We start from the raw sequence: 72089 nt of genomic DNA, 5'->3' as shown, positions 1-72089 counted from the left end.
AAAAGATGATTTCTCAAGACCCATGAGGTAAACAAACGGATGTGGGTAGGTGCTAGTGAAAACTTGGAAGCATGAATGACTTACCCAACGAAACTGGCTCTCCTCTACTTGCTGCAACCAAATGCGCCAATCATCGATGGACTGAGGTTGATTGGCTATTGGTTTCTATGTACGGAAATTCTTCAGGGTATACTGATTTTGGTTTTGTCGCTGAAGAATTTGAAGTTTTTCACCAAGCCAGACATACAACAACTTGACACAACCATAGAAATTGTCCTTAATCTCTTGGGAAGCAATAAGATCTAGTCCCAAGAAAGTCTCTGCTAACATGGTGGGTATAGGATTCCTCCCCTCATTGATCTGATCTACCACTCCTAATAGGGTCAAAGATGCAACATGGGAGTTTCTGCGAAGAACGTGACGTGCGAAGACCATAAATATTAAAGCGCTACATCAACAATCCTGAAAACGGGAATTGGTAGGATCGACGTTTTTGGAAAAAAGCTTAATCAGATCTTGAATTTTCATGCACTTATCCGTTAGACACGACAAAGCATCCACAATTTCATTTTTGAATAGTTTGCAAAACAGATCATGAGGAGATTTTATTCTTGAAGGTTTGATCCAGAGTCCCTCAGATGGGAGCTCTAGCAGGGTACACCAGTCCTCAAATATGGGACAGAGTTCAAAACGGCCAAATCGGAAGACATGAAGAACAGGATTCCAAAGTCCAGCAGCTGCTTGGAGAAACTTCCAATTTATATCCCGACTGTTCAAATGAGTGAACGAATTGATGAAATGATCAGCCATATTTCTCTGTGAATGTTCACGCGGAAGAGCTTTAATAGCATCGGCTATCCAGTTGTCCAACAAAATGTTCACCATAATCAGACCTGACACAAAGATCGGACGGGATAATGAGGGAATGAAGATAACTTGGAATAAACAAAGAATAGAGATAAACTTAACGATCAAACATAAGAAGGATACAATTGGCGACATCGAATGTTCCACTGATGATCAAAGATGATCAGAAACTCAGAAACGATACCGTGGTCACAAAATGTCAAAAGTAGATCATAGACCGGATCTAAATCTGGAAGATGGATGTCAAAACTGTACGATCAAGGAGATCAACAATGATAGAGTATGGTCATAGAGACAGCAGACAAACTGTCGACCATATCTAAAGACAAAACAAGCAAAATTTGATTAATACATACGCAACATGAATGACACAACAAAAGAATGAATAAATGAGGTTTGAATCTGAAGGATAAAAACAGGTAAAATTTATCATCACTGGGTCAAGGAATAAATCGTAGCTATGAGTGTGACAAGTATAAGCCACTAGCCAGGTTTAGATCTGAGAGATGAATAGACATGACGGATTGAATAGACATGACGGATTGATTCAAGCCAAGAGCCTCTACTAGAAAGTAGGTCCTGATCTTATAATTAAGAGATATATGGACAAAATCTCAATGAATAGAGCAAAAGATAGGCCACGACCATGAGAGGGGCAAGTAAAAGCCACTGGTCGGGTCTAGATCTGAAAAACGGACTGATACAACTGATTAGATTAGATAAGAAAGCCTCACTAATGAGTAGGCCCTAATCTGATAATCAAAATATAGATATATACATATATATCCTAACCAGGGGCACCAGCCCTAAATATAATCCTGCAGAGTCAAGACACTTGACTCAAGACAGACATGTGAGTGCACTAGGACTGCGTTGTAACCACATAAGGTGAGCTACAATAATCTATGGATAGGACAAGGCTCCTAAATCTAGGCTCCAGCATGTGTAAGCAACATATGTTCGTCTTTATATGAATGCAATATATATATAAGCATATGCAAATCCTAATTGGGTTTCACTAAGTCAGCAGATATATTCATATATATAATATATTTAAAATGAAAGTAGGGCTCCGGACTCAATATATCAAGTACTATGCTTATGATCCATACTTTAGATGTATAACACAAGTACGCCTAGTGTTATACATAGTATGCTTCATTGCTCATCGGCTGCTGTAAACACAAGTACGCCTAGTGTTTACGGCTGCAGCACCGGCGCATAGCTTGGAAATAGATACAACAATCCCATCAGGGTAATGACATCCCATCTGGCATGTACTGTATCTATCCCATGGAGCCAATAATAATAAAATCAATAAAAGAAAATAAAAACAAAATGATGTATGATGTGCAGTGTGTGAATCCCTTGTTTCAAACACCTACTTGGTGCCCCTGGATTCTAAGCGATTAAATTCTCATTTCACATAATTTAGTAAAAAATGGCATTTTAACAGAGTTAGGCAATTATCTCGAAAGAATTCCCCAGCAGAGTCGCCTGTCTGTAGACCCCGATCCGAGAGAGGCGGGGGATGAGCCCCCACGAGAGAAGTATCTCTCTACGGATCATCCACGTGAATGGAGAGCTCTACCAAGGAACTCTCGAAAGAAGTGCCCCTCACGGCATGAGTGGCGATACAAAGGGAGATACCTCTCAATTCGGGGACTAGCCCGGATTCGAGGCGTACCTTAAACAAAGAAGAGTCGCCATCCAAGGAAGTGAGCCTTGGATCCCATGCTATGCTCTGTTGCAACGGATAACCAGAGATATAAAAAGAAGGTTCGTGCCTGGTTACGAATTTGGAAGGTCCGAAGAGCACCTCGTCCGCCCAAGTGCAAGCACCTGGTCTCTTATGCCATTTATTTATTAATTTCGAAGAGTTTTGAGCGAAAGTCATTTGAAATGGGAACGAATATCTCCGAGAAGATGTCTATCTAATCATGCATGTCTCGGAGATAATTAATAAGCACACATAAAAGAAATGAAATAAGTGTCACCTGAGAATAACTAGGTTATGAATGTCATACCTAATTGGTGTCTAAGTTCTGGTGTGCAAACACATGCATGCTACAGCTAAAAGTATAAGATCTGTACATGAAAGTAAGAAAACACAACAAAACACACAACACAATTCAACTCTATACACGACTCGACAAGACAAATCCTAAAACTCTAATGCAAGACTTGACTCGGACCAAAATGGCCGTCCATCCCAGCTGCTCTACGTATCCCGGCTTCGGGAAGAATCAGAATCAACGTAGTTCGATGACCTATTCTAAACTACGATGCCTAACCATCTATAATCGCTATCCTAGACTCGATCCCCTAGACTCAACTGATTTTTAAAGCTTTTTGCACGATTGCTTAAGTTCAGGTGAAATATAATTTTTAGGAGTCTCTATATGCCCTAACTAATGCAAGTTGATTAACCTTAAGCTAATGCAGGTGGGCCCTACATCCTATGTGTAACTAGGCTGTGCATCCTAAAGAAAACCATGTTTGACTATATGCTTCCTAGTCTAGCCATCGGTTTGACTAAATGTCTAACCGATCAACTTGAGGCCTCCTAACTCTACGGACACTCACACGACAAGACACACCGTATCAATACAAATCAAGACAGCCTCCTAACTCTAAAACACCCCAAATATCTAGGACAGATTCCTAACTTTAGGGGAAGATCTTTTCGAAAAGGTTTTGAAGAAGCTTCGTATTTTTGGAAGGTTTGAAATGTTTATTTTTAAAGGTTCGGCTGGACTTGGGATGTGGATCCCAAGCTGCACTACGTACCCCGTGGAAAGGGATTAAGCCAACAGAGTTCGGAACAGATTTTCCTACCTACTCCTAATGACTCTTGAATTTTGAGATTTTTGGTTTTTAGATGTTTTTGAATTTTCAAGTGTTTTTTACTCAAGAGGACAAATTCCTATCATCATAAGAGTATGACAGACTCCTGATATCCCGCAAAGGTTGGACAGCATCCTATGCTTTGCGGGGGGAAATGACAGAATCACGACTCTGCAAGGGTTGGATAGCATCCTATACCTTGCAAGAGTGGATAAAAATCACATGATTTGACGAGAGGTTGGACAGAATCCTAACTCCTATGATGATAGGACTGACTCTTGAACAAGATGACTGACTCTCTAGCTAAAGACAGACACCTATGCTAATGAAAAAGACTTTCTGGCTAAGGACAGACTCCTATGCTAATGGAGTAGACTCAAAAATAAAAAGCTCTATAAAATGAGAGAAAGAGGCTAATGAGACTAGGCTAGTCTCCTAAAAGAGAGATGACAACTGATGCTTATGAGACATAGCCTGTCTCCTATGAAAGAGAAAACAAATAAGGGTGCTAGTGAGACTGGGCAAGTCTCCTAAACACAGAGAACATTATGACCAATGAGACAAAGCCTGTCTCCAAAAGATTCGACTTTTCCGCTGAGACATACCTTGTCTCCCTAAAAGGTAATCTTTCTATGAGACAAAGCATGTCTCTCTAAAGGGTGCGGCATTTCTACACGAGACATAGCTTGTCTCCTAAAAGGATTTGATCTTTCTATTAAGACATAACTTGTCTTTTTAGATGGTGGACTCTAGATGACTCTTTCATTGCCCTTGCAATGATAAGGCTCCTAATGTTTTAAAAGATATACTTCTAAAAGACTGGGCAAGTATTTTAAAGAGGGAAGCGCTATTTAGACTAGGCGAGTACCCTAAAGATGGATTTGGGATGACTCCGTATAGATTGAACATTTTTTGTAGAATTTTTTCTAAACAACCTATGAATATTGTCTTCAAAAGTCAAATCATAGTGAAGGTTACACATATGACCTTTTATTGATATATGTATGATCAGGACACCCATGTGTACATGACCAAAAAACTCTGTATAAAATCTTAAAACATTTATAAGGTTGAGTGTTAAACAAGTTAGGTGGCATTCTCATTCAAAACTGAGAAAATTAAAAGTAAGTAGATAACATTTTTCCTTTCTTCTTTAATCTCAAGGTTCTTCTTGCATTTACGACTATTCAGACTACTCTTGAAGATAATCCTTGCTGCTTCAAACATGAGCCCTTTTGGGTATTTTCTAAATACATTTAAGTGAAAACTCTCTTATAAACAATTCAGTTATGGATAACAATGATTCTACAAAATCTTCGTGAATAAATTAATTTAATTAGAATTGATGTAACTCATGCAATTGAAATTATTATACGTCATGTATTAAGTCAATTCAATAGTAATTAGAATAGATATTCATCTAAGTTTCTCAACTCATTCCAGTATGCAAATCATTTCATAATTCTCACCACAATTAATGAAAATCATAAAAAACAAATTTAACATTTATGTCCAAGAATCTATTTCTTTGGGATTATATCCTGAATTTCAAAGGCAAATAAAACACGAAATTATCAGTTTTCCTATTTTTTTTTTAAACAAAAAATAAAAAATGTACGCAGACCATAAAAAAATAATATTATGAACACTTCAGACCTAGTAATGAACAAATTGTTTTTTTTAAAAAAAATAAAAAAATATCATGTATCATAGCAGATTACCACTAATACTTCCATGATATAGATATAATCAGATCATGCACTTGTTAAACATGATTTCAATAGTCTCCCAACCTTTATGCAAACTAAAAGAAAGCATGCATCATTCACATCATTTAGTGGTTACTCTATGAGGTTTATATCAATTAGCGATTTAGGTAATATGAGTAATATGGGTTTTCATCAAATTATAACCACACCAGAACATGTTCAAATCTCTTTGATGACTACATGGACAATTTCCAATTTCTTCATGATTAGAGAATAACTAGCTTATCTTATTCAATAATATAGCAAAATGGATCTAGTTATGTTAGAAGGGATCCCAACTGCTAATACTGTGTGTGAGCTACTATGAGCATTATCATGTTCAACAACAAAAGAAAAGAGCTGCTAGTATCAAGGGTGTAAAGGGTACCTAATTATGAGTGGGTTTGACTGCCACAACCAAGTGAAGGTTACATAGGTTAAAGCCAAATGAAGGAACACATTGAAAGTAAAGTGAAATTACACATCATAACCAAGGGAAATATAATAGAGTCGGTGTATGGCGTCAGAGAGATAAAAAAAAAAAAACCCTAAACAATAACATTATTGCTACAGAAACCTGCCTACATCATATGAATTTAAAGTTTCTCAAGCAACCTAAAGAATCATGGAAAATTTGAATAGCCAGTAATATATTTAGTTGTCTCTCACCATAAATCCCACACTTCTAAGCTTTAAACCCATTCTGATATGATCCAAATTAGAAACAGGTAGCATCTTGAGCTTACCATAAAGGAAGAAATCCAATTATCATGTACCAAAAATATTAGACATGTGTTAACATCCAACTATAATAATGCAGATACTATTACTCATGGCTTCTTTAGTGAAGTGATATCATTACAAGCATTCCTTACTAATTACATTAACTCAAAAATGTTTAAATACCCGAGCAAAGAAACTAAGTTTACGCTACTATAGAAATATAATAGAGTCGGTGTTAACTTCTTAGATATTTTTTTCTTTAAAAAAAAAATTTAAAAGGGTATGCCAATATCAAGGAGGTTATAAGGGTTGCCATTATCAAAAGGGATGTGAAGGGCTTTCAAAATCAAGAATACAAGGGCTGCCATAGTCAAAGTGAAAAAGGGGCTTGTGTTCATGTAAACATTTTATTGCCAAACCACTTACACATAAAGCACATGATTTTGAGTCATCATAAATACCACCGGCCTAATAATAACAAGAAAACCTGTTGGCATCAAATAAGATAAATGTTTCTAAGGAAAAAAAAATTACTTTGTATTGATATATGTTTCCCAACTAAATTGAGTTATATTGATTTCCTCACTGAACAAAGGTCTCCTCTTGCTCCCTTTCCTTTTTCAGTATTGACACAAAACCATGAATTTAGGCAAAACTAGACTTAAAGAATAAACTCAACCCAACCTCCTTGTTATGTGCAAACATTAAGATCTCAAGACAAAAGGAATTTGGACCCAGGGGAAAAAAGATTTTGCCCAACCAAAGACATGATATGATAGACCCTGTAAGGTATAACTATTTCTGAATGTAAAAATAACATAGTATTATATATAAAAAAAACAACAAGCTGTGATCCATGACCTGGACTGTAAGGTTTTAGAAGAAACAAACCAAGTAAATTTTTTTTATATCAAATCTCAATACCAAAAGTAACCATGAATTCCAAGAAGGAAAATTCAAAATATGCTTCTATAAGAACACTCTGTTTGCAGATTTTAGACCAGAAGTCAAACACATGATCACGATTATAAATGAATTCTATCTTATAGAAATCAAGCCCCTAATACTGGTCTAAACCTAGATTACCGCTCCAATTGATCATAATACAGGTCATTAAATCCACGGCATTTATTTAGAGCAAAATATTAATAAAAAATAAAATAAAATAAATGTAACATAATTTGCATTCTACAAGTATATCACATGAACTCTAAGAAAAATTAATAAATCACAATTAATTCTCAGAATATAACTTAAATTGAAAACTAAAACAAATTTGAGATCAAATCAAGATCACAAACACTAGAGATAACAATTCCTACTAATTACAGCATTCATCTAAGCACTTCAACAGAATTGAGCTCAATTTAAAGCAAAATAACAATCACAAAACATCTAGTCTCTATTATACACGAGATAAATAAATAAAATTCTTAAGGTTAAGGAGGAAACTTACCTGGAGTATCGTATGAGATGGAATCCGGGTCAATTCGATGAGAACCTTATTCTTGATGAATCTTCTTTTTTATTCAGAATCAACTCCTGATTCTCCCAGATCTGATATGAGCTCTGCAATTAGGACTTATCTCCTAATGAAAACAATAAAAAATCTTTTTGGCATTTTGAGTAGTCGAAGATAGTGCAATCTCATCGGAATTTGCTAAATTTTGATAAATCTTGGATCATTTCAGTCACAAAAAGATAAGACCTAATCAAATTCTAAGAAACATGTCAGATCTGAAATTCTGATGAAGCTACAAAGGTTAGGGTTTGTAAAATCAATGGAATAACAAAGATGAAGATAGAGACAAACAGATCTCACGTGTTTGTAAAGCTACCGGAATTAATGAATGTAACCAGACTTTGCAGAGGATGTGAAAACCAAATAGGTTTTGATGACTAAATGAAGGAGAAAATAGCTATGCTGAGGATTAGAGGAGGTTAAAATGAGAAACAAAGAAAAGCTTGCCAGCCGGAGCTTTGCCGAAGTTGGCTAGAGATTAGATCTGTTAGAGACGGATCTTAACCAGAGAAGATGAAAAATGGCAAGATCTAGGGTTTGAAAGAGGTCTTGATAGTAAAAATAACAGCAACTAACACTAGCTAAGGAATAAAATAAGATGATCTAGGTGAGAATCCAGCCGGAGCTCCGACGATCTTGTCAGAGGGATGATCGGAGAAGAAAAGGAAAGAGGCTAGGGATTTGGGGATCTTACTCTCTGATCTCAGCGATTTTTCTTTTTTTTTTTTAGAAAATGAGAGAAAATCAGTATTTATAGGCATTTTCGAGAATTGATATTGGCAACCTGATTGATAAGGCGCGCGAAAAATTGATATGGCGCGCCCGTAACTTTTGTCCCATTCGGCCCAGGTTCGGCCCCATCCAGGATAATCCACCCCCCTTTTGTACTTGCACTACGACACTTACCTCGGCTCGTTTGCTAGGCAAACGCACTCGGATTTCGACGAAATTTTACAGGGACCTAGTTGGGACCCTAACCTAGCCTAGAATGAAATTTGGAGTCTCACCTCACTGATTTGATGGGTTTTTGCAATAAAATGGAGGGATTAGGGAATTGTCAAAATGGGGTGTCTACATAGGGTTAAGAGAGAAATAGTAGTTTCCAATGTGAGAGCTCCATTTTTGGCTTGTTTTCAATTTTCTCCTCTTGCTTTCTTTCTTTCTTGTTTCCAAATTGGATTTGATTCCAATCTTAATTTCTTTTCAATTAAGACATGCTATTCTTCATTCCACATTGCTTCTTTGGAAGAAAACATTTTTTAAGCAATCATTCATCTTTTCCTTCTTTCCTTCTTTTCTTTTTTTATTCTTTTTATTTTTCTTTTAACAAATATGATGTCACCATTGTGACATCATCAAGGTTGGGTGCTTAACTCATGTGGGTCAGCCATGTGGGGCGCCCACCATGGTGGTCGAACCATATGGGTGAACCCACATGAGCTCCATCTTTGCGGGCTTTAGCCCAATGGGCCATTTCACGCGGGTTTCGGGTATTTCCGTAAAAATTCAATAAAATCTTTCTAAATTTAACATTCTAGATATGGACTCAACCCATTTGACATTTATGGTGCATCCCGCACACATGATCGGACCATCTTTTTTGGAAAATAACTTTTCGGACCAAAATGCCTCATATTTGACTGTTAGACATCCAAATGCGACCAAAATACCCTCAAATTGGTTCACCCCTAAAGGGAAAAATTAAAAATGAAGTCTTTGTGGTCAAACTTCAAAAGTAGAAACTTTTAAAATTGGGTCCTTTCGGTGACCAATATTAAACAGGATCATTTGGTATCCCCCGAAAATACCCAAAATGCCCTCAACACTTAGAATTTCCAAATTAAGCGAAACCCCTAAGAAATTCTAAATTTACCAGGTTTTCCAAAATTCAGGAAATCATTCATAATCTCTCAGACATATTTCGGGGATCAAAAGAATTATACAGGAAAAGACCAAATTACCCCGAGGTGCTAGAATTTGGCGAGACTAGGGAAAACCCTGAGACATTCCAAAATAGCAGATTTCCGAAAATTTATGAACGGGCTCAAGATTTCTTAGACACAACTTAGGGACCAAATATGTTATATTGAAAATGTCTAAAATACCCCCGAAGTGCAAGACTAAGAGAAAATCTTGAGAGATCTAAATTTAGCACGTTTCCCAAATCTTACGAAATTATTTTTAATCCATCAGCTGTATCCTCGAGATAGTTTTGGATATATGAGAAATGATTGAAACATCCATAAGATGATGAAAATGTGGAAGCCCCATGAGTTTTTAAAAATAGCAGCTTTTTTAAAATTCATGTAATCGCTCAAGATCTCTCGGACACATCTCGGGGTTCAAACAGGACACATCAGGAATGACCAAAATACCCTGTAGTGCAAAATGGGCAAAAATGAGAGAAACCCTGAAAATTCTAAAAATAGCAGGTTTTTTCACTTGCTTGGAAACTTGATTTTACATCTTCCGGAGGCCAAAGGAACCCCCTAAAGACCTTCAGGATCGCGAATCAACTTTAAAACTCCCATAATGAGGTGAAATCTACCCTAAAATGCATGTATGCCTAATCTAATGTTGAATACGGACTCAAGACTCGATGATACTACCGAATCTTTCGCTTTTTAAAGCGTAGCAAAATGGGGGTGTCTACACACACATAACCAAAGACCCGAGGGGTAAGAGGAAAAGGGTCATGCTAGGGATGTAACAAGGTGAATGGGGATGAGCCACCTAGGATAGAGAAAGGAAGCCTATTGGCAAGGAAGCAGGCTGTAAGGAGGGCATCACCCCAATAGGTCTTAGGGACCCGCATTTGAATGAAAAGAGTGTGGGTCCCATCTAGTAAAGATCTCAACCTACGTTCTACCACACCATTTTGTTGGGAGGTGTGAGAACATGAAAATTGGTGGATGATGCCACGAGTAGAGAGGAATTCTTGGAAGCCATTAGATTGTGAAAAGTACTCTTGAGCGTTATCAGTGAGCAAACATTTGATTGAACGACCAAACATATTTGTAACCTCGGCATGAAAGGTGAGAAAGGCAGAGAAAATCACCGAGCGGTCTTTATGCAGATAAAGCCAAGTCATGCGAGAAAAGTCATCAATGAGACAATGAAATATCGGTATCCGAAAAGAGAGGTAGTCCGCACTTGACCCCATACATCAGATTGTACTAACTCAAAAGGGTGCGAGACTCTACTAACAAGATCCAGCAGTTGGAGCTAGAAAGAAAAGAGGCAGGGAAACTACCTAGCTGAGCAAAGACGGTACTCTGCGGGCGACGGGATAATCGAAGGCGCTAGAACTTATCATAGTCAGTGCGAGAGACAAAGAAGCCCTCAGAAGGGGCAGTTGTACTGTGCTTTGAAGAGGAAGCCAATATACCTGAAGGAGCAGAAGCCAAATGGTGTATAGAGTGAACTATGCGAGGCTCAGGAGGCGGATAGCGCTCGGGATGAAGAGCATAACAAGTGTCAAGATAAGGTCCCTCCCGCTGACAATGAGAGCCATATGGACGGGGATGACCACCAGTATCACGGCCGTCAGTATGATCCCGGCCACCAACACGTACACTACGGCGATGACCACGGCCAAAGGTATCGCCACCACGAGTAGCACGATCACTAGTGCTATATGCAGCACTAGTAGAGCCAGCAAATGAATCAAAATGAGTAGATGAGCTAATGAGGCACCCCTCAACGTTTGAATAGTCCTCCATGAGAGAGGGCACATAATGAGGTGGGAATGAACCATCCACCAATGAAGAAGAGCTAGGTAAAGAGGAAGCTGAAGATAATGTAGAGAGATGAACTGAAAAGGCCAGGCTAAGAGAGGGATCCGCAATAAATGGAGGATCCATGAAGAGAAAGACAGAAGAAGGGGCTCAAGCACTACGACTGCAGAGCCCGAAAGGAAGAAGGGCCACTAGATGAGCCAAGAGAGAATACCGCGGCTCCGATGACAACCACTACAACCGAGAGAGGCGGGAGGCATGATAAGGCCTCGAAGAGAGAAAGACATAAATATACAAAGGAATCGGAGCTGCGGAAAGAATTATGGGGACTAAAATGTTTAGGCTATGAAGGAAAGGGACAAAAAGAAAGAAAAAATGAAGAATAGGAGAAGAGGACTAGGGTTTTAGAATATGTAGGGCCTCAAATGGTGGAGGTTGGGGTGGAGGAGGTGGTGGTGATGGTGGAGGAGGTGGAGGGTAGTGGTGGTAGTGGTCATTTTTGTTCTGCTACGGCCAACAAGGGCTTTCATTAGTTTTTTCCTAGTTTAGAGTCAATTCTTATATTTATTTGTTTATTTATTGATTTTTAGCTTTCTGGGCATTTTCCCTCGGTTTCTTTTCCGTTCCTTTTTCCCAATATTTCCATCATATTTCAAAGGGTTGTCACTTATGGAAAATTGAGAATCGAAGGGGTAGAGTTTTGACTAAATAGGTGGTATCCACTGTATTCTGCAAATACCAATTTCGTCCAAGAAGTGTAATTTGGGTGAGGAAGGTGCTTATCAATTTTCATAATGAACTTTCAAGTTGAAACAAGTGGGCCCGCCAAGTTCTCAACCATCTTGAGTTTAATCTGGCCATATTGAATTTATTTAAGAGTGATGGGTTGATAATTATGAAGTTGTATTCAAAAATGGAGTTCGGTCAATAAGAAAGCAGGGCCGACATGGCTTGGGGAGCAATTCATCTAGGGAAATGATAACAGCACTACCATGTTTTGATATTACCACTAAAGGATCTTGTCCCTTGGTACTTAAGGAGCTATTAAAAAGGTTATTATGGTTTCCAAAATGCATTCACAAGCCATTGGAAGGGTAAAGGCAAAATGGGATTATGCAACTATTAAAACATGGTTGGCCTAGCATAATTTCTCTTCATTATCTTTATTGGATGATATGGACTGTCCAATTTGTGACATTGGCAAAAGGTAGTCATAAATCCCTTATTCTCTCTCTCTCTCTCTCTCTCTCTCTCTCTCTCTCTCTCTCAGCCCAATTGAAAGGTTTGGATCATTTCACGGAGTAATTTGCGAGGCACGACCAATTCAAGTCGTGACCCGTCATTTGGGCTGCTTGGATCAGTCCATAGAAAAGATTTGGGGCGCGATCAATTTGCGGAATGACCCATCTAGTGAACGGTTTGGATCACCCTATAGGGGCCATTTGGGGGATGCAACCAATTTTTATTGTGGCGCTTTAATTGAACGATTCAGATCATCTTATAAAAACGGCAGGGCCCATCAATTGGACAGTCCAAATAATGAGGAACCCATTTATATGGTGTCCCATCTAGTGAACAGTTTGGATCATCTCATGAAAATGATTTGGGGGCACGACCAATTCAAGTCGTGGCCCGTCAAATTGAACACATTGGAATATTGGATCATCCTATCACATCAAGTTGCAGGGCATGTCCAATATATGTTGTAGCCCATCACATGGACGGCTCGGATCAGCCTAGGGAAATGATTTTGGGGCCACGCCAATTCATGTTGTTACTCACCAATTGAGTGGTTCGGATCACCTCATGCAAATAATTTAAGGGGCACGACCTATTTATATTACAACCCGCCAATTGGATTGTTTGGATTGTCCTACGGAAATGATCAGCGGGGCACAACTAATTCACATCATGGTTCATCGGTTGGACGGTTAGGATCAGCCAATGGAAAGGATTTGTAGGCATGGCTAATTTATTTAACAGCCCATTAAATGGAGGGTCTCGATTATCCTAAAGAAATTATTTAAGGGGAACCTCCTATTGACATTGCAGCCCATCAATTGGACGGTTTAGATCGTCCTATGAAGTATGAAGTATCTCTCTCTCTCCCCTACACACACATAACCGACCTTTTTTTTTCTCTCCCTCTCAATCCAACCGACCACTCTTATACCTCATCCAAATTCGTTAGTGAAGTGGGGGGCCGTTATTCGAGTTTTTGAATTTCAGTCCGCAAAGGATTCGATCAATTTGGGTTACTTTAGTCCCATAAGAGTTTTACTTGAAAAAGACTTGAGGGAATGTCTTCCAATTAAATCCAAACTCTATAGTGAGACCTCCTTTGGATTTATCTATTATGCTTCCTTTAAGAGGAGGACTTTCTTTGAACCATGAGATCATGGATCAAAGGTTTTTTAAAGAGAGTCCAAATGTGGCTCTTGAGAGAATTTGGGGATAAGTAAAAAAAAAATTTGGATACTCATAGAAATCAACCGACCCTTCTTTCTCTGCTATATAAACAAGGGCCGAGTCACATCGAACAAAAACAAGAAAGGACTGGTTGAGAAGGAAAAAAATCTGAAGCTATCACTAGCATGACTTTCTCCACCTGCAGCAAGTATTGAAACTTTTATTCCTTCCCATTGCAAAAAAGGAAAGCCCAATTCCACTCCTCCATAGAGTATAATCTATTCACTCATATTTGGTTCGGTCTGAAGCTCTCTTCTCTATTGTGAAAACGTGGTTGGTCTCTCCGGTTTATTTTACCTCTCCATTAGAGTGATCGAGCTGCTCCTTTCCAGGTAGGTTTTTTTTTTTTTTTTATTTCCAGCTCTAATTAGAGGTTTTAGTCTAGCACTCTTTAAATTTCCTGTTAAATTTTCAGATTGTATAGTGCTTTTATTCAAATATTTCCCCTCTAGTAAGTAATTCCTCTAATTCATCAGTTTTCTCATTCCTCACACATGTAGATAAGTTATCTACACACTAGCTTAAAATACAGTGGAGGGCATATTGTTTGGGTGATCCAAACCATTCATTTGATTGGTCCTCACATAGATAGGGTGTCCACAAAAAATCAGCTCCATAGGATCATTGCAACCCTACGATTCACAAATCTGTCCATTTTTTGCGTCCACGGTTCGAAGGATTAGGATGATCCCGTGTGATTTGGATCACCCAAACAATGTAGGCCTCCATTGTATTTTAAGCTAGTGTGTAGATAACTTATCTACACGTGTGTAAAAACCGTTTTCTCGTTTTCTATATCTTAGCTTCAATTTTTTTTAGATACAGGTTCTAATGTCCTTATCTTCTTAATTCCTATTCTTTAATTATAGAATTTTCTTTTAGTTATTGTGAATTCTGATAAGTTTCTGGATTAAAACTTGTTTGGGAATAGGATTTTGAGACCACAAGTCATGAGGAATTTCGGTTCTTTTGGGAAAAATAACTTGAAAACAAAACTAAACATGAAAAGACAAATGTTTTAATGGTTATCAATAAAAAATAAGAAAACATGTTTTTCAATTAAAAAAATAAAAATATGAAAAATAGCTAAAATCTTTGAAAACTGTTTTTAGTGATAAAATCTATTGAGAAATACATGTTCCTGATCTTTTAAAATCTTTAAGAAAAAAAAAAACTGTTTTTATGTGCTGAGATATGAGGTAAAAATACAGGTGCCTGATCTTTAAGAATCTGTTTTGGTGATGAACATATGTTCTTGATATCTAAGAAGCATAAAAGAAAAGTTTTGCATTAAGAATTGTTAAGAGCACGTGAATTATAGAAACAGAGTGCACGGTTTTTGCTACTTCAAAACAGAATTAGCACAATGCAAAATTCATTAGAATCAGATAGAATTAAAAGCAACATGAAAACTCATCCACAGGTCATTCGAATTCATTAGAATGATTTTATTTGAATTCTTGAACAAACGTGTTAGTGCAAAACTCATCAATAAGAAAAAAATGAGTTTTTGGAAATTCAAATATGCAAACTATTCTTTGGGATTTCAAGCATGCCAAACTGTTCTGGAAATTCATCCACATACTCAGTCTAAGTTTTATTCTAATGCAAATCCTTAACACTTCTACCCTTCACAACTCTTTCAATGCAAAGCTTGTTTCTTTTTTATGATCCTCATATGCCAAGAACATGGATTCTTCAACAGATTTTAGCACTTTAAAATGAAAAAGACTACACTTTGTTCATGTTAAAAAACTGCGCTTGATAGTGCCTAAACACAATAAAAGCTGCACCTTACCTTGTCCGTAGTCCTCTAAAGACTCCTTCGGTCTAAACCCCGACAGCAACCTTACTCTAAACCTCACATCCCATGCGGCCTAACCATTTTTCCCAAAACCCAATGGCCCACCTGGCTTTGCACTCAAATGATTACTCCAAGGATATGTTTTAAGAATTAAGGTCATCCAAAGTCCCCCTGAGTTCACAGTGTCAACTCAGAGTTCCTCTAGAATGACACTGAGTACCCTAGAAAGCTTCTGAAATACACTTAAAAGTCTCCTGGAGTGAATCAGAAGACGCCAGAGTGCTCTGAGAGTGAACCAGTTTCACAACAAAAGTCCCTCAGAGTCCATCGAAGTTAGAAACTCATCAAGACCAATTCCAATGTTAGAAATTTTAACCCCTTGGGAATCTAAAGTGTTTGGAAATTCCAATTCTTTGGAAGACTAAAGTGTTAGGAATTCTGAATCCTTAGAAAACCTATTCTAGGAATACTTTAGATAGGCATCCAAAACCTTAGGAAAACCTAATCCCAATCCCATGACACCTTATCCTAGAATCCAAACCTAGGATACTCAATCCTAGAATATCTTGTCTCAGAATACCTTATCTAAGAATTGCCAATCCCGTGCCTCAAACCCAAGCCTTATCTTAGGTTCTTAGGATTCCGTGCATTAGTTCTAGGATCATATAGAACCTTCATTCTAGGCATGTAGAGGTTAGTCTTCACTTTCTCTCAAACATCTCAATCAACATCCAATTCTCAGGCTCAATCAACTACATTTAGCTACATAGGACCCATGCTAGGCATTAGGCATCTTAGCTAGGCATTTAGGACTGAAACTCCTGGCCCGCATGAGTATAAATTGTGAACGGCAAAAATAAATCAAATATATCATCTAGGATTCTCTCAACTTAAATTTTTTTAGGAAAACTTTCATATAGATTGAATCAAACCAAATTAAAAGAATAAAAAAAATGCCTCTAGGAATCACTTTAAGATTAGATTTTTAGGATGTATGTCATATAGATCACATCAAGAGAGTTTAAATGAACATTTTAAAAGAAATTTAAGTGAGTTAATCTTTAGAATTGAAGACCGGATTACCGGGCGATAATGGTGCATATGGTGGTAATCCATCATACCTTTCATTCACGTAATCAGGTAACGGACGTAGACTTCTGGGATCGCAGATCATTGTAGTGTCACTTATGGGTACTAGGTCCCTTACCTAGTGACGACTCTGGTCATGCTCTTTTGCGTGAAATTCGAATTTCTTTAGTGATCTCAAGTTCACGGAAAAGATGATTCATATCAATAATCAAAAGCACACGCCGCTCCCGTGGGTACAAGAGACCAAGTGAGGCGGGATGCGCTCTTCTCGCGGGATCGGGTCCCACAATTATTTAATTACAAGGTTAAAATTTCGACGAAATTTGACGAAATTTTCGAAATCTCAACTGAAATTTCAAAAATTTCGCCCGAAATCTCAGAGATTTTGAGAGAAAATTGGGGAAAAAAATAAATAAACAGGGTGAATTTCCGTTAAGTTTTTAAAGGCAAAGAAAAACATTAAAGGAGTGAATTTATCCTCAATTCTCAGTGAGAATTTCTCACATAAACCCTTTTGGGGGGTTGGGAGAGATTGAGCAATGATATATTCACCCCCTCTTTGTCAAAATGGACTGTACAGCCCACACCATAGGATGATCCAAACCGTCCATTCCCAAGCAACCAAATCAATGCAAAATTTTCCTAAAGCCCCTACTTTATTGCATTTGTTTATTAATTCCCTCAACAACCAACGAAATTAATGCAATTTTAAAACTCTCTCTATATTGCTCTCCTACCCACTGCCTAAATTTTCCGTTTCTACATTAGTACCTACCCAAAAAAATCTGGATATGGTTTGTGGGCCAAAAGTTGAAATAAGTGAGGAGATTTTATATGGCTTGTGGCAGTATGTATTTTTCAAAAAAAGTTTGAAACCCATTTTCATGGGCTGATACAGATCATTCATTTATTGGGCCACAATGTAAGTTTTGCCCTAAAAATCATTTTCATAGGATGATCCTAACCCTGTGATCAATAAAGGGACAACCTCTATATGTTAGGATCATTGAATGGAAATGAGTTTTGGGTCACAACCTATCTACATTTTGGCCAAACAAATGAACGGTTTGGATCATCCTGTGAAGTGGGCCATACAATCCTTTTTGTAAAATGGTGGACTATGCTGCCACACATCATATGTTGTCCGGTTTTTTTCAAAAAACTACTGGAGGGCCCACTTCATAGAATGATTCAAACCGTTCATTTGTTGGGCCACAATGTAAGTGTAAGTAAGTTTTACCCCTTGGAAAATAACCATAGGCAGTGGATTTCAGATATTGTTTTAAATTTCAAAAACGGGTTTAAAATTTCAGACATGGTTTTCACTTTTCAAAAAATTTTGGGTGAAATTCCCGAAATTTAGGGAATTTCAGTCAAAATTTCAGGAAATTCAACTAAAATTTATTACTCAGAATATTTATTTATTTATTTTTAAAAATAAAATTGTATATTAAATTTTGACTGAAATTTTCGAAATTTCGTAAATTTCTTACTCAGATTATTTTTTTATAAAAAATTGAATATGAAATTTTGACTCAAATTTTCGAAATTTAATATTAAAAAAAACCAAAATTTTTACGGGCTGTAAGGGATTTCGACCGAAATTTTGGGTTGGGAGAGGGGGCAAAACCAAAATTTCAAACCATGGTTAGAAGCCACCAAAGAGGGAGAAAGAAAGATGAAGAAGAGAGAGAGTGAGTTAGAGTGAGTTAAGGATCCTCCCCCTCGCTTATGTATTTATAGGAAAGAGAACATACAAAAGACTACTATGCCCATATGACTACAATACGTGTACACACAATTCTAACGATGTCCATTTCATATATGTCATTAATGAAAATCATAGTTCATTTTTTTTTGGAATGGCTGAAAATCATAGTTCATAGATGTCAAAAAAATACACAGCTGTCCTAGAAATAAGAAAGAACAGCTCTTCATATAAACATATAGCAGTTTAGCAAAATAAATGACGAGTTAGTAACCATTTAACTAGGTGACTGATGAGTGCTGCAGATATTATAAATTAATCTGTCTCAAACCTGAGAACAATGCTGAGATACTTTCAAACGCAATACCGATGCATCTCTAACAGAGAACAATGCTGAGATAGGCAGTATCATTCTCATGGAAATGTGTGCCATATTCTCTATAAATGCGGAAAGCCTCATGGAAATGTGTCTGCCATATTCTCTATAAATGTGGAAAGGGAAGACATGTATCTATGCACTAGAGCTCAATGCTATCCACCAAGGCCTTCTATTTGCCGTACAACACCAAGTTTAAAACCTGTGGAATGAATCGGATTCGGAAGTGGCTGTGAAGATCTTAAGGAAATCCACTGCCCATTGAATAAAATTGCCTCTTGCAAAGATTGAGAAAACCTTGCAACAACTCAAAAGTTGGAAAATGAAGTTTAGTATCCACAAATATGTTTTGTATCCACAAATTCCCAAGGTCTATTCAAGAACGAATTTGATTCATCAACATTAATATCCAATAAATACTTCATTTTTGGCAAAAATATACACTTGAGGAGAAAATGACGTATTTGTTTAGCAATGAGTACAACTTGAACAAAACATGTAACAGATACTTGCACACGCAACTGGAATCCCTAAAAATGCAAGTGAACTGTTATTCTAAAAATGCAAGTGTGTTCAGGGCATAGTTGCCGGGAACTCTTAGAGCGGGTGGGAAACCCATTTCACGTTTCTCGCAAGTGGGAATCTCGTTTCCCCTAAAACGTGTTTTCCGCATTTCGGAAACGTTTCCAAAATATGATAAATAAAGTTTGAGAAATGTTTCCTACACACATGGGAAACATATGAGAAACTTATGTAAATCATGTGTGAAACGCGTGATAAACGCATGCAACACTCGTAGAAAACACATGTGAAACATGAAAGAAACATGCGTGGTACTTATACGATTTTCTATCATTTTATCGTTTCTCGTTCCCCCTAAACTTATGTGAAACCTTGAGAAACGTATGAAAACTCACAGAAAATGTATGTGAAACATGTGGAAAACATGTGTGAAACTTACGGAAATAGTTTTGGAAAAAACACATGAAAAAATTGTGGAATAGATATCAAAAAAGAAAACGATAGCATGTATTGTAATGAAAAGTAAAAATAGAAAATATTAAAATAGAAATTTGAAATTAATAAATTTCAAATTTACAAAACCATATATTTCGTGTTTTTCTTGTGTTTCATGTGTTTTCATTTATGTTTCTCTGTCGTTTCTAAAATGTTTCTAATTCGTTTCCTAAGACGTTTCTCAATGCGTTTCTCATGTGATTTTCTATCGTTTTTATGTTTCTTGTTTCCCCTCTATTTTTCCTTTGCGTTTCCAGTTTATGTTTCACGTTTCGCTTCCCGAATTCCCACCCTGGTAAATATGGTAAGCAACCCACTTCCATTTCAGATTCGATTTATGTGAATTGTAATCCCAAAAATGCAAGTGGATCCAGGATATTAGCAAATATTCATTTAACGGTCAGTTTGGGTAAGCAACCCACTTCCAATTTCGATTCAATTTGTGTGAAAAGTAATCCCAAAAATCAAGTGGGTTGTACATGCAAATTGACCATCAGTGTTTGAGCCAGATACTATGCAAAAATCACAAGCATCGGGGAAGAGCAGCAGAGAAGAATGTCCATAGCAGCAGAAAAACATGCATTCTGATTGATAAAAAAAAGGGCAGCCCAGTGCACGAGGCTCCCGCCATTGCAGGGCCTGGGGAGGGCTAGATATACACAGCCTTACCCCTGCTATGCAGAGAGGCTGTTTCCATGACTCGAACCCGTGACCACCAGGTAACAATGCATTCGGGTCGATAAATAATCGAAATGATTTTGACATCAATTACAATGGTATGAAAGGAGGCAATGGATTTCGGTAGTAAAAGTAGCAGAAGATGATTTCTTTACCAGAAGGAGACACAGAAGACGAAGAGCATGTGTCTGAGTAAGGGTCCTTGTTTCAGGTGGTTGGGAAGAAATGTGGGCAGTGCTGTCATGCTTGAGCAACCGTTCACACAGCTCCTCCTACCCTCAAGTTATCTTCCCCTTTTAAGTAACCGCAACACCTTCTTTAGTATCCACCTTTCTTTCTTCGAGAATATCCAAACATAAGAACATAAACCCTAAAGTATTTTGTGAGAAAATAGAGATAAAGAAGAGGACGGAACAAAACACACAGAAAGAGAGAGAGACCCATTAATGATGTTTGATAATGGTAGATTCTCTGAGATTCATTACAAAAAAAAACACACACACACACACACACAGAGGAGAGACAAACCTGTTTTGAGGAGAGGCAATGGGAGGTGAGCTCGGCAGGTAGGGGAGGTGATGGGAGATGATGTTACAAGGCAGACGCGAAAAAGAGCAGAAGTTTCAATTAACTCAAAAATTCGGGAAAAAAATCCCCTTTTCCGTTGCTCAGCAGCGGAAATAGGATGTGAGATAATCCGGAGAAATCAAAATTACATGTAATATTTGGCAAAATACACGTAGGATATTCATGGTTTCCGAGGAAACCAATAAAACACACAAAATCGCGTTTCCTCATAAAATGAGCAACGGAACTAGGATGTGAGAAAATCCGGAGAAATTGAATTACAAGTAATATCTGGCAAATTATTAGCTCCTGGATGTCCTGGGTTGTCCTGAATCTATTAGCTCCCTTTTCCCTATGCCATAGTTTGGAATATTTGGAAGGAGCGCAACAGACGGATTTTTGAGGAAAAAAGTAGAATTTCTAGTCGAGTGGCTTCAGACATCAAAGTGGAACTGGTCTCATGGACAAAGTCTAAGAAACAAATTCCCTATGGGATGGGAGATCTTATAAGGAACTGGTGGTCGGTTATATGGGACAGAACCGTCAGAACCAAACCTAAACTCAAATGGGTGCCCACCAGTGGGGTGGCTGAAACTTAATTTTGATGGATGTTCCTTTTGCAATCCAGGAAAGGCCGGGATTGGGGGAGTCATTAGAAACTCTTCCGCTTCGACGGTTATGACATATTCAGGACCAGCTGGTATATGTGATGCTAATGAGGCGGAAATCAGAGCCCTACTCACTGGTTTGCGGTGGGCTTATGAGCATAACCATCGCCCCTTAATTGTGGAAGGCGATTCCACAAACGCACTAGCTCGCACTAGCTTGGGCCTCTGAACTATGAAAGGGACCTTGGAAATTGGATGAAGTTGTTGCGGAAATATTGGACCTGATAAGGGTACTCGATCCACGAATTGAACATTGTAGGCGAACGGCGAATGAAGCGGCTGATAGCCTAGCAAAGGCTGGAGCTGATAGGGAAGGTTTCGAAATAGTATCATATCTGTAAACATTCTTCTTGCTCAGAGAAGGATCGAGTAGCTTGGATTATTGTACGGTCACATCTTACTTTTTGCTTCTTTGTATTAGCTACTGAATGCCCGGGCTTCCAATCAATATTATGTACAAGCAGGTTGGAACTCCTGGTCTCAAATGCTAATTCAATATTAATGGAGTATGTCATTTTTCAAAAAAAATATTTGGCAAATTACATGTAGGATATTCCTGGTTTCTGAGGAAATCAATAAAACACACAAAATCGGGTTTCCTCCAAAAATTTGAGCCGGGTTTCCTTTCTTTTCTTTTACAAGGAAATCAACTGAGCAGACCCTATAGGAAATTCTCCGTTTCAAAGCCCAAACATGTTGCCTCCTCCACAGTAGCCCATACATCCCTATATCACCATCCAATGCCTGCTTTGCACAGAACTCCATTTTTTCAGGCCACTCCACGGTCAACCTTTCCTGGATTCCACAACCACGACACGCTCAATCCGCCTGGCTGAACCCTGACATCCATCACAGCCACTCACCGAGCATCACCACTTCTCTTAGTTCGACCACAAACCGTGGCTCCACTCAGATCTCGTCTCTGTCAACCTTTCCCAACATCTTTGGTGTCGCTCATTTGAGAAAGGGCTTCCATTCCCATCGATCGTCTTCATGACTGAAGGCGGCACCCCAGCACCACAGTGATTGATAATGATACTAAATTCCCTTCTAACCTTTGATGCCACCCATCAATTTTGATAATGGCATCCAGTTCCAGTTTCAACTGCACATCCCTTTACAACCAAACACCAAATAGGAAGTTCACTTTCCATCCACTGTACCTCACTTGTCAGTCCTTAAAGGAAAACGACCAGAGGGGGCCTAGAGGAAAGAAAAGGACTTGAGCCTAGCAATCCAGAAACTAAAAATAAGCTTGCCAAAAAAAGACAAGAATGGCATAAGCTTAAAACCAGAACTACCACTGAAGCATGGAAAACTATGTATTTTGCAACTTTCAGTACCATGAATGATATGGGCAGAAGTTACTAGATGCAATATGGTTCATAAATACCAGATTGGAAAACAATCAAGCCTAAAATATGTTCAAAGAAAGCAATTATTAAGCATTCAGTGTCAAACCAACCAGAAAACCAGCCTCACACAGCACTACACTTGTAAGAACAATATATCATACATTCCATAAACTACAACCAGACCACATTATGTTACAGTCTGCATGAAGGGAATGAACATGGTTACCACATTACTTCAGGTGTATCACCACAATGAGGAAGACAAAATGCCACTGTTAAAAATCTCCTTAGGTGAAACATAACATGCACATGTTGCCTCCTTTTTTCCTTGGCTAGGTTCTTGTCCAAGTCCCAATTTCTCCCTACCATGTTAATTAAAAGCCCTGTTAACTTGCCCAAGTTAATGAATAATCGACCACATCAAGCTTCACTTGCTCGAGTAGACTCCTTAACTTGGCTGAGTACTTTTGTGTGTCTGAGGTTCTAAACACTGGCATAAATGGAAGATAAAACATCAGAGTTCACGTAGAAGTATTCGGAAGAGAATAAATAAGAATCTTGGAAGGGTAGGAACCATTGAAGATTCTAGTCGTAGAAATGGGGTGTCTCATATGGTTCTGGTAGTTGCGCCTTCTTAATTGCATAATTCTTTGTGCTCCATGCATTTATACCTGACATTATTCACTTGCACATACAATATATCTGACCCCGCAGTGAATGGTGCTGGTTTTTTTTTTTTTTGAAAGGTAACAACTTTATTGATTAAAAACAAAAAGAGGGGACAAGATGTCCCCTACAATACAGAGGCCGATCAGCCCAGTACATATAACAATTAATTCAGAATGTAATTCCTACCCAGCCCCCACCCCATTACATTTCACGGGATAATGATGCACGTTGTATCCAAAGTAACACCCTGTTTAGCCAATTCGTCTGCCATCAGATTCGCGGTTCTCCTCCTATGAACGATCGAAGGCCTTACAATCTGTACAAGGTCCCTTACTTCAGCGATATAGTTCTGTAGTCTCCATGGTCCCTTAGATTTGCCGGTGGCCCACGCAATCGCATTAGTTGAATCCCCCTTGACTACAAGGGGCCCTGAGAGATTGGAGGCGTACCATTTAATGCCAAATAGGAGTGCTCTAATTTCCGCTTCATTTTTATCCGTCTTGCCAAGTGGCCCAGAGTACGACATGATCGTACTGCCTTTGTCGTCCTTGATAATGCCTCCAATGCCGGCCGGCCCCGGGTTACCCATAGCACTTCCATCGAAATTCAGTTTTAGCCATCCTTCCACCGGAGGTTCCCATTTTGATGTTATCTTTTTTGAGAACTTCCGTTCGAAAATGATTGCATTCCAGTGCTTTAGTATCGAACTAGTTCCATAAGAGACTCCTCTAATGCTTCTTGCCCATGCTATAAGGAGGACTTTGACGACAATGTTGATCCTGTCCACAGACCTAATTTTAAGTTCAAAGGTGCGTTCATTTCTCTCTTTCCAAATGGACCATATTGTTGCGAATGGAAGCAGTTTCCAGAACAGCTGACCCACTTCCCTAAAAGCTCCGCCCGTCCAACCAGATAGCACCCCTGCCGATAGATTTTTGGAGCACCCATTTCACTCCAAACGATTTTATCAGCCCATTCCACAAGCGAAAAGAAAATGGGCAGTGAAGTAATAAATGGTCGATCGATTCTTCAGCATTGTTGCACAGTGCACACCTGCTGGCCATTTGAATACTTCTCCTTTTTAACTAATCGCATGAGTTTATTTTCTTGTGGACAACAGTCCAAGCAAAGGCAGTGACCCTTGGGGGTGCTTTTGACTTCCAAATGCAGGCTCGACTAGAAGCTTTCTTCCCTCTCCATCGTTTAAAGCATAGAAAAAGATCGGACGGAAAACCCACCATGTTCTTCAGGGACCCATACACGCTCGTCAGGTACATCTCTGCAATATTGGTCTTCAAGCAGCGTAAGGAGCTCGGCCAGATCGCCAATTTCATCATCTTTCAGATCTCTGCGTAGCCTGATGTCCCAAGAGACGCGTCTTCCTTCGGTGTTCCTACTCATATTTTGAGACCAGAGAGTCCTTCATTGTAGCTAGTGAAAACAATTTTGGAAAAGCCTCTTTCAGAGTTTTATCTCCTACCCATAAGTCCAACCAAAAACAAACATCCTCTCCATTCCCAACTCGAAATCGAGTCAGAGCTTCAAATTCCGCCGAAGATGATGCAATTGATTTCCAAGCACCGGATCCCTTTCCTACACCAGGTTTCTTGATAGACCACCTGCCCACATTTCTACCATATTTGTCCCTGATAACGGCATGCCATAAAGAATTTCTATCCTCTCCATATCTCCAAAGCCACGATTCCATGAGAGATTTGTTGCGGAGCTTTATTTTTCCAATGCCAAGACCCCCATGTGTCTTCAACTTAGTGACCTTCTTCCAACTAATCAGGTGTTTCAGTCTTTTAGAACTTTCGTTTCCTTCCCACAGAAAGTCACGCTGCAGCTTCTCAATTTTTTGAGCAATTTTCGAAGGAATACGGAATAGTGACATGAAGTATATGGGCATATTAGCTAACGCCGCCTTTATCAAGGTGATTCTACCCCCAAAAGAAATATATTTCTTCTTCCATGTGGCAAGTTTTCTCTCCATCCTTTCCAACACCGGATCCCATTGAGCAATAGACGGAATTCCAAAGCCCAGCGGAAGTCCCAGGTATGATATGGGGAGGGTTCCAGAGCTACAGCCTATAATTTGAGCATATCGATCAATTCTTTCCTCGGGCAATATTGATTACGGCCACCACGCTTTTACTAAAGTTGATTTTAAGTCCCGATACAATTTCGAACCATCTAAATAATCATTTTATGTTCCGAACCGCTTCCTCATCTTCCTCGATCAAGACCAGCGTATCGTCTGCGAACTGAAGGTGAGTGATGGTTTTCGAATTGTTACTAGCCTTCAGTCCCTTTATGTATAGCTTTTCCTCCACTCTTTTTATCATTTGACTTAGAGTTTCCACAACCATGATAAAAAGATAAGGTGATAGCGGATCACCTTGTCTCAATCCTCTGCTGCTCTTGAAAAAACCTTCTGCTGATCCGTTCAACAGAATAGAGAAAGAGGTTGTAGATATTGACGCTCGGATCCATCCACACCATTTCTCCCCGAGTCCCATTTTTCGCATTATGAAACTCAGAAAATCCCAATCTACGTGATCATAGGCTTTCTCAATGTCGATCTTTAGCAACAGCCCGCCTTTCCCACCCCGCTTAACCGAAGCGATGACTTCATTGGTGATGAGTACGCCGTCAAGAATCTGTCTTCGCTCTACAAATGCTCCTTGGTACTTCGATATCAGGTCTCCCATAACCGATTTCAAACGTCTGGCAAGTACTTTGGAAATAATTTTGGAGATACTATGGGTAAGGCTAATAGGTCTGAAATCCTTGAGACCAAGGACACCACATTTCTTAGGGATCAATGTGATGAAAGTTGTGTTAGCTTCCCAATTAAAGGTACCTCGATTGTGGAATTCATGTAGCACAGCCATGACATCCTCCTTAATGATGCTCCAGTAATTCTGAAAGAAAGTAATGGGGAATCCATCGGGGCCGGGTGCTTTGTCCTTTGACATAGAAAAAATCACAGCTTCGACTTCTTCAACATTGAAAGCCCTTTCCAAATCAGCAGCCTGTATTCTCGATAAAGATCTGAAATTCAGCCCCTCCATTTTAGGACGCCAGTCGTACTCCTTGCAGTACAGTTTGGTGAAGAAGGAGATGATGAGATTCTTGATTTCTTCTCCATCTTCAACCAAATTATCCCCCATTTTTAAGCAATTAATGGCATTCATCCTTTTACGAACATTTGCAATTCTGTGGAAGAATTTAGAGTTATGATCACCTTCCCATAGCCAGGTTGCACGAGATTTCTGCCGCCACCTAATCTCCTCTCTCCGTATGATTTCCTCATATTCTTCCTTCAATCGAATTCGGTCCTCCTTCTCCGATGGGTTCAGTGGATTGGTGTCCTCATTGGTTTCCATAGATTGTAAGGATTGCAGTAAGTCCTCTTTTCTATTTTTACCCCTCTCATCTTCGACTTTCTGCCATTCCCGAATCTTCATCTTTAGCCCTTTCAGTTTTTTACAGAACTTATATTCCTCCCAACCATCCGCCTCTAACTCCTTCCACCACCCACTAATTCTGTCATCGAACCCCGGGATTTCACATAAGTCCACATCAAATCTGAAAGGTCTTGGGGCCCCCGAGTAATTTGAGATTTCCAATAGAAGAGGGTTGTGGTCCGAGGTGGGTTTTGGAAGAGCCCTCTAGAAGATTTTAGTAAAGACCTCTTCCCACTCCTTCGATACGAGGATGCGATCAATTCTACTCTTCACCAGAGACTCTTGATTATTTGACCAAGTGTATCTAGAGCCTTCCAAGGGTAAATCAATCAATTGTCCATCCTGAATGAAATTAGATAAATGTCGCATACTGGTGGTTATCCTCCCCGGTTTATTCTTTTCGGATGGGAACCTGATGGTGTTGAAATCCCCCCCCCTACGATCCACGGACCCTGCCAGTTATCCCTAATCATCATAAATTCCGGCCATAAAGCACTTCGATCCCTTGCCTTTGCTGGCCCATATACAATGGTGAGCATCCATCTCTCGTTCCAATGAACAGAATCGAAGAGAACAGAGATAGCAAATTGATGAATTGTAGCCCCCATCAAATTAAAAGAATTACTCCTCCAGATAATAATTATACCTCCCGCCGAACCGACCACCTCCTTCGCAACCCACTCCCTATTATTTCTGCCCCAAATTTTATTGATTAACTCCTCTGTAACTCCCATGGTTTTCGACCCCATGATTGCCACCAAGTCGAGGTTTCTGCTCTGAATGAAATCCTTGACCGCCAAAATTTTCTTCTCCGCCCCCAAACCCCTTATATTTCATATGCCTATCTTCATCAGCTTCAATGAGTTTTTCCCCATCGCTCGTGGTTTACAGTAAACCCCGAACCTCCCTTGAGATCTTCTTTGGTTTCCTCTTGTCAGTTTTGACGGATACCTCGCGCTTGTCAATATCTTCTATGATATTCCAAGTCGCCGCCTCATTTTCTTTGTACGCGATGCCCATTTCAGACCCCATTCTCTCCATTTTATCCCTTTCGAGGGACGATGCTTCCTCAGTCGAATCAACCCCCTGAGTGGACTTCACCATAGCCTCCTTAATTTTTTGGTTTAACTCCCGCTCCAGAGAATCCTCACTCGTTTCAGGGACGAGTTCAATCTCCAAACCTTGAGGCTCCTCACTGACGATTGCATCCTCAACAGTGTTAGCACACATGGGGTCCGGCTCTATCGACCCCTCCAAAAGGGGATCATTATTCATCAACCCCTCATCTGGGCGCAACCCTTCAATCACCACGGTTATGGAGTCACAGCCTCCTTCAACGTCATCGCCAGTAATCGCTCTGTTTGGATCTGACTCCCTCGTTGCCTCGAGATCAGGTCCCTGATTCATCGGATCCCCGTCAGTACTCGGTACATACTTCTCCATCACCCTATTTTCTTCGTCAATGTCCACAGCAGAAGAATGAATTTCCTCCTGATCCGGACGCTTTCGATTCCTCCACCGCATACTCACGAGTGATTTCTTCAAGAGAGGGAGAGTCATCTCTTTTTCTACCCTTCTGGATTAACGGAGAATCAACCGCTCTTGAAAAATTCGCCCAGAAATCACGGAGGAGGCTGTTGAAGATAGCTCTGGTTTTTGGATTGATGTTCTTCGCATCGTCATGTAGCCCGATCTGGGTTTGCTTCCGTGAATAATTGGCTTTAGGGAACGAGATATTTTTTCTTAATCTGTTAAACCTTCTTTTCTTCAGATTAACACGATCAACACGGTCCAGTTGTCGAAAGCGGTGTTGCATGGCCTCCAGCTGTGAGTCATGCACTGCCCCCATCAGTCTTTCCTCCGATTGTTCCCGCTCAAAATGCACCCACCTGTCATTTTTAGGGATCGAGCGTGATTCACGAATTTTGTCCATGCTATGGTCTTTCCTAGACGGGACCCACCTTTCCGCCAGCTGTGATCGTTCACCCTCATCCCATCCGATTTTTGTTTTTGGATTGATTGCCTCCGTTAAACTTAAAACCCGTTCTGCAGCACGTGGTTGAGGATCATGCGCCCTGTTTCTGTCAACAGCTGGCACTGCTGCTGATGCCAACGGATTTTCGACATGTGTCCCTTCAGTCGGTCCCTTGCTTCTTCCACAAGCAATAACATGTTCACGAACATCCATACAATTGCTGCCACGTGCCCGTGTAGCACGATGGTTCAGGACAGTTCTCGATGTTTCCCCCGTTTTTTTCTTTACGTCAAAATTTGAATGAACGGTGGATGATTGATCATCCGCCCGTTTCCCCAACTGAACGGCACAGATTTCCTTCCCTTTTCTTCTTCGCTCCTCTATCCAATCACGCTCCATTGGCCCAATCTCACCATCCCATTGAGGGTCCACCCAGATCAACGGCTTATCAATTTTCTTCATCCGTTTGTTACCGAAGGAAAAACAATCACCGTCATTATCCTTTGCCGACGCCACGACCGGCAACTGAGATTTCCCCCGACCAAGTTCCGGTCCCCATGCCGTTGATGTCTTTTTAACCCGTTTCTCCGGCGGGTTCAAAAGGATAATGGGTAGTTTTATTATTATAAGATTTAGCCCCCAAGAACAGGTTTTCATCATACTCTCCCACCACCCCGATAGAGTACCATCTATTTTCAACCTTTAAACGAACATAAGAGCGGAGAAATTTCCATTCAGGTGTGAAAACCTTCGCCGGCATATATTCCATACATTGGGAGTTCTTACCTTCACTTCTAACTTCAATCACTTCCCCAAAAATTCCAGCTAAAGCTTGAACAGTAGATACCGCCCATGCGTGAAGAGGGATCCCGTAAAAACGGATCCAAATCGCCTTTGCCCCTGTCTGTATGTCCAGATTCCAGAGACTAAGGGAGAGCACGAAAGTTCCAAAGGCCTGAGCTCCCAAGCAAAATACAGATTCCGCCAATGCATCCGATTCAAATCCAAAGAGTACTTCTTTGTTGTTGAGAACATATGGGATGGGTAATGATGGCATATTCCAAAACCATTTAGCCCATTCCCAGATGGAATCAACCGTCCATTCCTCCATCTTAACTTTGCCCATAAGTATACTCTTCAGGAGTTGTTTTCTCTTTTCAACTTCCATTCCAGTAATGATAATCTTTGGAATTTCACCGTCGTTAAAAACATCAAAAGAACCACCTTCAGGCCAAAGCCTCGATTCAGATTCATCATCCTTCTTCTCTGTCTTTCGTTGTGAAGAATGGTGCTGGTTTTGGATGCTAGTATTTCAGAAACCTGCAAACCCGCAAGCATAAGCAATACTAAACAGAACTACGCATATACTTTCATTTGTTGATAAGCACACATGGACGAGATTTAGGACACCAACCCAGCCATTAATAGATGATGCACACTTTAAGGGCACATTTGGACACCAACCGAGTGAGTTTTCTTAGGAACTGGTGATCAAGGAGTGTGGATCTCACATCTTCTGTTTACTAATAATGTGCTCATTTTTACAAGGACCCAGTGTCCTGGTTGATTCATTGGAAGATGATTTTAAGATAGTTTGAGATGATGTCGGGGTTGAAAGTGAATATTAGAGAGAATTTTTTATGACAGATTGAATATTAGAAAGAGTTAAATTGTCAGTTTCAACTTTGTGAAACTACCAATTACTCCAAAAGCTTAGGCCGCTGGAGAAGGCGTTATTTAATCTATGATACTTTAACACTTCCCCTAACATGTGGCCCCTCTTTCTAGGGTTGGCCTACATGTGGCACATGTGGCCCCTCTTTTGGGTTTGGCCATTGCATGTGGATTTTTGCTTTGCATGTGGATTTTTGCTATCAAGGAGGTTTGAACTCAGGACCTTTTGCTCTAATACCAAGTGAAACTACCAATTACTCCAAAAGCTTAAGCCATTGAGAAGGCGTTATTTAATCTTTAATACTTTAACAAACTTATAGAAGGAAGAGTGGCTTTTCTTGAGGATCTTATTGGGTGTAAAGGAGATAAATTGCTTATGTTGTACCAGGGTCATCTTGTTGGAGTAGGAATCCCTACAAAGTCCTTGTGTGCCCCAATGGTCTAAAGACAGAGAAGCAGTTTGTGGGATTGAAGAAAAGCTACTTTTCTTTTGGAGGGAGAGTGACATTGATCAAAGCCAATTTGGCCATTCTTTCCTTGTTTAGTATCCCTAAGGAGATTGCCAACAAGATCGAGTGACTGCAGTTGGGGGAAGGAATAAGGGAAGAAGATCAAGCACTTGGTGAAGTGGGAAATAATAAGACAGTCTAAAGAAGGAGTTTGGGGTTGGGAACACAATGATAGCAAATAAGGATCATCTTAGAAAGTGACTATGAGTATGGAGGTACTAAAAGAAGAAAGAGACACTTTGGAGGAAGGCAGCTGCTGGGAACTACGGGGTTGAGGAGCGGGGTAACAATTAGGTACTAGTAAGGGGTCTATAGTATGGTGGTCAGTGCGTCAAGTTAGGAAAGAGTTCATATCAGAGATTATAATAAGAAATGGGAAGGGGATTATAATCCAGTACAACTTCACAACCAGATTTTGATCACAGGAAGGAGATTGATCGCGGCCCAGATTTTGACCCAGGATTGGAGCCAAGGCATGAGCGAAAGAGGTGAAAAAACCAATATTCGTGACACAGGATTTAAGCCCAGTTTTGAGGTAGATGGAGGCCACTTCAATGTAAATAGGACCCATCCTTCACAAGAATCAAGAAAGGGTCACGTTATTCACTTAAGTGAATTAGAATAAAAGAGAGCCCAATTCACTACCATGATAGTATTTATATCATTCTTATGAAACTATTTGTATGGGTAGAGTTTGGGAGGACACTTAGTGTTTTAAAAAGAGTTATTAGTATAGTAAGTCTTTTATGTTTCTTTTCTCTCTCTTTTTTTTAAAATTAGAAGTGCAATCTGATTAGAACTCTAATTGAAAGATCACTACGGGGGAAGTATAAATGTAATTGGGAGGGTTCTTTGATTCAGTTTTTTATTATGACTTCTAGAATAAGAAAAGGGAGACCGTGTGATGTAGAAAACTTATAAAGGGAATTTCTGAGAGGAAAGAAAAACAAACAAGGATGACTCTATATGACTCTATATACGGAAAATTGCGATTAGAAATTAAGAAAAGAATCATTCACTGCAAAGAAAAATCAATAACAAAAAATTGGGTTAGAACTAAGATAAGAAACAAAAGGGGAAGAGTATGAGAAGTTAAGAACTCAAAGAAGATGTTTAACCCTAGAATCAGCAATCAATTAAGAACTTCAGTTCGTTCTTGATCAATGTTTCTGCTTATTTCATAAATATCTCTGATATTTTCAAATTATAGCGATTTTATCGCGATATTTTGATAAAACGACAAAATCCTGAAATAATCCTGAGAATTTGAAAAATATAGCGATATTGTCATTTTCAGTGATAATATCAAGATACATTTATGATATTTTATATTTTATAATTTTTTCTCAATTTATATATTTTTAAACAATTTAATTTTGTTGTTTTCCCGATATAATCCCAAAAAAAAAAATATCCCCAGATTTTCCCTTGCCGAGAAATTCCAAAGAATGATATTAGTGACATAGGTTTCTGGAACAGAAATCTCATGCGGCAGAAAATTAAGGGGTCATCCAATCCCACAATTTAAAGAAGGGAAATGTTATCAGCACTACTGTATTTTGATGATGGCACTTCTCACTTTATTAAAAGTACGGTATGGCCCGCACCATAGGATGATCCAAACCGTCCATTAGATGGGCCACAGCCTAAATAGGTTGAGCCCCAAAAATTATTACCATAGGTTGATCCTAGATTCCTAACTCTCCGATCTGTAGAAGAACTGGATATTATGGAAACCTTAGAGATCAGAGGGCTAGGATCATCCTATGGAAATGATTTTTGAGGCACAACCTATTTAGGCTGTGTTCCATCACATGGACGGTTTGGATCATCCTATGGTGCGGGCCATACCGTACTTTCAATAAAGTGAGGAGTGCCATCATCAAAATACAGAAGTGCTGATAACATTTCCCTTTAAAGAAATAACATAAATTGTTATTATACAGTTCTATGCTCAGAAAACCATTTACCAACAATAGTACACTGATTTGAAATCCATTGCAGAAGAAATAAGAATAGAAAAAACTACAGATCAAGGAAAGGTTAGAGAGAAAACATGTGGATTAGGTCTGTAGAAAATAACTTTAGGTTATTGATTTGATGAAAGTGGGTAAAAACTGTAAATCTTGTTAAAGTATAAAATATTAAATAGCGCCTTCTCCAACAACTTAAGTATTTGGAGTAACTGGTCGTTTCACATGGTACCAGAGCCAAAGGTCCTGATTTCAAACCTCCTTGATAGCAAAAATCCACATGCAATGGCCAAACCCAAAAGAGGGGCCACATGTAGGTCAACCCTAAAATGAGGGGCCACACGTGAGGGGGAGTGTTAAAGTATAAAAGATTAAATAGCGCCATCTCCAACAGCTTAAGTTTTTGAAGTAACTGGTCGTTTCAGAAATCTTAAGGAACTGTTAAACTTGTGGTCAAGTTAAATCCTCATCTCTCTCTTGATCTTTCTTGATCCAAAGGTTTTTGGAACAGAAAATTTCTGTTTAAGATAGATTAGCGTTAATCACATTCAACAACGCAAAATAGAATCCAAATCGATTCACACAGACAAGTACTAAAAAAATCAGTAGGGACGGAAACGGGCCCATAGACATAAATAACGACTCGCAGAAAGGAAAGCAACAAGCACCTTTACCCATAAGTTTGGGAGAATGTGTCAAAAAGTACGTTGCAGGGAAGTTAAAATATTTGCAATCTAAATACAAGTTGCTATAAAAGTGTCCTATTGTGAAACAAAACCATGGAGAAATGCCAGTCCAAGCCACAAGTTATCAGACGGTAAGTTTTAGAAGAAATATCACTAGTAAACAAATCAAGAAATCAATGTTGATCACATATAATATAAAACTATGTTTATAGGTTCACATCTTGCATTTGGAATTGAGCAAGAGCTACTATGATGACAATCTAGTGATAGTATCATTGCATAGCCTAGAACTCTCAATTTCAAAATGCTAGAGAAACACTGGAAAACAAAATATATGAGAGAAAAATAAATTACCAACTAAGCTGCAAAAGCTTTCGTTTTCTTCCTCTTCCTCTTTTCCATTTTGAAAGTACATTTCTTTTGTAATTTTTCTTCACTCCTGCTATCCTTTAACCTCACCATTTCCTCTTCCTTCGCCGGCTTAAACACCTCTGTCTTGGATGGATCCAACAAATCAATAGAGCACTGAAGAATAATGCCCCTCTCAACTGCCTCATCCCAGAGTTCCCTACCCTTATCAAACTCTCCTCCCCTACAAAGCTTGGCTATTAACAGATCATATACTGGCCCATAATCCCCCAAGCTGTATTCCCTCTTCTTCATTTGATCAAACATCTGGAGAGCATAACCCATCTTCTCAACTCCGCAAAGAACACCAATCAAGCAATGGTAAAACCTTGCTTTCGTATCCAACCCCTCTTCAATCATACGATTTACAATCGAATTCCCTCTCCCAAACCTCCCAGTCAAAAACAAGACTCTCGCCACAAGATAATAGCTCATCCAATCAGGAGAACAACCCATCCCTCGCATCGAGTCGAGGACCCGACAAGCTTCCTTAACTCTCCTTGTCCTACCCAAACAAGAGAGCAAGATGTTAAAGCTAACAGCGTTCGGAAGAACACTACAGCACGTCATCTCCATCATCACATTTTCAGCACCCGAAACAAGCGCAGAGGGGTTGCATTTAAGGTTCCTCTCACAGACACACCTAAGAAATGCGTTAAAAGAAAACAAACCCAAATGTATACTCAAAGACTTCATCTTGTCGAGGGTCATACGCGCTTCCTTGACATTGCCGTCAACACACCACCCATGAAGAATGCTTCTATAAATGTGAGTCTCCACAGATATAGAGAGGTTATCCCTGTTGAAGTATAAATGATTAACTAACACCATCTCTAATAGCTTAAGCTAAGCTTTTGGAGACTCATGGGTTGCTTCAGATGGTATCAGAGTCATTGTCTAACGGCGAGTCATTGTCTAATGGCAGGTCCTGGGTTCAAAACCTAACAACTCCTTAATATTAAAAATCCACATGTACAACTAACCCAAAAAAAGGGACGCCATACGTGAGGGGGAGTGTTGAAGCTTATGATTAAATAACACCATCTCTAACCGCCTTAGCTAAGCTTTTGGAGTAATGGGTTGTTTCACATGGTATCAGAGCCATTGCCTAATGGCAGGTCTTGGGTTCAAAACCCGCCATTGCCTAGTGGCAGGCTGGAAGGTCCTATGTTAAAAACCCAACAACTCCTTGATGTTACAAGTTCATGTGTACGGCTAACCCGAAAAAGTGGGTCCACGCGTGAGGGGGAGTGTTGAAGTATAAATGATTAAATAACACAATCTCTAAGAGCTTTTAGACTAATTACTTGTTTCACAATACCTGTGGTGCCAAACTACTCCTTGAGCTTTTCTAGCATGGCCTTTGGAGCAAAGCCAATGAACAATGGCAGATAAGGCAATGCCGTCTTTTGGGCAATTTAAAAGCTTTTCCAAGTTCTTGAAAATGCCTATAGCATCATCTTCTCTGCCTAATCCCACTAGGGTTTCAGCAATACAACAAAATGTTTCAGTATACATCTTTCGTTTCTCTTTTCTGAGATCAGAAATCAAAATCTCAATGGCAGTGAGATCTTTCCTTTGGGCTAAGATTTGAATTACGTTATTGAAAGTATCATCAGAGATTTTAGTGCTTTCATGGAGATTTTTTTGTGACCATGAAAAGAATCTGAGGAGTCTATGGGTGGGGGCTAGGGTTTTGCAGGAATTTAGGGTTTGGGTTATTAGGGTTGGGGTGATTTGGACCGTTGATTTGTTGAGATTTGATTCTAGGTCGTCGAGATTGCCGACCCCAGAGATTACGTTGCAGAGATTTTGAAGGTCTGGGGAAGGTAGGGGAAGAAGAGAGGAATCATGGAAGAGGGAATTCTGCAGTTGGAAGGGGCTGAAAGGGGGGATTAAGGGGGGTATAAATCTAGTGCTGTATTTGAGTTTCATCATCTCTCATTTCTGATGCTTGATGTCGAGAACTTGAGATTTTAAAACATCTTCAATTGAGAAATATATTCGTCCCTTCTTCCTTTGTTTCTTTTGATACAAATTTGAATGGGACAATGGTAAATTCGCACGGCCTGTAGGATAATTCGAACCCCTTACACCATGAATTGTGGCAGACTTTAACTGTGGTGCGAATTATCCTCCAAGGGGTGCAAATTTATCATCAGTTTTTTAATATGCAAGGTTGTTCTCCTGTTTCCGATAATAACAATGCTACCGTGTTTTGATAATTGCACAAAACCAACTTGTCTTTTCGTTTTCAATTGCTATGTGAGAAATTTTGTGATCCCTGACTTTTGCATGTGAGAGCAGCTACCTCAGATGAGAATAAGACGGTACTGAAAAGTGAGCCTAAGTGGCTGCTCACAGATGCAAAAGCCAGCCGCGAAATGCCTTCCTACGAACTAAGTAATAAACTTTGACAGCTGTTTAAATAATGATATGGTTAGTGTGATTATCAGAAAACGATAGTGCCAATATCATTAGCCGAACTTAAAGATAATGACTCTGAATTAGTTCACGTGGAACATGTTTCTAGCTATATTGACCGTGGATCTGATGGGCCATCATCATAAAAGCCATTTTTTCATATTGCTTGATCAATGGCCAAGAATCATTGGATGAGTGTGGGGCCGAGGGCAATAACCCAGTTTTGTGATGACCAACAATATTTATGGACTTGATCACCTACAGGTGGCAGTTGGTGGGTCCAACCCCTATTTTACCTTTTATTTTATCTTTTTTTCTCATAACGAAGACAAAGCTCCCGCGTGCGTTGCATTTCTCATGGGCCAATTTTTATTTTTCTGTTTGGTTGCCGGGTATTTTTTGGTTCCTGGGATTTATGTGGGAGAAATTATTTTTAAGGAGATTGGTGGGGAAAAAAAAAGTCCTAGAAGTATCCCGGTAAAATAAAAATCCCATGTTTGGTTGACCGGACTATGGTGAAATAAAAAAAAAACTCTGTTTGGTTGCTTGAACTTTTTGGGAAGAAAAAAATTCTTCTCAAGCTTATTTTTTGTTCCTGGGATTATTTTGGGATGGGATGAAAGGGCAATCAATACAAGAGTGGGATTAAAAAAATTCACCACACAAGCAATCATTACAAGAGTGGGATTAAAAAAATTCTAGTGCTAAAAGGCAACCAAACATGGGATGGGACCAAAATTTTACTAAAACTTCGTAGGACAATCAAGATGACAAGAAATTTAAAGCTTTCAATGTCTTCAAATCATCTAATCTCAATTGGACAAAATCAACGGGTAGAAATCACTACATTTGTTCCATGACTTTTAAGAAATGTTTGACAACCATGAATTAATGTCCATGGAATATAAGCTTACCCAATGATAAGGGATGTCTTAAGAGAGAGAGAGAGAGAGAGAGAGATCTGAGAGGGTTGAAGCTCGGGTCGATTTTTCAGAATTCTGGTTGAGGTTTTACATTAAAATCGGGTCGGGTTCGGGTTGATTCCGATTCATTTTTTAGCAAAATCTCAACCCGACCGACCCAAGTTGCACCTTCGCTACTCTCTCAGATAAACTAATATTATACGGGGTGGGGGGCAAGTTTCATGATTGCCAAACATGGCATAAGCATTGACTTGCGGTTAATCTGATCAATGGACAAATTTAGTGGTGGCCCGCAAAGTCAATGCATCCCATCACTGTATGATTCGACATCAAATCATCCTATAATGGCCGAGCCATAGACAATGTGCCATTTAAGTGGTGGTGACATAAATTAGTGAGGTCCTTCACCATATTTATTTTCAGAGTTTAAGATAAAAAGTGAAAAGGTTTTTCTTCGGTTTGATTATGATTGGATGATTTATGCAGGATTTTTGTGGCCAATGTAGTGTAAAGTCGAACTGGAGTTTGAATGGAAATGCAAATGAATAGAGAAATCAAACAACACTTTTTGTGACTACAAATCACGGGCAAAAGTAATACAATAGCTTCGACCATGTATGCAAAGTTTACAAAGTGAAAGTTTTGGTCTACAGTCAGGATCTCATATAAAATCCGAAGGCTAATCTCAGTACAACAGTTTCACCCAGACTCGAAAAATTAAGTGATTTTTATACTAGAAGATAAAATTTTCCTTTTATGTGCTTGTGTGTGTTAGAGTGTTATATACATATAGGCTACAGATATTCGCACTACCATGTTTTGATCGCTGCACTAACCCACCTTGTCCTTTATTAATTAACAAGCAGTTAAAAGGCTTCTTACTATTCCCAAAAAACTCGAGCTAGTGCCAATATGAGTAACCTATCTATACATACAGTATTTGTTTTGGGAGTTCTTATATGGTGCCCGAGCAAGTCCCATGCAGGCAGTATCGCCCTTGATATTTGATCCAAGGGCAACCCACTTTTTACGAGGCTACGGTTGGATCATACCGCATGCACAGGACTGGTGGGTAGAAGGCATTGAGGGTCAATCACATAAATAATTTACAGTCCTATATTGTACCGAACTGTTTGAATGATAAATCTACTGTTGGGTGGAGAACCTCAGTAACTCTTTTTTAACACGTGAATAGACTTGAATTGATCAAAAGGTTATTATTGCAAATAATAGGAACATAAAACAGCAATTTACTGCAAGAAATTAAATGCACTTTTCGAGTAAGTTTAGATTGTTAAATGAACGAAAGAAGGTACAGATCAGATGGCATTGGTCGAATTTTATAACCTAAAACAATTCTCTCCATTCAAAGTCTAAAGTAAACCCTCCAGTTTCTCTGGCAATAGGCACAGAACCATATGTAAGGCCACATACCTCAAATAATGATGGAATAATAAGCATGTTAGATGCTGTGTGAAAGAGCCTCATCATATTTCAATACCAACTGAATGTGAAATGGATTGCAATACCCTTGAACTCCCTTTGAATGTGTGGCCCTGGGCTTGAACACAAAAAGTAAAAACTGTCCTCCTAACTCCAAGCTTTGGTACATCGCATGCCTAAAAAGATGTACACCCTTCTGGGGCACCAATCGTGTAATGCAACCAACCAGTAGCCGTGTGCCATCAGCAGATAGTTTTAGATGCTTTCCTTATACACTCATTTACTGTTTTCCATTGAAGATCATAAACATTGTACTGAAAAATGAGAAAGTATCAATAGACGTATTCCATGCATCTCTATCAATTACATTAAGACTTCCAACGAACTTTTGAACATCTGACCATCAAAATAAGATTGCACCACCACATGTAGGGCCTTTAAGTTATGAATGTGATCATATTGCATGCAATCATATTTGGGAAGAACAACTTCACCGGGTTGTCCTATCTTCTGCAGTGCTTTACTACGGCCAGAGACAGAATCCCCCAGACCTCCAACCTTACCAACTGGTGCCATCTCTGCTTCAATATGAATAACATGCAATCCAGATCGTGTGGTTGATGATGTTAGTCCCAGAAATGTAGCCACAGCTCCACTTTCCATTTTGTCCTTGCAAGCCAAGGATGTGTCATGAATTCGACCCTTATGGTTATTGTCTAGTGTGAGATTGGGGACTAAACCCTTTTGGTTCTTGAAGAAACTGCTTGGTGTCAATGTACGTTTCAATTTCTGTGATAACTGCATTCAGCTCGGGCTCTCCTAGTGCTTTCAATGAAACCAGAAACTCACCAGTGGTGACATTCAGCAATCTGCAGAAATAGTAACAACATGTTGAGCTATATTATCCATGGCTTTGTTGCTTTCGACGTAAAATGGGCGCAAAACAAACTTTACTTGAGTGGAAACTGGGAGTAAATTTTGTTTTACACTCATTTTTGGTCGAAAGAAAAGGAGCCTATGAGAAACCACAACAAAAATAAAAGGAAAGTTCCGGTATCGGCTTACCTTGAGGAATGAGAGCAGTGTGACTGCAGTGTATATGTTAGGTGGGAGAGCATTCAAAAACCTTGCAAGCCATGCCCACCCTTCCTTTAGGCCATGAAGGTTTCTGATACCGGGTATCTCAGTCTGCCAAAATAAGCAACATTAGTTTATGATATTCTTGAGTAGGGAAGGAATTATTAATCAGGAAATTTAAGATTTTCATATGAATATAATGAAATGATGGGGAAGCATATAAAAAGGTAAGTGATGTATCCGCCCCTTTTGATTACTTGGGACACCCAGCAGCAGTGTATCAATGGCCGCAGAGGGGTTGATGTACTTCACGTCAGAAGGATTCAATGGGGTTGATTGCCACGTACACTGCTGCTGGGTGTCCCAAGTAATCAAAAGGGGCAGATATATCACTTCCCTATAGAAATATTAATGTTTCTGAAAACGTCCTTGGCAAAGCAATTGATTGTACTTTTCCTAAATATGGTGTAGTTACAAGTTTCTTTAATGAAGAAGAACCTGAACGATTGCTGTCACGCCCCGAACCCAGAATTCGAGGTAAGGCGCACGTGATAGCCGCCGCACGCCCATAGGGTCGCCCCCACAAGCATGCAAGGCTCCTTTACAATCAACTATATTTGAAGGGATCACTGCTGAAGAGCCACTCAAGGCATGTCAACCATTTTCTTTCCTGGTCAAGGAAAGGACGTTTTCCAAAGGAAAGGAAATACTTAGGTACCGTCAGAAAGGGGACTACCAGATCTTTTCCAGAAAGTTGTAAATCTACATTTGGTTGGCGTTTCCTGCGCAAGGAAACGCCAACCAAAAGCGGCCATCGCAGAATTTTGTAGGGGGTCCCTGCTCAGGAGTCAGGACAAAGGAAAAAGTAGGGCCCTCCTTGGAGACAATTCCAGAAAGAGTAGAAGCACCAATATCAAAAGGTGAAAGTTTTGGTAAGGCCGCCCTACATTGTAATGTCGTCGTCTCTTGTGGATGAGGTGTCCTCAAATCTGGTAGGATAGGCCCTATACGGGCTAAATTTTGGCCTTTTGGTTTAGAGTGGGTGGGGGTGCGGAGGGATTCAGATACTTGTTTCCAATGAAGTACTGAGTACAGATACGGTTATGCTTGTTGTTTTAAATAGAGTGAGAAAGGATAAAGAGATACTCATGGTTGGCTCGTGGCTCAAGTAAGATAAGGAAATATCTTAGAATTAAGAATATCCAAAGGAAAGGAAAGCTTAATCTAGTCTCCTCGGGGTTGGTGATTGAGATGACAAATGTCTTTCTAGCGCAAAGTTATTAATATGATTAGCCTTGCTGGAAAGAAATCTTAGATCGTAATAACTGCTCTTTCGAGATTTGGTCGTGGGCCCAAGTATACGAAGTTTAGGATGGTTTTATTTTATTTTAATTAGATAAGGGGTAATTAAGCTAAGATTAACCGGTCTGATTGGTATTCCTCAGAAAAAGGTAAGTAAAAATTTTATTTAGTGTTTAGGAGAATGGCTTCTTCTCCTTCTTCTTCGGATTCTCGAACTTACAAGAGATTACGGAGAGAATTTCCCGATTGTTCGGAATGGTTTCAGCATTGTCAGTGGGTCCGTAACCTGAAATACAATGTTGCAAAAGCCTCGGTGGAAGCTCCCACGGTCCTTGAACTAGTTAAAGGAATCATCAAACGGCAATGGAAGCATTTTCAGGAGGATTATAGGCTCATTGCGGAAGAATTTTTCCCATTAACAGGTACTTATAATGTAAAGGATATACGTATACCGGTTTACAAACTTCCTTTTTTCCGAGGTTGCATGGATTATGCGAACAACTTGAGACGGCTAGAATGGGAGGCGGAGCAAATCCTTTGCATTCGCAAGATATCAGAACTGAAAGCAATCCGGATGAATCCAGTGGAAGAGGTTCCTTACTTGCAATTTGCCTCAGACTTTTTCTCCAAAGATATGGAATTGGAATTAGATATTGGGATCCTATTGATGGAATTGAGCAACTGTGCATGACAGTTCCGAGCCAGAGTTAGTTTTGGTGCTTTGTTTAAAAGGTCTGTGATAGATTTTTTTTGGGAAGTTGGAAATTAGCTTCTGATTGAATGGAAAAAATTTAAAGATGGCAAGGAAGTAGAATGAGACTTTTTGGGTAAATGTTTATTTGAACGAGACTTTATGGGGAACTTTAGTTTTGGTTTTTTGGAAAAATAATGTGAATTGGGAAGATCTGGATGGTGGTTGAAGTAGAGTATAAATAAATCTAGGTTTTTATACTGCCAAAATGGCAATGTAAATATGCGGGTGAAATAGTAGGTGCAACTGGGCTATAAAATGTCAATTTCAGGTGAGCTACAGGAAAGAAGTAGATCCTCCAAGGGGGTTGGATATTCAAGAAAACTCGATGATAGAAAGTATGAGAGGCAGTAGTAGTACTGGATAGATATATGGGTGCTCTTGGGGAAGAATATATGTTGGTTAACCTGTAGAGGAGAACAACACGAAAGGACAAACTCCTAAGTTAGAGGACAAACTAATAGTCTATGAAATAGACTCCTGAATAATCAACACTTAAAAAAATGCAAGTAAGTCAAAGTATGACTAACACTCGATGAAGAGATGCAAATAAGTCAAAGTATGACTAACACTCTATGAGGGGGTGCAAATAAGTCAAAGTATGACTAACACTCTGTGAGATGGTGTAAATAAGATAAAGAATGTCTCCTAGAAGAAGAGGAGATAAATGAGGTGCTAATGAGACTGGGCAAATCTGCTAGATACAGAGGTGGGCTCCAAGTAACCTTGTCATTGCACTTACAATGATAAATAGGAATAGGCAAACTAACAGACCAAGTTGGTCTTGAACTAATAGGGGGAGTGTTCTATAAATGAGGCTAAGCAAGCCTCCTATAGGTACATCTCTAATGCGACTAAGGTGGTCTCCTAAATGGGAAAATTTTCTACTGAGATCAAACATGTCTCCTAAAAGGGGAATTTATTAATGAGCAAAGAATGTCTCCTAAAAGGGGAGGCTCCGGCTAGCGCCATCATAGCCCTTTGCTATGATAGGGGGCTAGTGTCTAAAAAACTTGTAAAGTCCTCTTAAAGAAAAGAAAAGAGAGGGAAATGCTATATGGACTTAGCAAGTCCCCTTAGGATGGGCTTGGAATGACTCCTTCATTGCCCTTGCAATGATAAAAAGGAATATCCTATAAAATATAATAACTATTTTTGAACCTTAAATCTATTTAGTGACAATAAACAGGGTAAGCGTTTAACATACACTAAGATTTCAAATTAAAGTCAATATGACAGCGACCATAAACAAGGTATCCATCACTTATGTCCATCGGATTATGGAATGAAAAGAGAATTTATTCTAGGGTTTAAAATGCTAATACTGAAATGATTCATAGCTTATACCCACTCTATTTATTCATCAAAGCTCATTAAAAATAGGGGAGAATACTATATCATAGATATCCAAAATAAGCAAAAAGAAGAAAAATAAACATGCCAACTGCTAACCATTTCAACACATGGATTCATTAAAGATTTCATAAAAAATCCCCTTTATACCAAAAGACTTTAGTAGGCGAATGAGTAAGCCTGCAAAATTTTTTAAGCAAAACTTTAATTACCATCCCATCCCTCGATAAGAATGATCAATGCAGTCAATAAAATCTGAATAAAATCTGAACTCTAACTGTTCACTATTACCTACTCCAACAAAGACAATCGACATGTACAACTAAAACAAAAATTGAAACTACCAATCACCTCCAAAACAAAAATATTAAATCTGTAGCATCAGAAATTTCGTTTATAAACATTTAATATAATCAAGAGTAATTTCAGATTATAATGGAAATCTGAATGAGATTTGACTTCAAGATATTTGACTTCAAGAAAAAAAAATAAAAAAATGTCTGAATCATTTAAGTTAATTCCAATTACTCTCCCAATGGATTGAAGTTCCATTAGTTCTGAACAAAATTTGAACCTAAAAGAGATTCCTAATTCAATCCTTTAAAATATATAACAAGGTTCCTCTGAATAGCATTGTTCAACTTCTATGAATTTTGCATAGAAGACTAAGAGATCAAGACATACGCATCACATTAAAGCTAGAGTTATTCTTCACACTCGGTCAGAAGAATAGAGTAAATAAACCACATATATAACAAAACCCATGTCATTTTACATACGCTATCAACATATTGGACAAATCCCGAATGATCATTTATACTAGGAAAACACGCATTCTAAATTTTACTGATATTTGAGCTAAACCAAATAGACGAGAGTTCAGTCCACATATCTGTAAACCATGATATACCTCTTACAGTTTATAAACATGTACAACAAAAATTAAAATCTCTACACCCATAGGAATAAAAAATTAATTCATAAACATATACGATAAAGCCAAAACTTCTGAACCAATTGACATAGGAAAATTAATTCATAAATGCAATGAAACCAAAACCTATTCTAAAAAATATATTGAGAACAAGACAGAATATAAAGAGACAAATACATGAACATTACAATTAACAAAAGCATTTCTAGTAGTAATCAATGTTACCTCACAACTTACAGACCATCTAGATATTACTACATAAAAAAAAAACAACTGAATGAGGTAACATTGTTCACTAAACTGTTTAACACAAAGATGCCACATAGTCCACTAAACTTATTTTTTTAGCTAAGCTAATCCATTCTGGTAGGCAAACATGTCATAATACTAAGAAGGAGGTTTAACATCACATCCCTGTTCAAACCTTAAGCTTTTGACCTTTTGAACAGAACAACATTAAGGCTAAAGGACACATTCATAGCAAGGAAAAATAAAAAACAACAACAGATTAATCAAAATCTGAAACTGTTCTTCAAACTTGGGAGGAGAGAATAAACGAAGAATACCTGCAAGATGTGATCTCCCTCACCTTTTCCCCTTTCTCTTGTTCAATGCTCGGAATGAGTGTCCCTCGATGCCTCGCCACCGGAATTAAGTAAATCTTTCAAATTCCATAGGCTCGAATTGCAAAAATTGTAACTTATGAAAAGGATCGTAGTGTCCGGAGATAGATCTGAAGGAATTGAGGTGCTAAATGGAATTGAAGCCGGATCTCTGGCGAAAATAACTGGCCGAAGAAGAAGGAAAGACCGGAGGAAATGAATTCAGGTTTCAATTGAAGAAGGAATACATCTCGGCCGGATCTGAGATTTGAAGTTGATTTAGAGCAGGTATAATGGTGATAAACAAGTGCGGAAGCCACACCGGAGCCCCGATTTGATGACCGAAGATGGAAAAGCACTGCCGGAGAAGATGAAAAACCCTACTTTGGTGAAACCTCCAGATTCCGGCAAGTTGCCCGGAGAAGATGAAGCAAATACTCAAATTGATGAAGATATTAGGATTTGCCTGGTGAATGACGGTTGGATCTCCGGAGAAGAAGACCGTAGACCTCTCTCTCTCTCTCTAACACTCTCTTCTTTGCAAGTCTCGAAAACTCTTCCAATATTCTAGATCTGAGAAATTTCAAAAGGATTTGAAAGGGATCTAAGAAATATGGATGATGATATTTGATCTAGGGTTGAAATCTGATAAGTAGAGATGAAAAGTGAAGGATGTAGAGGTTCATGAAATGACAATCCCTTCCTTTTTATAGCTAATGCTTTCCCCCAAAAGAATCCTAGCCCTTCATCTAAAGAGATAATTGAGGAGTTGGCCCAAAAAAAAATGATTAATCTACATCATCGATTATAGGTTATGGATCAGCCTATGTAGATGAATTGGGGCATGGCCCTCTTGATTTTCAGCCCAATTACCAATAGATGGTTTGGATCAGCCTATGTAGATGAATTGGGGCATGGCCCTCTTGATTTTCAGCCCAACTAACACTAAATGGTTTGGAATGTGAATTGGTTGTAGTTGCTTGCATGGACACTACAAGAAAAGGGACATTCACTGACGGTCATGACCGTCGGTGTATATAGCAATGAATGTCGGTGTAACTTACACCGACACTTTTAGTAAACGTCACTGATGCTACCGTGCCTAAATGTATATACCGATGTTTATTGAAAAACGTCGGTGATACCATTTATACCGGCGTTTATGAACGTCGTTATAAATAAAAATCAAACGTTGTTGTTAAGGTAATCGCCGACGCTTTAAGAAACCGTCGGTGTATATAATATTACACCGACGGTCACGACCGTCATTAAATCCCAAGTGGGCCTTTGGATACGTATATTTACCGTCGTTTAGTTGACCATCGGTATAAGAATTACCGATGTTTTATTGACCAACGATAAAGTCCCTCACTAAAAGAATCATGGGGATTTATGGTTTGAATCTCCGACGGTTTAGTAACCGTCGTTAATATTACCGATGGTCATAAACGTTGCTAAATGTGAGTCCGTCACTATACAGCGACGTTCACATGACCATCGGTGAATCTTGGTTTTTTTTTTTTTTATAAAAAATCACTGATTGTTTAATTCTCCCTAAATTTCGGTACATTTACACTACAACACATGTGTTAATCTGGTGTACACCTGTTTACATTTGAATACAAACAACGACATAAATATATCCACATCTACAACTTGTTTGGATACACAACCATTACATTATGCACAACCTGTTGACAAGTACAAGTAACTACATCCACAAATTGTATTAGTAGAACCAGTATACACAACATCCACATAAATACATCCACATCTCACATGAACTGAAGAAAAGTATACATCCACATGAGTTAATCTCCTGTATACACAACATCTATATAATACATCCACATGAATCCATGACTGGGGAGCTACATTGGGCTAAAGCCTACAATTCTCGGCCCAACTCATCCCTACAAATATTTTCTTCACACTAACATAAAGGCTGTCTAGGCTTGGTAATATATGTTCTTCCCAAGCAAGTAAGCATCACACCCATAAACTTCAAGAAATCCACACCCTACAGCAGCCTCCTCCACTGTCAAATCTGTGTCATGAAGACAAAATCATATGTAACCAAAAGCTCCATGCTTGCCAATGATCACAATAGATATATATATATATATATATATATATATATATATATATATATATATATATTACGTCACCAACAACGTACTAAGTCATAACTATCACCTGGTTTCACATGCAACTAAGGATATAAACAGAAGAGGAGTAGAGAATAGGCACCTCAATAATATGATCCAAAGCACCTCAATAATCATTCGCCAACCTATGCGAGTGAGAAAGGTAGGCTAAGAAAACCATGATCAAAGATTAAACAGATAAATGTTTTGAATGATGAGTAGTTCATGAGGGGCAGGACATCGGCTCACTGATAAGAACATAGTTTATCAAATCCTTTTCTGGACATGTCCTTTTGCATTATAGACCCAATGTCCTTACAAATCTGAAAACAGTTTTTGATTTTTGTATATTAATAGGAACTAAGATTTATGTGTCACTAAACCTTTCTGTCTCATATAAGGATGTATCTGTGTCTCGTGTATCCGTGTATAAATTGCATAAATCAAATAAAAATGAATTGTAACTACTGAGAGGATTTGGAGATATTCGAACCAGAAGGTCAAGTTGGAGGAGGAGACCGGCAATGACAGGGCATTGATACTGGGGGGCTGTTTGTAAATAAATGAGGAGAGTATGCATTGTGCTGAAGGCTCCTTCATCCTTTATGATATGAAGAAGCTGCTCATTAAATGTCCTCCTACAGAAAAATAGCTCAAACAGGTTGGAAAATCCAGATAATAATGGAATAACAACTCAACTCAACTCAACTAAGCCTTTGTCCCAAAGTAGTTGGGGTCGGCTAATGAATCCTTTAGAAAATTTTCATGAAGAAGGTGAAAGGATTTACCCTCTGAGAATTTTCCCTAACAGGAGCACCGAAGCCGTCTTTGGCTTTAAGCACATCTCCGAAAAATTCTCCTCTTTTTCCTTAAGAATCATAAGAAGGGCTTGGACCAAGTCGATCTCAATGAGACTAGTCCATGAAGGCCTCAAAAGACAAATCAATACAATAGCCTCCACCAGCCCCTTTTTGAACAAAGCAACCACGCATTCCACGTCTGTGTCGACCCTTGTTAGTGTCTGAATTACGACTTTGTCCCTCGATGCTAGCTCAGAAAGGAGAAATACTGTTGCCTTCAGCACTTGGGGATGAACAGAGTTGAATAGTATCTCAACAAATCCATTAAGAACTGCTGTTTGACAGTGTTGTTTGAATTTCGGGTACTACATTGGCTTCCTCCCAGAATCGTTCGATTTGTAGAACTGCCATTTTTGACTCATTCAATATCTCTGATGTACATAAGCGTGAGATAGCGAGGCGAAGGTCACCTATAGTACCATCAATGGTGGCCTGGCTTATGACACTGATTGGAGAAGTTGAAAGCTTGGTTGGACTGAAAAATTGGTCACTTTTGGGACTTGGGTTTTCTGATTGAATTGTATTAAGTTGGGATTGTTCTCTTGCCAACTAGCAATGAGCTGTTTGAGGACGTAGTTTGTCCTGGGCATTTGGGTACTCTGTAACTCATATGTTTGGCCAGTTTCAAGGGTCACTGGATCAACAAATAGATTGCTTGTTATGGGGCAGACAAAGTCCTTTGGAGGAGTTTGTTTTTCATTTATAGAAGCACTATCAGAATCCGCCATTAGACGATCTGGAAGGCTGAAATTAAAACAAACAGAAGAGAGGAATCAAATATAAAGGTTACGGTAACCTATTTATGGAGGGGAAATGATATCAGCATAACCATGTTTGATATTTGCACTAACCCAACTTGTCTTTTATTATTTAAAGAGCTCTCAAAGGTTATTACAGTTCCTAAAAAGCTTTGACAATCCAATTAAAAGGAAAAGACAAGCTGGATTAGTGCAATTATTAAAACATGGTTGTGCTGATATCATCTCCCACTATAGAATTGACAAAAAAGAAAAGAAAAAAGGAACCAATCAAATATAAAGGTGATGGTATGTAATTTATAGAAGGGAAATGATATCAGCATAACAATGTTTTGATATTTTCACTAATCCATCTTGTCTTTTATTATTTAAAGAGCTGTCAAAGGTTATTACAGTTGGCAAATAGCTTTCACAATCCAATTAAAAAAGAAAAGACAAGCTATATTAGTGGAATTATTAAAACATGGCTGTGCTGATATCATTTCCCATTATAGAATTGACAGAAAAAAAAAGAAGAAAAAAGTAACAAAGAGGAATCAGAACTTGGAAGTGATGATGAATATCATGGGATTTGTGGTGTGAAAGAACACTAATAAAAACCAGTTAAAAGAAAGAAAAAAAAGAAAAAAAAGGGACCCAATAGATAAGATAGTGTAAGAAAACAGAGGTTAGCTAAAATATCAAAATATGGTTTGTGCAATTATTAAAACAAGGTTATGATTGATGATAGCATTTCCCATTATAGAATTGACAAAAAAAGAGCGAAATGAAATCAGCACAACCATTCCATAATATTTTCGCCAACCCATCTTGCCTTGTAGTATTTAAACAGCTGTTAAAAGGTTATTACATTTCCCAAAAAGCTCTCACAATGCCAATTAAAGAAGAAAAGAAAACTGGGTTTGTGCAATTATCAAAATAAGGTTGTGCAGATAACATTTCCCAAAAAAAAAGAAAAAAAAGGAACCAACTGGAACTTGAACCTGGAAGAGAAGATGGATATGTTGGGATTTTGGGGTGTGAAAGATGAGTAATAAAAACCAACTAAAACAAAAAAGAGTCTAATAGAGAAGATAGTAGAAGAAAACATAGGAATCTGATATAAAAATGATACTTTAATTTGTACTGAAACAAAGATTTAATCCATACCGACTGGATTCGGCAGATATGGGTTGTTTCTGCTTGTGGAATTCTGTTTGGATGGGAGGAAACAAAGACAGTTTTCTGTTATTTTCCTACAAGACAAAAAACAGAACCATATTAAGGACATACCAATTGTGAGAGTCATAGCTGTTGTTGCGATTATCCCCCATCACAAACACATAGCCTTTAGGAACAAGCTGCACAAGCAACAGAAAATAACAGCTACCAATATGCGTGAGAAATATCAGCCCCTCTAAATCTAGGGAAAGTGCTGAAAGATTTAGAATGTCAAGTAGCACAATGATGTTCATCCAACAAAATACTAGGCAGTAGTTCTGATGGGGTCCGAACTCTGCAACCAATTGGCTGTTGACACGTGGCCCTCACAGGGACCACTGCAAAGCCAACACATGTCCCTGCTAGGTATGACACCTGGACCAATCAGGGACTTCCACTTGCCCCTCCTAGGTATGAGACCTGGTCCATACAGGGGCCACCACATGTCCTGGACAGGTGGCTCAGAACCACTATAAATAGCCTTCACTTGTGCTAAGGTGAGGGATCTGAGACCAAAAACCCTAAGCTTTTTGCTCTGACATTGCTCTGCACTCCTGCTCATACTGACTTGAGTGTCGAAGCGCCCGTCCGGAGCACCACTCCGGGTTGGTCTTCTGACCCTTTGTATTCTTGTCTGTGCCCTTGTGCAGCGCAGGACTCCATTACCTCTTCAGCAATGGCTTGCCAGATCAGCCCTTCCGGCCCTACCACAACCTGTTACTAATTTTAGACCTAACAGATTTGGCGCCATCCGTGGGACCCCGGAACGAAAAGCTGTTCGGAACCTCACTCAAGCAATGGTAGGAAAAAACGGAAAGCATGTGCCAACCTCCCGGACGACCCGGGCTACAGCCCCCCGCGAAGGAAGAAGCGAGCGACTGGCCTCGCAGATAGAGGTCGGGGCGGTAGGGGAGCAAAGTCCGACTCGCTCGGACCGCTCAGACCCTACCCCGACCCCGAGGGAGATGCAGGCCCTTTTCCAAGAAATGACTGCTGTGATTGCGCAGTTCAGGAATCCGGCTCCCGCACTCCAGCAGCACCCAGCCGAGGCTTCTCAGCCCACCCAGAGGAGGGGAAGCTCCCGCAGAGAGCACACGCCCCCGCCCCGGGAGCAGACTCGTCACTCCACAAGACGAGATCACCTCTCCCGGGACAAGCATGTGCGCCCCGAGCCTCGCCTACATCACCGGTCACGATCTCCCTCCGTACAAAGGCATGGTAGCAAGAGAGACGCCACGCACGGAGAAGGATCGCGGCACCGGCGAAGGAGTCCGGCCAGTCAGTCCGGCTCTGCAATGAGCCCGCCGGCAAGAAGAGAGAGGCCCGTCCACCGGGCAGAAAAGAGAGATGACCCGATGTTACTAAGGATCCAGCATATGGACCACCGGATTGAAGAGCTCGCCAGAGAGCAGGGCCGGTCTGCGTCCCGGATCTTCACAAGCGCTCCCCCATTTTCGGACAGAGTGCTCAGCGCGGCAGCCCCCGAGGGCTGGAAGATGCCGTAGATTTCGCAGTATGACGGGACCACCGACCCCGTGGACCACTTGGAGACTTTCAGGACTACAATGCTCCTCCACGGGGCGTCGGATGGATTCCTTTGCCGGGCATTCCCCACCACCTTGACTGGAGCCGCGAGGGACTGGTACTCGCAGCTCAAACCCAGGTCCGTGGACAATTTTGATGACTTTGGGGACGACCTGGCCCGTCACTTTATGAGCAGCAGAAGACCCAGGAAGACGACGGCTTCGCTGATGGCCCTCAGGCAGGGAGATGATGAGGCCTTGAAAGTGTTCGTTGGTCGCTTTAATAGGGAAGCCCTTCAGGTTCCTAACCTGGATCCCTTTGCGGCCACGAATGCCCTTCTGGCCGGCGCCCGATCAATTGACTTCAGACGAGCAGTGGCCCGGCGCAATCCGCAGTCCCTCGCAGACCTGATGGCCGGGGCGGAGGAGTACATCTCGGTGGAGGAAACTCTCGCCGCCCTGGACTCTGCTAACAAGAGAAGGCCTGAGGAGAAGAACCCTACCAAGCAGCGTAGGGATGATAAATCTCAGAAGAAGGAGAGAAGCCCTTCCCGCAAGGAGAGAAGCCCTCCCCGCAGGGAGAGAAGCCCTTCCCGAAAGGGGAGAAGCCCCCACCCGAGAGAGCATTACACGCGGCTGACCGCGTCTAGAGCACAGATCCTGGCAGCCATTCGGGAAGAGGATTTCATCCGGTGGCCGGAGAGGCAGACCTCGTCGGGAAAAAGAAACATGTCCCAGTACTGCAGGTTCCACAAGGACCACGGCCATGACACCAACGCGTGCCTTCATTTGAAGGAGGAGATCGAGCAGCTGATCAGCAGAGGGTACCTCGGCAGGTACTTAAAAAATGATGACAACAGAAGAGAACGCAAGGACAAGCCGAGGACCAGAGGCAGAAGCCCCCGGGGCGCTCAACCTCTGGGCGACCGCATCCAAGCTCCTGCGCCGGCCAGCCCCCCTTCTCAGGTACCTCAACCTCAACCTCATGGTGTTATTGGTACCATTTCAGGAGGGCCGACCGCGGGAGGAACCTCTTCATCAGCCCGCAGGACTTATGCCCGACAGGTCAACGCCGTCCATACCTGCAGCAAGAAGGCCAGGCTAGAGAACAAGATATCCTTTTCAGATGCAGATCTCGACGGCCTGATCCTCCCGCATGATGATGCCCTGGTCATCACCATGCTGGTGGCGAACTGGGAAATGAAGAAGATCTTGGTCGACAACGGGAGCTCCGCAGACGTCCTCTATTATCACGCCTTCGAGCAGATGCTGATCGGAACTGACCGTCTGAAGCCGGCCAACTCTGATCTGTTCGGGTTCTCCGGAGAAGTTGTCAAAGTTGAAGGGCAGATCGAGCTTCCAGTCCTTATCGGGGAGCCGCCCTGCCAGTCCTTCGCCATGGTGAACTTCTTGGTGGTAAGGGCCAAGTCGGCCTACAATGCTATCTTGGGACGCCCCGGCCAGAATCTCCTCCGAGCTGTTCCCTCCGCCTATCATCAGAAGATGAAGTTCGCTACGCCAGGAGGTATAGGGGAAATCAGAGGGGATCAGCCCCAGTCAAGGCAGTGCTATGCAGCGGCACTGAAAGGGAAGAATGCGTCCGAGTCTCTGCCAATCGAGCTGTTTGATCTAAGGGATGAAGCCCAGATCATAGTAAACGAGCCGGCCGAGGACCTTATATCTATCCCGTTGTACAGCGGTGACGACCAAAGGGTTGTCCAGATCGGCTCTGCTCTGTCAGAGGCCGCGCAGCAGGATCTTGCTCAGTTCCTCAGAGCCAATGCAGATGTCTTTGCCTGGGTTCCTTCAGACATGCCCGGCATCGACCCTGCAATCAGCACCCATGAGCTCGGGGTTGATCAAACCTGCAAGCCCGTAAAACAGAAGAGGAGGCACTTTGCACCGGAGAGGCGAAGGGCCATCAGAGAAGAGGTGGAAAGGCTTCTGAAGGCCGACTTCATCCGCGAGATCCAGTACCCGGACTGGCTCGCGAATGTGGTGATGGTGAAGAAGTCTAATGGGAAGTGGAGGACCTGCATAGATTTTACAGACCTGAATAAGGCCTGCCCGAAGGACAGCTACCCGCTCCCAAAGATCGATCAGCTCATCGACGCTACTGCAGGTCACGAGCTGCTAAGCTTCATGGACGTCTTCTCAGGATATAATCAGATCAGAATGCATGAGTCCGACATTCCGAAGACATCCTTTGTAACCGATCAGGGGACTTATTGCTATCGAGTTATGCCTTTTGGACTGAAGAACGCAGGGGCCATCTACCAGCGGCTCGTCAACAGGCTGTACAAAGAGCAGATCGGCCGCAATATGGAAGTATATGTGGACGATATGCTGGTCAAGAGCATAGCTGCCTGCAATCATGTTGCCGACCTCAAAGAAGCGTTTCAAGTCTTGAGGGAGCACAACATGAAGCTCAATCCGACCAAGTGTACGTTCGGCGTCGGAGCAGGCAAGTTTCTGGGCTTCATGGTAAGCCAGAGAGGGATAGAGGCAAATCCTGAGAAAATCAAGGCGGTGATGGAGCTGACTCCGCCCAGAACTATCAGAGAAGTACAGCGCCTGACCGGGTTAGTAGCTGCCCTGGGGCGGTTCATCTCTAAGTCCGCGGAAAGATGCCTTCCGTTCTTCAACGCAGTCAAAGGTATAAAAACCGCGCCCTGGACTTCGGAGTGTCAAGCGGCATTTGAAGAGCTGAAGCAGTACTTGTCCTCTCTGCCGTTGCTGTCCAAGCCAGAGCCAGGAGAAGAGCTGATTCTGTATCTCTCAGCGGGACCTTTGGCAGTTGCAGCAGTACTGATCAGAGAGGAGTACCACCAGCAAAAGCCGATCTACTATGTCAGTAAGGTCCTCCATGATGCAGAGACAAGGTATCAGCGAGTCGAGAAGCTCGTATACGGCCTCGTTATGGCGGCCAAAAAATTAAGGCCGTATTTCCAGGCGCATACGATCAAGGTCTTGACGGGACAACCCCTCAGGCAGATCCTCCACCGTCCAGACACTTCAGGCTGACTTGTGAAGTGGGTCGTGGAGCTCAGCGAGTTTGACATCAAATATCTGCCCAGGCCAGCAATCAAAGCTCAGGTTCTTGCAGACTTCATAGCTGAATGTACAATGCCAGATTCAGACCCCGGGTCGGAAGCAGTGCTTCCTTCAGAAGCAGAACCGGTTATACCCGAGCAGCAGATCGAAGCCGAAGCGGTTCCGCTTCCCGGGCTTGAGAGTGCAGCTCCACCGACCAGCCCGCCTCCGTGTTCTGAAGAGCCGCTCTGGGAGGTATATGTCGACGGATCTTCAAACAAAAGTGGCAGCGGTGCCGGACTAGTTCTCACAGGACCAGAGGACTTTGTCCTGAATTACGCCCTGAGGTTTGGTTTCCGTACGTCAAACAATGAGGCAGAGTATGAAGCGCTCATCGCCGGAATGAACCTCGCCATACAGGCTCGCACGCAGAGACTGAAGGCGTACTGCGATTCACAGTTAGTTGTATGCCAGATCCAAGGAGTATATGAGGCCCGTGAAGAGCGAATGATCAAATATCTGCAAAGGGTCCGTAGCCTGGCCAGTAAGTTCGGAAGTTTTGAGGTCATCAGAGTCCCCCGGACTGAAAATGCAAAGGCTGATGTGCTCTCAAAGCTAGCGGCAGCGGGCTACACCGCTCTCAGAGAAATTCGTATGGAGTTCCTAAAAACCTCCAGTATTGATGGCCAGCCTGTCGTAGTAATGCAGATCGACGATGAGCCGTGCTGGATGGATGAGATCATCAGATATCTGCGCAGTGGAGAGCTCCCCAGAGAGAAAAAAGAGGCCCGTAAAGTCGTATAGCGGGCATCAAGGTTTTCACTTGACGACGAGACTCTGTACAAGAGATCTTACACCCTCCCGTACTTGAAGTGTCTCCGGCCAACTGATGCCCTGTATGCCCTGCGAGAGACCCATGAAGGGATTTGTGGAGAGCATCTTGGGGGCAAGGCCCTCGCCATCAAAGTCCTTCTAAGAGGACTGTACTGGCCTACATTGAGACAAGATGCACTGAGCCTTGTGAAGAAGTGTCAGAAGTGTCAGAAATTTTCCCCCGCCGTTCACCAGCCTGCCGTGCCAATGGCTCCGATCATCAGCCCTCTCCCTTTTGCTGTCTGGGGAATGGACATTTTAGGTCCTTTTCCGCCGGCCTCCGGAGGCCGCGAGTTCGTCGTTGTCGCCATCGACTATTTTACTAAGTGGGTAGAAGCTGAACCTCTGGCCAAGATCACCGAGCAGAACGTCCAGAACTTTTTCTGGAAATCAGTGGTGTGCAGATTCAGGATACCCCGGGTCCTCATAACAGACAATGGCAAACAGTTCGACTCAAGGAACTTCAGAAAGTTTTGTTTAGATCTGAAGATTGAGCAAATGTTCACTTCCGTGGCGCATCCTCAGACGAATGGACAGACCGAAGTGACGAACAGGACTCTGCTGCAGGGGCTAAAGAAAAGACTGGATGATAAGGCCGGACGCTGGGCTGACGAGCTGTACCATGTGCTCTGGGCGTATCGGACTACCCCACGCACTGCAACGGGTGAGTCACCTTTCAATCTCTCCTTTGGAACAGAGGCTGTGATTTCGGTTGACATCGGCATTCCCTCCCCAAGAATTGTTGACTTCAATGAACAGCTCAATGGGGACGGGCTCCGTGTCAACCTCGACTTGCTTGAGGAAGTCCGTGAGGAGTCTCAGATCAGAGCCGTAGCATATAAGCAGAAGGTGTCTAGATACCATGATGCGAGGATCCGACCAAGGGAGTTCCGCACAGGCGACCTAGTTTTGAGGAAAGCGGCCGTCTCCCAGCCAAGAAGGGTGGGAAAACTCTCCCCGACTTGGGAAGGGCCGTACCGAGTCAAAGAGGTCATCCGTCCAGGAAGCTACCGGCTAGAGACACTTGACGAGCAGCTGCTGCCGCACGCCTGGAATTCCAAAAATCTCCGAATATACTATCAATAGTCTTTTCTTTTGCCTTTGAAGGCCTGTAAAGAATCTCTGTAATGAAATTTCAAAGAGAAATAAAGTGGAGTTGTCACCAAATAGTGTCCCTCACTTTTGAGTCACTAATATATGCCAGCTCCTCCAATAAAAGACTCTAAGTGTTTGCAGACTTAGCTCTCAGCCTAAGTGTTTGCAGACTTAGAGAACGGCAGTGGTGCACTCCGGCGCGTCCAATTTGGTGTGGAGATCAGTTCCAACCACATGGACCCGCCCCAGTGGAAAACCACCTAAAAGACCTGTTCGGCCTGGCCGTCCAGAGCCTAAGCCGGACAGGATATGGCGCAATCGCTAGACGCCAAAAGACTCTAAGTGTTTGCAGACTTAGCTCTCGGCCTAAGTGTTTGCAGACTTAGAGAACGGCAGTGGTGCACTCCGGCGCGTCCAATTTGGTGTGGAGATCAGTTCCAACCACATGGACCCGCCCCAGTGGAAAACCACCTAAAAGACCTGTTCGGCCTGGCCGTCCAGAGCCTAAGCCGGACAGGATATGGCGCAATCGCTAGACGCCAAAAGACTCTAAGTGTTTGCAGACTTAGCTCTCGGCCTAAGTGTTTGCAGACTTAGAGAACGGCAGTGGTGCACTCCGGCGCGTCCAATTTGGTGTGGAGATCAGTTCCAACCACATGGACCCGCCCCAGTGGAAAACCACCTCAAAGACCTGCCCGGCCTGGCCGTCCAGAGCCTTAGCCGGACAGGATATGGCGCAATCGCTAAATGCCAAAAGACCTGTCCGGCCTGGCCGTCCAGAGCCTAAGCCGGAAAGGATATGGCGCAATCGCTAGACGCCAAAAGACTCTAAGTGTTTGCAGACTTAGCTCTCAGCCTAAGTGTTTGCAGACTTAGAGAACGACAGTGGTGCACTCCGGCGCGTCCAATTTGGTGTGGAGATCAGTTCCAACCACATGGACCCGCCCCAGTGGAAAACCACCTCAAAGACCTGCCCGGCCTGGCCGTCCAGAGCCTTAGCCGGACAGGATATGGCGCAATCGCTAAACGCCAAAAGACCTGTCCGGCCTGGCAGTCCAGAGCCTAAGCCGGACAGGATATGGCGCAATCGCTAGACGCCAAAAGACTCTAAGTGTTTGCATACTTAGCTCTCAGCCTAAGTGTTTGCAGACTTAGAGAACGGCAGTGGTGCACTCCGGCGCGTCCAATTTGGTCTGGAGATCAGTTCCAACCACATGGACCCGCCCCAGTGGAAAACCACCTAAAAGACCTGTCCGGCCTGGCCGTCTAGAGCCTAAGCCGGACAGGATATGGCGCAATCGCTAGACGCCAAAAGACTCTAAGTGTTTGCAGACTTAGCTCTCAGCCTAAGTGTTTGCAGACTTAGAGAACGGCAATGGTGCACTCCGGCGCGTCCAATTTGGTGTGGAGATCAGTTCCAACCACATGGACCCGCCCCAGTGGAAAACCACCTCAAAGACCTGCCCGGCCTGGCCGGACAGGATATGGCACAATCGCTAAACGCCAAAAGACCTGTCCGGCCTGGCCGTCCAGAGCCTAAGCCGGACAGGATATGGCGCAATCGCTAGACGCCAAAAGACTCTAAGTGTTTGCAGACTTAGCTCTCAGCCTAAGTGTTTACAGACTTAGAGAACGGCAGTGGTGCACTCCGGCGCGTCCAATTTGGTGTGGAGATCAGTTCCAACCACATGGACCCGCCCCAGTGGAAAACCACCTCAAAGACCTGCCCGGCCTGGCTGTCCAGAGCCTTAGCCGGACAGGATATGGCGCAATCGCTAAACGCCAAAAGACCTGTCCGGCCTGGCCGTCCAGAGCCTAAGCCGGATAGGATATGGCGCAATCGCTAAACGCCAAAAGACCTGCCCGGCCTGGCCGTCCAGAGCCTAAGCCGGATAGGATATGGCGCAATCGCTAAACGCCAAAAGACCTGCCCGGCCTGGCCGTCCAGAGCCTAAGCCGGACAGGATATGGCGCAATCGCTAAACGCCAAAAGACCTGCCCGGCCTGGCCGTCCACAGCCTAAGCCGGACAGGATATGGCGCAATCGCTAGACGCCAAAAGACTTTAAGTGTTTGTAGACTTAGCTCTCAGCCTAAGTGTTTGCAAACTTAGAGAACGGCAGTGGTGCACTCCGGCGCGTCCAATTTGGTGTGGAGATCAGTTCCAACCATGGACTCGCCCTAGTGGAAAACCACCTCAAAGACTCTAAGTGTTTGCAAACTTGGAGACAGAGGTGGTTCACTCCGGCCAATGACATCCGGACAACCACTCTGGCTCGGCAGAAAGACAAGGAAGAAGCACAGACGTCATAAATACAAAAAGCAAGGCAGCCGTACAGACAGTCGGACAAAATTGAATTTGTATTCATATAACAAAAGTGCTATTTTCGCCGAGCTGGCTTACAAAGAATGAGCCTCATGGGCCATTACAAAAAATTCATAAACCAAAATTAAAGATAGGAGCAAGAGGGCTGCCACTCATGCCTCCTCGTCGGCCACCTCCTCGGTGACTGCCTCTGAAATAGGGGCTGCAACCTGGCCGGCCTCAGTGGTTGGAGCGGTGACCTCGGAAGCCAGAACGACTTCCTGTTCCACCTCGATGGGTTGGGAGGAGTCCAGTTCGCCTTCTTCCTCCTCGTCCTCCTCCTCCTCTGGAGGTGCATACGGGACGGCCAGTCCGTCCAGGGAAATGTCGGGGTGAGTCTTCTTCACCTGCTCGGAGCAGAGAAGGAACCCCGCCTTATAGGCCTGGAGGCCCAAGTTGAAGAACTGTGTGTCCTTCCTCTTCTCAGTTTCCTTCACGGCCTCCCCCACTGCCGCTTTCACGGCCGCCTTGATAGCCGTCTTCTCCCTCTGACCGGCTCTTTCTTGCGCATTTAGGAGATCCTGCACGGCCTGGTTTTTGACCCTCTGCAGCTCCTCCTTCAAGCTGTTGAATTCGGCCTCTTTGACCTGAACGGCTTCGGTAAGCCCGTCCTTGTCCTTCTGGAGCTGGCTCTTCTCGGACTCTATCTGTGTGAGCGTATCAGAGAAGAGATAACGCTTCTTGGCCATGTCCCTTGAGTACACCTGGAGTTGATAGAGGGCGGAGGCGATTGCCGCTTCGCAGGTCTCCGGCGCCTCCTTCTCGACGTCCCGCCGGTCGCGCGGGAGGACGCACTGGTACATCAATTCTGTGGCCACCCGGCTATCCCCTAGGCCGGTGTCTGTTTTCTGCACCGCCCAGTTCGGGCGGAAGACATTGTCACCTCTCGCCGCCGTGGCGGCAGGGATGCCCAGGACCGGCCCGCTGTGTTGGGGCTCTGTCACCCTTGCAGACCCGGAGCTCTGCCCGGCGAGATTTGCCCGGCTCGACTTGACGGACAGCTTATGCATCGCCCGGCTGCTTTTGAGAGGCTCGGCCAGTGCGGCCATTGCCAGAGTCGACTCCGGCACCTTTCTTTTCTTGCCCTTGGGTTGGGGCTGCTCCTGCGTTGGGGACGCTTGGGAGGTCTGCCTGATCTTGTCCAGCATGGACATCTGCTTCACCATTTCTGGACGCGAGAACAAAATACAGTTAGAACCATAAAAAAGGAACAGTTCAAAAAATAAAAGCTGGCCTAAAGAGTCTACGTACGTGCCGGCGTCGCACGGCTAATCCCGAGCGCTACCAGGACGGCCTCTTCGGAGAACTCCGAGCAGTTTATTTGACCGCGCTTCAGCTCTTCTTTGATCAAAGCGAAGGTCATGTGGTCGTAACCCTTAAGGGCTGGCTTCTGACTAAGGTTCTGGGTGTCCGGCGTTCTCCATTCCAACGAGAACGGCCAGTGGGAGCCCGGCTCGGTGTCCCTAGCGTAGAAAAACCTGTTCATCCATGTGTGAATGGAAGTAGGTATGCCAGTAATCATTTTCACTTCGGGCCGTTGGCTGATGTAGATCCAGCCGCCCTCCTTGTGCCTCTTCAGATGCGCACACATCCTGAAGACGGGCACGGTGGGGTTCCAACGGAGACGAACTCCCAAAAAATAAAGGAAGCCGACCAGCGTCCTCCAAGAGTTCGGCACGACCTGTGTAACCGCCAGCCCGTAGTACCTCAGTACATCGACAAAAAACGGATGCAAGGGAAGCCTGAGCCCGGCCCGGAAGGCTTCTTCGTATACGCAGAGATCTGCACTATCGTTGCTGGCCCGGTCCCCTTCAACGGCCGCCCTCAAAGTGTACCGATCAGGGATACAGTATTTGTCCCTGACGGCCTGAAGTTTGCCCGGCCCCAGATGGTTCACCTCGCGCAGGGCCCCGATGTTGTACTGCGGATTGGCCTCCATCCGTGCCTCCGCTATCACCTCGACGGGCGCGCGCGACGAGCGAGGAATTACTGCCTCGACGTCTTCTTCATCGCCGCTGGTTTCTGCCCGGTGCGGTCCGTCCTCACGGACCGGGATTGTGTCTAAGTCCACAATCACTTCCTCCCCGCTCTCCTCGTCTACAATTATTATCTCTTGGTTCTCAACACCGGGCTCCGTAGGAGAGGCCGGCCTCGTCCTCTCCGACGCCCCGGACCCCGTACTACTGGTCGAACCGGACTCCTTTGAGCCAGAGTCCGACTCCGAACTAGTGCTAGACATTAAAAGGAAAGCAAAGAAAAGCTAAAAGAAATTACCGAACTGAAGTGTTGACCGAAGATCTCCGGGCTCACTGATCCGAAGCGGGCAGAAATTTGAATAGCCGAGCAGCAGAGGAGGAGAGTAAAATGTGAAAAGTGAAAAATGAGGAGTAAAACTCCGGTATATATAGGCTGGGAAGAGCGGGAAAAATCCCGCCCTTTTCCCACCAGCCCGAGTGTGCCACGTCACCTACCGCATTAAATGCGCCGCTCGCATTAAATGCGCCGTCCGCATTAAATGCGCCGCTCGCATTAAATGCGAGGTACAAGTTCCAAAGTGATCAGACGCCAAAAGACCTGCCTGGCCTGGCCGTCCAGCGCCTTAGCCGGACAGGATATGACGCGTTCGCTAGAAGACAAAATTCTGCCCGGCAGAGCCGCCCAGAAGGCTTAGCCGGACAGGATATGGCGCGATCGCTACGCGACAAAAGACCTGCCCGGCCTGGCCGTCCAGCGCCTTAGCCGGGCAGGATATGACGCGTTCGCTAGAAGACACAATTCTGCCCGGCAGAGCCGCCCAGAAGGCTTAGCCGGACAGGATATGGCGCGATCGCTACGCGACAAAAGACCTGCCCGGCCTGGCCGTCCAGCGCCTTAGCCGGACAGGATATGACGCGTTCGCTAGAAGACAAAATTCTGCCCGGCAGAGCCGCCCAGAAGGCTTAGCCGGACAGGATATGGCGCGATCGCTACGCGACAAAAGACCTGCCCGGCCTGGCCGTCCAGCGCCTTAGCCGGACAGGATATGACGCGTTCGCTAGAAGACAAAATTCTGCCCGGCAGAGCCACCCAGAAGGCTTAGCCGGACAGGATATGGCGCGATCGCTACGCGACAAAAGACCTGCCCGGCCTAGCCGTCCAGAGCCTATGCCGGACAGGATATGGCGCAATCGCTACGCGACAAAGGGTCTGCCCGGCCTAGCCGTGGCGCTCAGGAGATCTGTCCGGCCATGACGCCCAGGAGGTTTGGCCGGCCAGACTTCTGGTCCAAATTTTGGCCGGACTGGATAGCCTAGAGCCTCCTGTCCGGCCGTGCTCCTTCAGGCCAAGCTTCAAGGCCGGACCAGGCCGCCCGGAGGCCCCTGTCCGGCCGCGGTTTCTCCTGGCCCAGTCTGAGGCCGGCCTCAGCTGCCCAGAGGCCTTAAGGTCGGCCGGATGTTGTTTTAACCCTCTATTTGCTTCCCCTCGCCGCTGTCATGACTCGGAGAACCAGGGGGCAACTGATGGGGTCCGAACTCTGCAACCAATTGGCTGTTGACACGTGGCCCTCACAGGGACCACTGCAAAGCCAACACCTGTCCCTGCTAGGTATGACACCTGGACCAATCAGGGACTTCCACCTGCCCCTCCTAGGTATGAGACCTGGTCCATACAGGGGCCACCACCTGTCCTGGACAGGTGGCTCAGAACCACTATAAATAGCCTTCACTTGTGCTAAGGTGAGGGATCTGAGACCAAAAACCCTAAGCTTTTTGCTCTGACATTGCTCTGCACTCCTGCTCATACTGACTTGAGTGTCGAAGCGCCTGTCCGGAGCACCACTCCGGGTTGGTCTTCTGACCCTTTGTATTCTTGTCTGTGCCCTTGTGCAGCGCAGGACTCCATTACCTCTTCAGCAGTGGCTTGCCAGATCAGCCCTTCCGGCCCTACCATAACCTGTTACCAATTTTAGACCTAACAAGTTCTGTTGGTTATGCAGAAACTACTGTCTACAGACCCAACTTTTTGTGTATTTGTAATTATCATACAAGCATCCAGAAATTCGGGATTTTCTCGCTCAATTTTGGAGAAGATAATCAGCAAATAAAACAAGTTTGAGATATGTGGAATGAGATAATACCACTGGATCCATTTCATAAGCAAGCGAGATCTGAAGAACACTCCAAATTCGATCCGACCAATAAGGGATTTGAATGGATCGTGACTAAGACATGTGGATCTGTTGACACCCCTGACCTATCACCTACATTATTCAAAAAATAAACACTAGTGAGATCTCATCGTCATTCGTGACTTACTTGACAGGGGTATTTTAGTCCTTTCACCTAAAAACCCCAAATGTAAGTAACATAAAACAGTAAAGCATTTCTTTCTAGTCATCAAAGATCCATGTTTCATTTCTGAACCAAACAGTAAATATAAGTTCATGTGCAGGCTCATAAGCAAATCTTCCCAAACTAATAGAAAGGTATAATTTTACAAAAAACAGACAAAGTGTTTAATGGAAAGGATCACCATGACCATCACCACCTCCCCCACCATCACCATTACCATCACCATCCCCAACGCCAAACATACACAAAAAGCCAAAAAGTTCTACGACATCAAGAATGATAGAATATTAGTATACTTATCAATAAAAGTATCATCAAGCACCAATAAATTCATGCCTTGTATATCATTTACTTACTAGGTTGGACGGCCAAGCGATTGTTGCCTTATACATGGACCGATGCTCAAGCCCTGAACCCAATGAATGACGTCAGATTACTCTGGATCGCTTCCATCATCATCCGAGAAGCTACTCTCATCTTCAGTGCTATTGTCTAGCTCCATATCAGATTCTTGGTCTTCTTGGTTAGATTGGATAAACATTTCCAACGACCCGTCAATCTCAAGCCCAAGTATATCGTTTCGTTCCCAACCAAGAACATCATCCATATTTTGTTCTTCCACTGCCTCTAAGGGTGTCAATTTTGGCTAGAGCTCGGCTCGAATCCTTAACGAGCCGAGCCGAGCCGGCTCACGAGGCTAGTTAAGCTTAACGAGCCGAGCCTAATTTAGGCCAGGCTCGGCTCGGCCCGGCTCGTTAAGAATTTAATATATTTAAATATATATATTATATATTAATTTATACATTAAAAGGCTTGTCCAGGGAGTGAAAGGGGGGGGCAAAATATGTCACTTCATTTTTGGAACCCCATTTGTTACTAGGACCACCCCCCATAGTGTAAAAAAAGTAGTCAAATTACACTAGTAGGGCTGTCCAGGGAAGATGAGGGGTGTGAACATAATATAACCCGAGCTCGGTAAGGCTCGCGAGCCTGGCCGAGCCTGACCGAGCTGAGCTGAGCCGAGCCCGAGCCTCGTTCGAGCCCGAGCCGAGCTTTTGAGCTTAACGAGCCGAGCCGAGCTTGGCCAAGCTCGGCTCGGCTCGGCTTGGCTCGGCTCGTTTACACCCCTAACTGCCTCGCACTGTATATATGTCTCTGGATTGTCCCCGATCACATCGAAAATGTCCCTAGGTTTTGTCTTGAGAATCACGTGCCAGTCTTTATTATTGGGGTGATCTTGTACGTAGAAGACCTGTTCTACTTGAGCTGCGAAGACGAAAGGTTCATCTTCATAACCACGACGTGCCATATTTACAACCGTAAAACCAAACTCATCTTTATTACTCCTCTAAACCAATCACACTTAAATAGCAATGCCTGTAGGCGTCTGAAATAGTCAACTTCGATGATATCTGTTAATACGCCGTAGTAAGTGACATCACCTGCTACTGGGTTCAAATCCCTTGCACTCGCAAAACATGATGTCCGTGCAGAGATAACCACTCCACTATTCTGTGTTTTTCGATTTTGCTCGCGCGCTTTCGTGCGAAAGCGAATTCCATTTATAACATACCATGTACAACTACTAACATTAGGATTTGGGCGACCACTCAACCACCTCAATTTTTCTGATATCTCCTCTCTTCTTCCCTCATGCAACGCTTCAACTTGCTTAGAGTGACATTCTATTAAAATTATAGAATAATCTTCTATTAAATTTTATATAAGGTCAGTAAACCCCTCCATCTCATGCTTACATGTGCTTTAAACCAATCTGAGAAGTGATTTTTGTGACTGCATTCTATATCCATTGGCCGAGCATGAGGATTGTTTCTCTTCAATTCATCCTTGTGTGTTCTGCATTTGAAATAATATACATGAGACGAGAGAATGGGCCCACTAGTTTAAATGTTGACAAGTTGAATTGACTTAAGAAATGGTTCGACTGCGTCGCAATTGAAGAGAACATATCGATGTGCCTGCTCTACTGTTATTTGATCTAGGGTTAACATACAAACCTTTCCTATAGGGCGTCCTGATGCTGAGAAAATTGAAAAACCTTCTTCTATTTCGCACCGAGAGTCTTCTACATTCCTTCTTTCTCGGTTCAGTTTTGATTCAACCCCTTCAAGATATCTTGAGCAAAAAGTCAAACATTCTTCAGCCAGGTAACCCTCTGCTATAGATCCCTCAACATAATTTCTATTGCGCACATATGATTTTAATATGAGAAGGTACCTACAAAACATCACCTCTTATATTAATTTTACTAATACGATTATGTAGAAGACTAAAACAAGTTTTGCATCATTCTTTATACCAACCGTATATACCTTTCGATTGGGTACATCCATCGGTACTGTACCGGTCCACCTAATCTTGCTTCGTCAGCTAAATGAATAGGTAAGTGCACCATAATATAAAAAAAGGCCGGCGACTTCCATGTATTCTTTTTGTTGAGAAACAGTCTGAGCCAAATAAGCTCAAAAGTAGTGATAGTGGTCCACTATACTATACTCCCACACTAGATTGCAAAACCATATTATTTGTTAATCTACCCTAAAGCTAAAGTTCTTTGCTAATGGATTTCAGATTGCCCAAGTTTCTTTGCATCCATATTGGAGAAGATTGATTTGGGATGATTATATGCACGATCTCTTGTAAAGTTTTTTGGTAATGGACTTCTTATTTCACAAGTTCCCATACATCCATATTGGAGAAGATTAATTTGGGATGATTATATGCAGGATGTCTCACCGACTTCTTTGTCGTGTTCCATTCTAGGTAATAAAATTATTAGGTAATCTTACCAAAAAGGGATTTGCTAGGGTCCATCACAAAAGCCATTCGCAGGTCGCCCGGGATAAGCAGTTTTGAACATAACTCCTTGAAGAAGGTGCACAGCTCGATCAATACCGTGCTAACATTTTTAGGCAACGTTCTTCGAAGAGCCAAGGGTAGTAACTGTTGCATCAACACATGAAATTCTTGGCTCTTCAATCCTAAAATCTTGCGTTGTTTGATATTCACACGTCGGGAGATATTCGATGAATAGCCATTTGGAACTTTCACATTCTTCAAGATGTTGCAAAAAACCTCCTTTTCCTTTGTAGACATTGTGAAGCATGCTGGAGGTAAGTATGTTTTGTTGTTTGACTTAGTAGTTGGGTGTAGAGTTCCCCTTAGTTTCATTGCGAGTAAATCTAACCGCGCTTTTACACCATCCTTTGTTTTTCCTTCAAGATTTAGTAACGTTCCAATTACATTATCACACACATTCTTCTCAATGTGCATCACATCTAAATTATGGCGCAGAAGGAGTGATTCCCAATATGGGAGAGTGAAGAATATGCTTTTCTTCTTCCAATTATGTGGTTTGGAAGGCTTATTTTGATTCTTTTGGGTGGCAGAAATAGAACTCTTATCAGCCTCACTTGATTACATTAACCATTTGCAATTGATCGAGTGCTTGCCGGCCTGTCATCGACCTTGGGGCTGCCCTCTTCTCCTCTGTGCCATCAAAACTCATCATATCAAACCGAAATTTATGCTTAGCAGGTAAGAATCGTCGATGACCCATGTAACATTGCTTTCTTCCATAGTTCAACCACCGAGAACATGTGTCTTTACCGCAAGATGGGCAAGCAAGTTTACCTTTGGTGCTCCATCCTGATAAGTTAGCATATGCAGGAAAATCGCTAATTGTCCACAATAGAGCCGTGTGCATTTGAAATGTCTCATTCCTTGAAACATCAAATGTCTACAAGCCATCCACCCATAATTCCTTCAACTCTTCAACCAAAGGTTGCAAATAGACATCTATGTCATTTCCAGGGCCAGATGGTCCGGGAATAAGCAATGAGAGCATCATATACAGTTGCTTCATGCACATCCATGGTGGATGGCATGAGAACAACGGGCCACGTGCTATGGGCAATACTCATCGTCCTGAAGGGATTGAAGCCGTCGCTTGCTAACCCAAGTCTAACATTGCGAGGCTCTGAAGAAAACTCTGGATATTTGTTGTCTAGCTCATGCCATGCCGGGGAGTCTGCAGGATGCCTAAATATACCGTCTTTTGTTCGTCTGTCATCATGCCATGCCATAAAAGAAGCTGTTTTATTCGACATGTATAGCCTCTGCAACCTTGGTTTTAGTGGGAAGTGACGCAGAATCTTTGCAGGAATTTTTGGGCCCATTTTAGAGGTTTGAGTTCTTGCATCATCCGGATGTAGTGCATCTGTTTTCCACCTGGAAGCACCACATATGCGACATACAGACTCTTTGGCATCTACCTTCCAATACACCATACAATCGTTGGGGCATGCATCTATTTTATCGTAGTGGAGTCCCAAATCTCTAATTATCTTCTTCGTATGATAAAATGACGCTGGCAATGGTTCACCCTCAGCAAGTGCCTCCTTCAACAACTCAAGTAACATGGTGAAAGATTTATTACTCCATCCATTGAGACACTTTATGTGAAAAAGCCGAACAACGAAGGATAATTTACTGAGCTTGCTGCCTGGGTATAATTCTTGCTTGGCATCCTCTAATAATTTGTAGAATTTCTGCGCATTTGCGTCTGGCCCCTCCCCACTAGCTTGAGCCGGCATTGGCCCATCATCTCCTGGCACATTGTCCTCATTACGGTTCAGCCATAGGAATATGTCCTCTAATAATTCATGCATCTCATCTTGTATCATCAGCTCTTCGTTCGCTTGGCGATGTGAATCAGCCGTAACACCCGACGATGATCCTGCTTCCCCATGGAAAACCCATCTGGTGTAGCCCTTCATGATCCCATTGACAATCAAATGCTCTCGGCATTCAATCACATCAAGCAATGTACGGTTCACACAAATAACACATGGGCATTTGATCTTGTTCCCAAAATGCGTATTAGCAAGTGCGAATTTAAGAAACTGATTAACCCCATCCGTATACGCTGGAGCAATCCTATTTAATCCAAAGTTGAACACGAGTGAGACGTATATATTAAAATAACGAATAAGCCAAATCGAGGGAAAGTAATAATACTTATGATGGTCGTACCTTAGCACTTCCATCCAACTTTTATCCATTGCTTTTCTCCTGGATTTTTGAAAGGCTAATTGATTTGAATGGAAGGATTCTATATGGCTGAAAAAATAAACCCACATTGCTTTTAATCAACCAAATTGGTTATATATGAGTGTATGAAATGGGAAGAATTAACCTAAACCTAAAATGAAAATCCAAACCCTGACAAGAACTATTACATGAATAGTAATTAAATGACAACCAACCAAGCTTTGTTTAAGGAGATATTATATGATGGAGGGCTGTATGAACATTTACGCACCATCCCATCCTTGATATTTGATCCAATAGCAGCTCACTTTTTGAGGAGCTGCTGTTAGATCAAATATCAATGATAATACTTCTATTCTACAGCAATAAGTGTTTATACTTCAAACAATGTGGGCCTAAGGGATTCATTTAAGAAAATACATTCATTTACTTACAAGTCAAAATTACACATAGTACTGGACTATTGATGACCCATAGGAAACATAAGAATCGGAGCAAAGGAACCGACATTGCAACAATCGAGGCCACCCCTTGACAAACACCCTCACACCATAGATCAACACTACTCCATACACAATACTTCATGCCCTCACTACGAGGGAATGTGTTCTGTGCCCTAATAGAGTTTGGACCTACATTGAGAGATCTGAATACATTTCTTTTAGAATTGAGTTTAGACTCAAAGATCTCAGATTGTTACATAGAACTGGAAAAGTCTGAGCCAAAATTGTTAGCTCACCTAAGGACCTATCGTGACACGTGCGGAAGAGACAAAGAAAGGGGGCATGAATCCCCACAAAAGGCAAAAATCAATTTGAAATTGACTAAATCATAGGTTAATTTCACCATCGTCTTTATTTTCTAAACAGCATCACATGCATTTTAGAAGTGTTTTCGATCACTTTTTGGTATAATCAAAGTTTTACAAACATTAAATAGAATGATATGGACCTATCAGATCCAAGGAATAACATAACGGGCGATGATATTTTCACCACCCACCCCTGCAGTACGCATTCGCCCCCCCCCCCCCCCCTCTTTTAACGTGATTTGACGTAAAAAAGCGTTAAAGTTGCCCACTGTTCAGGTTATAAGGGGGGGCCAATGCTTTGTGCAGAAGAGAGGGAGGGGGGGTGAAAATATCATAGCCCATAACAATATCCTATAGTTAGAATAAAGCAATCATTAGACAGTGATAATATGCATTGGGTGTTTCCCTACCAATGATTATGTAAATGTATTTTATACTCTCGTGTGTTTGCTTAGGATCTCCATTGCAATGAACAAGATAAGTCACCTTGTTTCTTTCAGGCAGGCTCAAGTGTTAGCTGCAAAAGAATGTGATGTCTAGTTAACATTCCCAACTCAAATACATTTAATTTCATCCACTTAAACAACCAAAATGAAATAGAACCGCAGAAACTAATCTAAACAAAATTAAGGAAACAGAACAAAAGCTAATGCCAATGAAACATAAAACTAATCTGAATGATAAATGACGTTGGGGGATATAATGCCTAAGCTTACTACATTTGGCTCTTCATCACTCCTTACAGACAACTCCAACATATCCTCCCTAAGCTTAATGCATTTGGCTCTCCCTCATTTCTTACAAGCAAAACCGAAAATCCTCACTTACCATGAGTTCTAAAAGCATGGAAGCTCCTCAACTTTCAGCTTCTCTACCCTTTCCTGATTTCGTGTTTCATTTTTATCCTCCTTTGTAAACTTCTTTCTCGATTTCTTGCACAGTGTTTTCGCCTATTGTCAAGAACCCATTTCATATGGCCATCAAATTCACAGTTTCATTGGCAAAATGCAGAATATTTTTACCGAGAACATAAGGTCGGTCAATACCGGCACCTCCGAATCAAGCGAACAAGGAGAAGAGACCAGAGAGATGAGATGAAAGCATCTCTTTCTTAGAGTCTGTTTGGATAAATGGCTCAATTATCAACATGCCACTTGCCCCCTTTGTAGGGACACTCTAGTGCAGTGCCGAAAGGCGGCGAAGCTCAGAGAATTGGAAGAGTTTGATTCAGATCAGGCCATTCCAATTTCATCTTTGTTGGCTCCAAATAATGGTGGCTATGTAATCTTGTGTAATTGAAGGATTAATTATCTCCATAAGTAGAATCATCATCACTTCATGTTGTTTCCTTTGTACTTACACCATCCCCTATATTTATATTTGTTGTAATTTTGTAGGAAACTGAGTTTGATATATAGATGCATCCCTTTCTAGATTACTAACTTTCTTCATTAGCTCTTACAACAAGTTCAAAGAAGCTGCAAAACAAATAGATGGGTTGTATTTATCAAAATTCAAAACCAAGGGACTTAAACAAGGGCTCTTTTCTATATTTAACCTTTTCTGGCAATGGATGGGAATTATGAGTGGTATCTACTGCTCATTATCCCCAGCCATTGAAATGAAAGAGTTATCTTTGAATTCGTTTTAAGCCATCGTTAATGGATCCATGTGTTCAGAGGGAAGCTTCCCAGTGAAGTCACTGTTGCATGTTGTTCTCCTAGACCCAATGTACATGTGGGGTGTTGCTGTGGTGATCAGTTCAGTACCTCATCTTGTTAGCCCCAAGCAACCATTCTAAATGTAGTATGATCCTGGACATATGATCGTAGCCCTAGAACAAAAAAAAAAGCCTTTCTCATGCATTATTCCAGAAAATTTCAATCATTGAGAGTTGGAGATCATACAGATACAGGTAGAAGATGAACACTCTTGGCCCGAATCTCATATTCCTATTTTATAAACACCGAAATCTTCCTATTCTTATAATTGACCTTAAATGCATTAACAGAAACCCTATCTTGGAACTATATATACCCTTAAAATCGAACAGAATGCATTAAACTAAACCCTAGATTGAATAGAAATAAATCAAAAAAGGGGGTGAACAAAAAAAAACCCGTACCTTTCTTCTTCTTCTTCTTGAACAAAAACAATCCGTACCTTTCTTCTTCTTCTTCCTCCTGTTACTCCTTTCTAATGGGAAAAACCAGAGCAGAGGTTGAAATGCAATCTTTCCTTGAACCTAAACGGATGAAGATTAGGGTTTTTTTCTCCAGCTAATGGTCTGAAATGGATCAAAGAGAAACCTAGAGAAGGGTTGGTGGAGAGATTTCTAAAGATTTCCAATCCATTTCTTATTGATCGAGATGCAAATCGAGTTTCCTCGAGGGTTTTTTTCTCCAGCTAATGGTCTGAAAGTGAGGTTTCGATTTAGAAGGCGGAAAATGGGTTTTGCTCGAGGGTTTTGTTCCGAAAAGGATAGAAATTTTTAGAAAGCGCGGGGTCGGAAAACCTAGGGCGCGACTTTACCTTTTCATGAGTCACCGACGCTTGGGCTAAAATGACGGTAGTTGTTATATTCAGAGACGTTTCTTGAACGTCACAAAAAATAAAAGAATTTATCCGATTAATTACAGACGTTTTACATAGAAAATGTCGGCAAATACTTAC

General features: G+C 41.9%; 2 protein-coding genes and 1 long non-coding RNA gene across 8 annotated transcripts; all 3 read right to left on the bottom strand.

Annotated features, from left to right (window-relative positions):
• Positions 1-18620: 18620 nt before the first annotated feature.
• LOC143882359 (Pentatricopeptide repeat (PPR) superfamily protein) lies at positions 18621-36650 on the bottom strand. Of its 6 annotated transcripts, none has more exons than XM_077385915.1 (3): positions 35861-36650; positions 34486-35338; positions 18621-19187 (listed from the first exon to the last, which is right to left on the bottom strand). In XM_077385915.1, exons 1-2 carry the CDS (start codon positions 36475-36477, stop codon positions 34489-34491), a joined length of 1467 nt encoding a protein of 488 aa, XP_077242030.1. In that variant the 5' UTR covers positions 36478-36650; the 3' UTR covers positions 18621-19187; positions 34486-34488. The 6 variants fall into 6 exon arrangements, with proteins under 6 accessions (XP_077242030.1, XP_077242029.1, XP_077242031.1 ...); XM_077385914.1 differs by having other exon boundaries at positions 18621-19092; XM_077385916.1 differs by lacking the exon at positions 18621-19187 and adding an exon at positions 20705-23048.
• A 27171-nt stretch (positions 36651-63821) lies between these two features.
• Positions 63822-65968, bottom strand: LOC143881215 (uncharacterized). The gene is made up of 3 exons (XR_013251911.1): positions 65866-65968; positions 64668-65770; positions 63822-64157 (listed from the first exon to the last, which is right to left on the bottom strand). It is a non-coding gene; the product is annotated as an uncharacterized LOC143881215 (long non-coding RNA).
• A 994-nt stretch (positions 65969-66962) lies between these two features.
• On the bottom strand, positions 66963-69226 carry LOC143880743 (uncharacterized). Its single transcript, XM_077383714.1, has 3 exons — positions 68588-69226; positions 67408-68491; positions 66963-67292 (listed from the first exon to the last, which is right to left on the bottom strand). The coding sequence occupies exons 1-3, from the start codon at positions 68692-68694 to the stop codon at positions 66963-66965; spliced, it is 1521 nt and encodes a 506-aa protein (XP_077239829.1). The 5' UTR covers positions 68695-69226.
• Positions 69227-72089: the final 2863 nt, after the last annotated feature.

This window comes from Tasmannia lanceolata, unplaced genomic scaffold (assembly GCF_043159265.1).
Source record: "Tasmannia lanceolata isolate RefF3 unplaced genomic scaffold, GAP_Taslan_0.1 ptg000007l, whole genome shotgun sequence".
Lineage (NCBI taxonomy): Eukaryota > Viridiplantae > Streptophyta > Magnoliopsida > Canellales > Winteraceae > Tasmannia > Tasmannia lanceolata.
The sequence above is the reverse complement of the archived record's forward strand: the minus strand, read 5'-3'. Positions and strand labels throughout refer to the sequence as shown.

What these genes read in the sequence shown, in the direction of transcription:
- LOC143882359 (XM_077385915.1), bottom strand. Translation starts at nt 36,477, where the DNA reads ATGATGAAACTCAAATACAGCACTAGATTTATACCCCCCTTAATCCCC. An exon ending in GGAGTAGTTTGGCACCACAG is followed by an intron (nt 35,339 to 35,860) that starts GTATTGTGAAAC and finishes ATACTTCAACAG; the next exon opens with GGATAACCTCTCTATATCTG.
- LOC143880743 (XM_077383714.1), bottom strand. Translation starts at nt 68,694, where the DNA reads ATGTGGGTTTATTTTTTCAGCCATATAGAATCCTTCCATTCAAATCAA. An exon ending in AGTTGGATGGAAGTGCTAAG is followed by an intron (nt 68,492 to 68,587) that starts GTACGACCATCA and finishes TGGATTAAATAG; the next exon opens with GATTGCTCCAGCGTATACGG. An exon ending in TGGATGTGCATGAAGCAACT is followed by an intron (nt 67,293 to 67,407) that starts GTATATGATGCT and finishes GATGGCTTGTAG; the next exon opens with ACATTTGATGTTTCAAGGAA.